Source organism: Danio aesculapii, chromosome 8 (genome assembly GCF_903798145.1).
Source record: "Danio aesculapii chromosome 8, fDanAes4.1, whole genome shotgun sequence".
NCBI classification, from domain to species: Eukaryota; Metazoa; Chordata; class Actinopteri; order Cypriniformes; family Danionidae; genus Danio; species Danio aesculapii.
The window spans coordinates 52,455,243-52,527,331 of NC_079442.1; the positions used below are offsets into that span (position 1 = coordinate 52,455,243).

The following is a 72,089-nucleotide window of genomic DNA, read 5'->3' on the forward strand; positions in this document are numbered from 1 at the left end:
AATTTGCTGCCACTCACTTCACCTGGAATCAACAGAATGAAGACGTCAATAATAATAATAAATCTACTGTCAACCTTCTGTATCAAATAGTATCTGAAAATAAAGATGTTGAAACTTGCTTCATGTTGTGTGTCTTTATTGTCCCCTAATGAACTCTACCTTCTCGATGCGTCCCTGTGCGGCTGAATGTAGCTGAAACGCTCATCTGTGTTTCATATCCTCCAGCTGAATCTGTGAAGGATCTTGAGGAAAGCAGCAGATACAGCAAGCTTAAACATCACTGTGGTTCAGAGAGGAGGATTATTCATACTGTTCACATTTCAATCTTTTAGTCTGGGTGTCGTTTTCAAGAGGAGCCAATGAGACGGAGCTGTTGGGAAAGCCCCAGTGATATACTTTAGCATACTGGAACAGTCAGTGTTTGAGATCTTTACTGCCAGCGGTGGATCTTCAGTTGACTTTTTACTCAAGCGTATATTATGCCATTGCCTTCTGAATAATATATCTGCTCAGTCTGACATTTCTGTCATGATTAATTCAGCTCTGACCATCCAGTGTTCACGATTCGCTGCTTCTCATTTGGACTGAACAAAGTCATTCAGATGTTTTTTCGTGAGTGAAGGATTTTTGGCAGAATTGTTTGTTTTTTACATTGATTCCTTGCAGAGAGAACGAACCCCATGAACAAAAACACGTCATGAGATATTCAAGCAGGTAGTTGATCTAAAAATGGACATTTATATTTATTTATTTATTTATTTATTCAGCTATAATGGATTTCTTTTGAGCACAAAATAAGATATTTTTAAAGAAATTTCAGCATTCTTCAAAGCATCTTCTTTTGTGTTGAACAAAAGAAACTCATAAAGGTTTGGATCAAGTGAAGGACGAGTGAATGTTGAGAGATTGTTTGTTTTACTCTGGTACAATAATATTCAATACTCTTGTCCTTTAATTCGTTTATAACACTTTAAAATAATGACCCATGCTCCATTACATGCACTGTAATAATGCATCAGTAAATACTGAACTACTATTAACAAATGCTAGATTGTTTTTTACTTGGTTGATGTGAGTAAATCCATGAAACAACATTAACTAATGAACCCTTATTTTAAAGTGATATCGACGTTTGTAAAAGTCTGGTGTTGGTTTCTGCTCGAGAACAAAGTACAAACCAAACCTGGATCTAGCTGTGATGATCGAGTCGATCAGCTTTATTTCTAGCACTGTATGACATCTATACTTTATCATTAAGAGTAACAGTGTTTAACATTAACCTGACACAATATTTGGCTCATAATATGTATGAATAAGAGCAGTTTGTTTGTGTTTCAGAGACGTGGAACTTTCCAGAAGCTTCTGTGAGGAATAACCAGACATCATTGAATATCTTACGGTAACTAAACACTATAACTAAAGCTAATCGGTAATAATTACAGTAGTTATCTTGTGGGATTTGTCTTTGTTTTCTAGATTACTTTAGATGTGATAATTCTAATATATCTATGAAGTAATTGCTTTAACCATTGGTAAAGTGTATTTATTATATGTTTATATATACAGTATGTGATAAAGAGTCTGGTTAAGTTCATTCTGACTTTAAATAGTTTTTAATTCACTGCTAAAATGTTTTCTTACTCTTTTTATGACTAAGATTCACTCCATTTAAATCACAGGGCAAGTTGATATGCAGTTTGTCTTTATTTGGGTTTGTAGTCACTGGACTTGGTTCTCAATTTCTCTTAATTTTCTCCAAGTTTCATTTGATTATACATACTGTAGCAAGTAAAAGTTATTATTTTCTTAGTTATTTTATTTTGGACCCTTACACCGATGACAACACGGGTAAACTTTGATCAGACAACTAAGCTACACCGAAATAAAGCAGCTATGAACGAGCAAAAGATCTTTTCTTATATACAGTTTAAAAAATAAAAATACTTCTTTAATTATTTTAATGATTTGATTAAGAAAGAAAAGTTGTCATTTTGTTTTAACTTATATTTTCTGCCCAATGTAAATCAGACTGAATAAAATAATAATGTAGCTGTCATTATGATCCTTCCAGAAGCTTCTGTAATGAAGACCCAGACACCACTGAATAACTCAGAGACGATAACTAAACCCATGACTAAAGCTGATCAGTAATATTATCTTTGTTAGTCTGTGTGATCTGTGTGCTTGAGTTCCTAGATTACATTGAGGAGTTTCCAGAGATGAAATAATCTGTTCTCTCTCAGGTACAGCTAAAGATATTTCCAGCATGAGTTTGACTTGAAGATCATCAATTTCTCAGCCATTATAAAGTACCAGAAACCCTGAAATCTACTCAAATCAGTACACAAACCAACATCATCCTGTTCAATGCCCTTTACTGTCCCATTCCCTGTCTAATCATTATCCAACTAAACCTGACAAAATAAAGAAAGATGGTCAGAAAACACACTTCAGTTCTCACAAGCACAATCTGACTGATTCAGTACAAATATCCCGTAATCAAACACATGCACTAGTGAGTCTGAGTTTTAGGACTGGAATTCCCCCACTGTCGTCATGATGACACTTCATCCTGTTATTTTACTGTCCAATCTGTCAGCGAAAATGATTCTGGTGTTGACAAAGTGAAAAGATCACGAACACTATTTTGGTGTTGACAAATGGAAACGATCACGAACACTATTTTGGTGTTGACAAATGGAAAGAATCACAAACACTATTCTGGTGTTGACAAATGGAAAGGATCATGAACACTATTTTGGTGTTGACAAATGGAAAGGATCATGAACACTATTCTGGTGTTGACAAATGGTAAGGATCATGAACACTATTCTGGTGTTGACAACACGATTCTGGTGTTGACAAATGGAAAGAATCACGAACACTATTCTGATGTTGACAAATGGAAAGAATCACAAACACTATTCTGGTGTTGACAAATGGAAAGGATCATGAACACTATTCTGGTGTTGACAAATGGAAAGGATCATGAACACTATTTTGGTGTTGACAAATGGAAAGGATCATGAACACTATTTTGGTGTTGACAAATGGAAAGGATCATGAACACTATTCTGGTGTTGACAAATGGAAAGGATCACGAACACTATTCTGGTGTTGACAAATGGAAAGAATCACAAACACTATTCTGGTGTTGACAAATGGAAAGGATCATGAACACTATTCTGGTGTTGACAAATGGAAAGGATCATGAACACTATTTTGGTGTTGACAAATGGAAAGGATCATGAACACTATTTTGGTGTTGACAAATGGAAAGGATCATGAACACTATTCTGGTGTTGACAAATGGTAAGGATCATGAACACTATTCTGGTGTTGACAAATGAAAAGAATCACGAACACTATTCTGGTAATGACAAATGGTAAGGATCACGAACACAATTCTGGTGTTGACAAATGGTAAGGATCACGAACACTATTCTGGTGTTGACAAATGGTAAGGATCACGAACACTATTCTGGTGTTGACAAATGGTAAGGATCACGAACACTATTCTGGTAATGACAAATGGTAAGGATCACGAACACAATTCTGGTGTTGACAAATGGTAAGGATCACGAACACTATTCTGGTGTTGACAAAGTGAAAGGATCACGAACACTATTCTGGTGTTGACAAATGGAAAGGATCACGAACACTATTTTGGTGTTGACAAATGGAAACGATCACGAACACTATTTTGGTGTTGACAAATGGAAAGAATCACGAACACTATTCTGGTGTTGACAAATGGTAAGGATCATGAACACTATTCTGGTGTTGACAAATGGTAAGGATCACGAACACTATTCTGGTGTTGACAAATGAAAAGGATCATGAACACGATTCTGGTGTTGACAAATGGAAAGGATCACGAACACTATTCTGGTGTTGACAAATGGAAAGGATCATGAACACTATTCTGGTGTTGACAAATGGAAAGGATCATGAACACTATTCTGGTGTTGACAAATGGAAAGGATCATGAACACTATTCTGGTGTTGACAAATGGTAAGGATCACGAACACTATTCTGGTGTTGACAAATGGAAAGGATCATGAACACTATTCTGGTGTTGACAAATGGAAACGATCACGAACACTATTCTGGTGTTGACAAATTAAAAGGATCACGAACACTATTCTGGTGTTGACAAATTAAAAGGATCATGAACACTATTCTGGTGTTGACAAATTAAAAGGATCATGAACACTATTCTGGTGTTGACAAATTAAAAGGATCATGAACACTATTCTGGTGTTGACAAATTAAAAGGATCATGAACACTATTCTGGTGTTGACAAATTAAAAGGATCATGAACACTATTCTGGTGTTGACAAATTGAAAGGATCATGAACACTATTTTGGTGTTGACAAATGGAAAGGATCATGAACACTATTTTGGTGTTGACAAATGGAAAGGATCATGAACACTATTCTGGTGTTGACAAATGGAAACGATCACGAACACTATTCTGGTGTTGACAAATGGAAAGGATCACGAACACTATTCTGGTGTTGACAAATGGAAAGGATCATGAACACTATTTTGGTGTTGACAAATGGAAAGGATCACGAACACTATTCTGGTGTTGACAAATAGAAACGATCACGAACACTATTCTGGTGTTGACAAATAGAAACGATCACGAACACTATTCTGGTGTTGACAAATGGAAACGATCACGAACACTATTCTGGTGTTGACAAATAGAAAGGATCATGAACACTATTCTGGTGTTGACAAATGAAAAGAATCATGAACACTATTCTGGTGTTGACAAATGGAAAGAATCACGAACACTATTCTGGTGTTGACAAATGGAAAGGATCATGAACACTATTTTGGTGTTGACAAATGGAAAGGATCATGAACACTATTTTGGTGTTGACAAATGGAAAGGATCATGAACACTATTTTGGTGTTGACAAATGGAAAGGATCATGAACACTATTCTGGTGTTGACAAATGGTAAGGATCATGAACACTATTCTGGTGTTGACAAATGGAAAGGATCATGAACACTATTCTGGTGTTGACAAATGGTAAGGATCATGAACACTATTCTGGTGTTGACAAATGGTAAGGATCATGAACACTATTCTGGTGTTGACAAATGGAAAGGATCATGAACACTATTCTGGTGTTGACAAATGGTAAGGATCATGAACACTATTCTGGTGTTGACAAATGGTAAGGATCATGAACACTATTCTGGTGTTGACAAATGGAAAGGATCATGAACACTATTCTGGTGTTGACAAATGGAAAGGATCACGAACACTATTCTGGTGTTGACAAATAGAAACGATCACGAACACTATTCTGGTGTTGACAAATGGAAACGATCACGAACACTATTCTGGTGTTGACAAATAGAAACGATCACGAACACTATTCTGGTGTTGACAAATAGAAACGATCACGAACACTATTCTGGTGTTGACAAATGGAAACGATCACGAACACTATTCTGGTGTTGACAAATAGAAACGATCACGAACACTATTCTGGTGTTGACAAATAGAAACGATCACGAACACTATTCTGGTGTTGACAAATGGAAACGATCACGAACACTATTCTGGTGTTGACAAATAGAAAGGATCATGAACACTATTCTGGTGTTGACAAATGAAAAGAATCATGAACACTATTCTGGTGTTGACAAATGGAAAGAATCACAAACACTATTCTGGTGTTGACAAATGGAAAGGATCATGAACACTATTTTGGTGTTGACAAATGGAAAGGATCACAAACACTATTTTGGTGTTGACAAATGGAAAGGATCATGAACACTATTCTGGTGTTGACAAATGGTAAGGATCATGAACACTATTCTGGTGTTGACAAATGGAAAGGATCATGAACACTATTCTGGTGTTGACAAATGGTAAGGATCATGAACACTATTCTGGTGTTGACAAATGGTAAGGATCATGAACACTATTCTGGTGTTGACAAATTAAAAGGATCATGAACACTATTCTGGTGTTGACAAATTAAAAGGATCATGAACACTATTCTGGTGTTGACAAATGAAAAGAATCACGAACACTATTCTGGTGTTGACAAATGGTAAGGATCACGAACACTATTCTGGTGTTGACAAATGGAAAGGATCACGAACACTATTCTGGTGTTGACAAATGGTAAGGATCACGAACACTATTCTGGTGTTGACAAATGGTAAGGATCACGAACACTATTCTGGTGTTGACAAATGGAAAGAATCACGAACACTATTTTGGTGTTGACAAATGGTAAGGATCACGAACACTATTCTGGTGTTGACAAATTAAAAGGATCATGAACACAATTCTGGTATTGACAAATGTTAAGGATCACGAACACTATTCTGGTGTTGACAAATGGAAAGGATCACGAACACTATTCTGGTGTTGACAAATGGAAACGATCACGAACACTATTCTGGTGTTGACAAATGGTAAGGATCACGAACACTATTCTGGTGTTGACAAATAGAAAGGATCATGAACACTATTCTGGTGTTGACAAATTAAAAGGATCATGAACACTATTCTGGTGTTGACAAATGGAAAGGATCACGAACACGATTCTGGTGTTGACAAATGGTAAGGATCACGAACACTATTCTGGTGTTGACAAATTAAAAGGATCATGAACACTATTTTGGTGTTGACAAATGGTAAGGATCACGAACACTATTCTGGTGTTGACAAATGGAAAGGATCACGAACACTATTCTGGTGTTGACAAATGGTAAGGATCACGAACACTATTCTGGTGTTGACAAATGTTAAGGATCACCAACACTATTTTGGTGTTGACAAATGGAAATGATCACGAACACTATTCTGGTGTTGACAAATGTTAAGGATCACCAACACTATTTTGGTGTTGACAAATGTTAAGGATCACCAACACTATTCTGGTGTTGACAAATTAAAAGGATCATGAACACTATTTTGGTGTTGACAAATGGAAAGGATCACGAACACTATTCTGGTGTTGACAAATGTTAAGGATCACCAACACTATTCTGGTGTTGACAAATTAAAAGGATCATGAACACTATTTTGGTGTTGACAAATGGAAAGGATCACGAACACTATTCTGGTGTTGACAAATGTTAAGGATCACCAACACTATTCTGGTGTTGACAAATTAAAAGGATCATGAACACTATTTTGGTGTTGACAAATGGAAAGGATCACGAACACTATTCTGGTGTTGACAAATGGTAAGGATCATGAACACTATTCTGGTGTTGACAAATGTTAAGGATCACGAACACTATTCTGGTGTTGACAAATGGAAAGGATCACAAACACTATTTTGGTGTTGACAAATTTTAAGGATCACCAACACTATTCTGGTGTTGACAAATGGAAAGGATCACAAACACTATTTTGGTGTTGACAAATGGAAAGGATCATGAACACTATTTTGGTGTTGACATGGTAAGGATCACGAACACTATTCTGGTGTTGACAAATAGAAAGGATCACGAACACTATTCTGGTGTTGACAAATGGAAAGGATCATGAACACTATTCTGGTGTTGACAAATTAAAAGGATCACGAACACTATTCTGGTGTTGACAAATGGTAAGGATCACGAACACTATTCTGGTGTTGACAAATGGTAAGGATCACGAACACTATTCTGGTGTTGACAAATTAAAAGGATCATGAACACTATTCTGGTGTTGACAAATGGAAAGGATCATGAACACTATTCTGGTGTTGACAAATGGTAAGGATCACGAACACTATTCTGGTGTTGACAAATGGTAAGGATCATGAACACTATTCTGGTGTTGACAAATTAAAAGGATCACGAACACTATTCTGGTGTTGACAAATTAAAAGGATCATGAACACTATTCTGGTGTTGACAAATTAAAAGGATCACGAACACTATTCTGGTGTTGACAAATTAAAAGGATCATGAACACTATTCTGGTGTTGACAAATTAAAAGGATCATGAACACTATTCTGGTGTTGACAAATGAAAAGAATCACGAACACTATTCTGGTAATGACAAATGGAAAGGATCATGAACACTATTCTGGTGTTGACAAATGGTAAGGATCACGAACACTATTCTGGTGTTGACAAATGGAAAGGATCATGAACACGATTTTGGTGTTGACAAATGGAAAGAATCACGAACACTATTCTGGTGTTGACAAATGGAAAGGATCATGAACACTATTCTGGTGTTGACAAATGGAAAGGATCATGAACACAATTTTGGTGTTGACAAATGGAAAGGATCATGAACACTATTTTGGTGTTGACAAATGGTAAGGATCACGAACACTATTCTGGTGTTGACAAATGGAAAGGATCATGAACACTATTCTGGTGTTGACAAATGGAAAGGATCATGAACACAATTTTGGTGTTGACAAATGGAAAGGATCATGAACACTATTTTGGTGTTGACAAATGGTAAGGATCACGAACACTATTCTGGTGTTGACAAATGGAAAGGATCATGAACACTATTCTGGTGTTGACAAATGGAAAGGATCATGAACACAATTTTGGTGTTGACAAATGGAAAGGATCATGAACACTATTTTGGTGTTGATAAATGGTAAGGATCACGAACACTATTCTGGTGTTGACAAATTAAAAGGATCATGAACACTATTCTGGTGTTGACAAATGGTAAGGATCACGAACACTATTCTGGTGTTGACAAATGGAAAGGATCACGAACACTATTCTGGTGTTGACAAATGGAAAGGATCACGAACACTATTCTGGTGTTGACAAATTAAAAGGATCACGAACACTATTCTGGTGTTGACAAATGGAAAGAATCACGAACACTATTCTGGTGTTGACAAATGGAAAGGATCATGAACACGATTCTGGTGTTGACAAATAGAAAGGATCATGAACACTATTCTGGTGTTGACAAATGGTAAGGATCACGAACACTATTCTGGTGTTGACAAATGGAAAGGATCACGAACACGATTCTGGTGTTGACAAATGGAAAGGATCACGAACACTATTCTGGTGTTGACAAATGGTAAGGATCACCAACACTATTCTGGTGTTGACAAATGTTAAGGATCACCAACACTATTTTGGTGTTGACAAATGGAAAGGATCACGAACACTATTCTGGTGTTGACAAATGTTAAGGATCACCAACACTATTTTGGTGTTGACAAATAGAAAGGATCATGAACACGATTCTGGTGTTGACAAATAGAAAGGATCATGAACACGATTCTGGTGTTGACAAATAGAAAGGATCATGAACACTATTCTGGTGTTGACAAATGGTAAGGATCACCAACACTATTCTGGTGTTGACAAATGGTAAGGATCACCAACACTATTCTGGTGTTGACAAATGGAAACGATCACGAACACTATTCTGGTGTTGACAAATGGAAAGGATCACGAACACTATTCTGGTGTTGACAAATGGAAAGGATCACGAACACTATTCTGGTGTTGACAAATGGTAAGGATCACCAACACTATTCTGGTGTTGACAAATGGAAACGATCACGAACACTATTCTGGTGTTGACAAATGGAAAGGATCACGAACACGATTCCCGGTTGTTGACAAATGAAAAGGATCACGAACACTATTCTGGTGTTGACATGGAAAGGATCACGAACACGATTCTGGTGTTGACAAATGGAAAGGATCACGAACACTATTCTGGTGTTGACAAATGGAAAGAATCACGAACACTATTCTGGTGTTGACAAATGGAAAGAATCACGAACACTATTCTGGTGTTGACAAATGGAAAGAATCACGAACACGATTCTGGTGTTGACAAATGGAAAGGATCACGAACACGATTCTGGTGTTGACAAATGGAAAGAATCACGAACACGATTCTGGTGTTGACAAAGTTCATTAGACAGCTACAACTTTATTTTGTAGTTTCGTACAGGTCTCAGCCATGGTGGAACAGAATGATAAAGAATTCTTTTGTTTGTGATCTGACAGCATGGAATGGAAACGGTCCATCTTCTCCTCAAGTGTTGAAATGGAGGATTTAATTCTGCTGGTAGGGTCTGTCGATGTTAATCCAAAGGTTTAACCTTTGCCACCATGATCAGGTAATTCGCAGCATCCTTGGAGGGGTAAGTTTTCCCTTCTTTTTTGCTCTGTTTGGGTGATTTAGAGGTCATGTTCAATTGAAAAGACAGTTACTTTAGAAGTGTTCTGATTTTTTTATTTTAAATAAATTTGTTAAGTAAATGGGCTTTATGTGAGTTTAAATCTAAGACGTGCGGCAGCGAGAAACAAAAACATCTACTCCATTAGCCTTCTCAACCGAAAGTGCCCTAGTAGAGCTTTATGTCTAGCAACGCCCCTGATTTAAGTCACACTTAGCTGACTATTATCAGTTTGTGTATATTAATGGACAGCCTTCACAAGTCATCCCAGTAAAGTGTGGGGTGCCTCAAAGATCAGTTTTAGGCCCTTTGCTGTTTACAATATAAATGCTACCCATAGGAGACATTATTAAAAGACATGGGATCAGCTTTCACTGCTATGCAGATGATACTCAGTTATATATTTCAACTAAACCTGACGAGACGTCTAAACTGTCCAAGCTAACTGAGTGTATTAAAGTTATTAAAGACTGGATGACCAACAATTATCTTCTCTTAAACTCAGACAAAAAAAAATTATTACTTATTGGGCCTAAATCCTGTACACAGCAGATCTCACAACTCGACCTACAAATAGAGGGATACAAAGTTAGCGTTAGCTCGACTATAAAAGATCTGGGTGTCATATTAGACAGCAATTTAACTTTTAAAAATCATATATCCCATGTCACAAAAACTGCTTTCTTTCATCTGAGAAATATCGCTAAATATGCTATCCATCTCAGATGCAGAAAAGCTAGTCCATGCTTTTATGACTTCTAGGCTGGATTACTGTAATGCACTGTTTGCTGGCTGCCCAGCATCCTCTATTAACAAACTTCAGCTAGTACAAAATGCAGCTGCCAGAGTTCTAACCAGGTCTAGAAAATTTGATCACATCACCCCAATTTTATCCTCCTTACACTGGCTGCCTGTTAAGTTTGTATTGATTTTAGAATATTACTTTTGACCTATAAATCTTGAAATAATCGAGCTCCTGTTTATCTAACCAACCTTCTGTCTCGCTACAATCCAAACCGCTCTTTAAGATATCAAAACTCAGGGCTTCTGGTAGTACCTAGAATAGCAAAGTCAAGTAATGGCTCCTAAACTCTGGAATAGCCTTCCTGATAATGTCCGAGGCTCAGACACACTCTCTGTTCAAAACTAGAATAAAGACCTATCTTTTTAGTTATATTATAATGGTCGTGCTCAACTGAGCCTGGTTTCGCTCGTTGTTTTTTTCCTTCACTTTGTCAATCGGTGGAGTTTTTTCCTCGCCGCTGTCGCCACTGGTTTGCTTGGATCGCCACTTGTGGAGCTGCGCTTCAGTGGATTACTCTTCAGTGTTTGAACTTTCAGCAGTGAAATTTAAACCACACTGAACTGAACTTCAGAACTCTGGACTTAACTAGAACTATGTTAAGCTGCTTTGACACAATCTACATTGTAAAAAGTGCTATATCAATAAACATAAATTGAATTGTTGTCTAAAGTGTATTCAGTGCTCATACACAGCTTTTATTAGATGTTCAAATACACACTAGGACTTCTGCCACAAGAAAAAAAAGTGTACATGCTCAGACCTTGATGCACCAGTCAGTACTTTTCCACATTTTTATAAATTTGAATATTGCTGTTGACCTGAGCATATACGCACACACACCCCCACCCCAAGATCAAATTGGACCGTACACACACACTTTAGAAATGAGACAAGCCTACCCCCCACATTTCTCTAACTGTAACCTTATAAATCTGAATGGCCGATTAGCTTAGAGCCACAACAACAATCCAAGAAGAGGTCTCCCCACAGTCCAAACACACATGTGCTATAGGGGAATTGATAAAGTAAATTGCCCATAGTGTATGAGTGTCACGGTCACATAATGAGGACAAGGAGAGTTATTTCTTTTCATCAATTTATTCAAACAAGTATTGCATTAATAAACAGGAGAAGCAGGTAAGTAAGAGTCTTTGCAGTGGAGCTGATGAATAGCTTTTTACGTTGTAAACAGATAGCTTCAAACAGACATAGAGTGTGAAGTCACTTCCCTTCGTGATGTTTTATAAACAAATTTCAGGAGGAGCATGATCAGTCTTTGACGAGGCTAATTCATCATCACACACACAATCATTCTATTATCCAATCAGCTCAAGAGCAAACCTTTATAAACAGTCAAACATGTCATACCTCCGTTTTCTCTTGACTTCAGCGTCCCTCCACCACCCCAGCTCCTCACTATTAAACCAGATAGCTATTTAAATCTGACGGGGGAGCGTTCTGGAGCCGGGCTAGGCACTGCGCTCGGACCCTATCTCTCTTTATCCTGATAAGGGGAATAACACGAGTTAGTCTTCCCGAGCTCAGAACCCTCTTCCCGGACAGCACGCCAAATACGCATGTTCTATTCAGTCAAATATCTGTAAGTGTGAACTCGTGAAATGGTAGCTTTGTTCTTCCAGAGGTTTGAGAGAAGCATCCACAGGTTAAACGTTCATGGGAGAGGACAAACATCCACGGAAGAAGGCGAGTCAGGGAGAAGGTAAGGTCAAATATCAATTCCAGCCACTGACTGACTGGAATCGCTGGGTTATATGGGGAGTGCTGATAATGGGTGCAGGTGTGTCTAATAATTAGAATTCAGGTGAAAGTGCTCGGGCGTGATGAGAGGTGGTAGGAGATGGGGAGCGATGATTGGTGCTGAGGGAATGTGATGGTGAGAGAGAATTGTAAATTTAGCAGTAGGAATGAGCCGAGGATGTGGCAATGATTGTGTGTGAATCAGTGTGTGTTTCCCAGTACTGGGTTGCAGCTGGAAGGATATCCGCTACATAAAACATATGCTGGATAAGTTGGTGGTTCATTTTGCTGTGGCGACCATGGATGAATAAAGAGACTAATCCCAAGGAAAATGAATGAGTGATATCTTCTGTTGTGTTCAACAAATGAAAGAAATTCAAACCGGTTTGGGACAAGTGAAGGTTCAGTAAATAATGACAGAATGTCTCTGAATGCTCTTGTACATTTAAACGTGTAAAGACTGGTAGGTGTTTCTGTTCCAGAACAAAGTACAAACCAATCCCAGATACACCTGTCAGAATTATGTCAACTTCCTTTTTAACACTTTATACAATGTAGATTGTGCCAAAGCAGCAAAACGACGTAACAATGATTAACAGTATTCTATTAACTCTACACAACATCTAAAGTCTGAGAATGACACAAGTTTGTCTGTTTGTGTTTCAGTGACCTGGAACTGTCCAGAAGCTTCTGTGATGGAAAACCAGACGTCACTGAATATCTTAAAGTGACAGTAACTACACCCTGTAAGTGGAACCAATCAGTATTATTTACTGGGATATAGTTATCCAGTCTGATAGGTGTATTTTTTGTTTTCCAGCTTACATAGAGGAGCTTCTTACACATGAACAACAGGTCTGTTCTGAATATAAAACATCTCCATTATAAACCAGTCCCTCTCTATCCAGTGTTTAACACAAGCACTTTTACACAAAACCCACCTTTACCCACTGGTGTTAAAGCTCTATGAGCACCTGATGTTTTCCCCGTAGCTCAGTGATTTATTCAATCTCTAAATGTGTCATTGCAAAAAATAATAATAATAATTTTCATTTCAAAATAGTAATAATTTAATAAGTTTTTTTCTTGTTTCTAGTCCAAATTTCCAACAATTCTTAAGTCAAGAAGCATTTTCTAGACATTAGACATATGCATTAGATGAGTTTTTTTCCTGAAACGTTGTTTAAAAAGTAAAGTAGGAACTGTATGTGGGAATAATGAAGTGAGTTTTGAAAAAAGCAAGTTGTACAATATGGAAAAATAAATGACCAAGCTGCATTTAAACATCATTTTGTTGTTTTTCTTCTTCTTCTTTTTCTTAATAGTATTATTAATAATAATAATAAACTGTATATTTATAGTGTATCAGGCAAACATCAAAAGTAAAACAAAATAATGTTACTAAATTAATTTCTGAGAGGTTTTATCAGGAAATATTAAACTTATGAATATTCATATAGCCTATGCTCCGCCCTTTTGCCGACTTATAAATATCAGAACACTGGAAATTCCAGCATCAGAATATCTACACCAGACATTGAAGAAGAAGCTCAGAGCTGTATGTTAAATCATCTACAACTGTTCAGCATGATTCCTCCTCAAAGCAAATCCGCTGAGGAACATATGCCACTTTTCAACCATTCACATTCACCAGCCATCAAAGTAACCTTGTCAACTTTGATGGAGGTCATTTCTTCAAAGATGAAGTGGCATTTTCTCCATCTTATATGGAGTGTTTTCTTATGCCTTTTAGCTTTGTCTGAGATCTGGTCGACAGGTTCCGGTGTGATACAACTAAGCTCAGTTGTGTTAAAAATGGTTTCGTTGATGAGCAATCTGATTGCGGCTTTCAGAGGAGGCTGCCCACAACAATGCAGCTGCACAGAAACTAAATGTGTCATCTTTGCATGCTCATTATATCTGTGTGAGATTGTTTTCGCCATTGCTGCCTTGGCTGAAGAGTACACAGTTTTCAGTTTTAAAAAACTCACTGAAGCTGTGCATATGTCTTCAGCCATACTTGGCTTGATTTCAGTTATCAGAAGAGTCTGTACCGTGAAGGCCAACAGTATGAGGACAGACATACAAGAACCGATTCAGCTCTGCCAAACTGTGGCATGCACAGTATCGGAAGCTGCGGGAATCAGTGGCTAGAACAGAAATAGCCATCCCACAGAAAAATCTGTCTCAATAACAGCCAAGGAATACATTACATGTATGGATTGACTCGTGAACCCAATTTACAGCTGTGACCTATGGATCCCAAGTCCAACTTAAAATTAGGCCATGGCTGCCCTGGAAAAAATTTATGTAGTTATATAATAAAGAATGATTTACTTACATTCTTTGTTGTGTTTTTATTTACTCGAATTATTGTGACATCAAAAATATAATAAAAATAACCATGGCGTGGCTTACTGCATTGAGAAAGGGATTTAACCAGTTTAACTCTAGTGCTATTTAGGGATTTCCGCCTGAATTTTGCTTACCCAAATTTAAAAGCTTCTCAAATCCACACGCAGAGGTGTAAATGCAAAAATTTCCTATCATTTTAAAGAAAACCCTTTGAATTTTCATAAAACACTACTGAAAGTGTTTAAAATACCTGTAAATGTTGTCTGTGTTATAATAAACACCTAAAAAAAGAGGCGCTTTTTGTATTTTTATTTATAACCTCAAATTTGAAAGTGGACCTTTTAGGTTCTGTGTGGTCTAGCTTGCTGTAATTAATGTTGGTGGTTCCTGCACATGTCTGTAATCATAGGAAAATGTCTCTACCATAATCTATGCAGAAGTTATTGTATTCAAACTGATGAGAGGTGCTATAGAAGCCACAGGGATCGATCATTGTTTTCATATTTCACTATTCTTTTGTTTGATCAAACATAATTCAGTGTGTTTGGACCACGTCAGGCATATTAAAGGATTACTTATGCACATCACCTCAAAAACAGAGGAGAAATGGCCCTGAAGCGCACAGCGTAAGGTAAGAGATGACAGCTGTCTGTGCTATCTGGGGCTGCTTATTGATCATAAATGTATTGTTTTCACTTCTGCGTCATGGAAACACGGCGATTCATTCGACAACTGTTTGATATGAGAATATAATTCAGTAAAAAGAACGCTAGAACCGTATGAGCACCGGCAAGAGCTTTCATTTGAGCTATAACTTGTACATGTGTCATATATGAACCATATGAAAAATGAACCAATGTTCAATACCCAGCTCGGTTATCCAAAATACTGTGTATTTAAGTGTAAATAACTTTTGTACAGTGGAATAAAAACCAAAGTGATGCATATGTGCATAAAATATAGCTTCTACACTTTCAAACAAAACCACTTAAGGGGGTCTGGTGCAATGCTAGCCCTTTAAATCTTAAAGCGAAAGACGATGACGTACCGGGTCCGCAGAGTTTAACTGCTTAAAAATATGAAATTGAGCATACAGTGTTTTCAATTCTCTGTACAGGCAAGCAATATATTCAATTTGACCAGTTTGGTATTGTAATTTCTAACTGCGCTATAATGTTTTCTCTCTGATGAATGTTACGTAGTAGTGATGTTGTCTAGTGTGCATTTGTAACTAAGAGTCATGGTGACAGAGGGTCGGATCCACATGCAGCTTATTAAAGATTATTTAGGCAGGCAAAGGTTAGAACAGGTGCAACCTGGAGCATATGGGTGATACAAAATTATGGTCAGAATAACAAGATGATTGGTCGGGACAGGGGGCAAAAACAACAGGAACAATCAACAAAACTAGGGTCAAAAACACGGAAAGGCGAGACGAGGAAAATGCATTATAATGCAAACAAAAGAAAACAAGACTCAGTGTAGGGAAAACGTTAAACAGTCCTGCTGCCGAATAAAAAACACATATAGGGCTTCTGTTCAGTGTGGTTTAGTTTGTGCTCTGCAGGATTTCTTTATATCAATGTCAAATAGATGTTCAATATTCTCACATTGTGAGACACAATGAACTGGACTGAACTTAAACTCTGAAAACTGAACTACACTGTTTTAATTTACTATAATCTTCTATGTTAGGCTGCTTTGACAAAATCTACATTGTAAAAGCGCTATACAAATAAAGATGAATTGAACTGAATTAAACATTGTCTGTTTTTTTGTTTTTATATGAACTTTTTCACTGAGTGCCGAAGATGACTGAGGAGGCTGAGGTGGCGCTCTGCTATCCAGCTGCCTACATCTGTATTATCTCTCTCTTTATTCATCTATATGCCATATGATCATTACTTATGATTATTGTTTCTGCCAGCATGCGTATGTGACATCAAAATCAGCCATTTCTCAGCCACTATGAAATAGCAGAAACACTGAACTGAAATCAGTACACAAACCACTTCCATGTGTTGCATCATCCTATTCAATGCCCTTTAGTGCCCCATTCACTGTCTAGTCATTATCCAACTAAATACTCCCAGAAATATTGTTAGACCAGTTTTCACAAGCACAATCTGACTCATTCTGTACAAATGTCCCATAATGATACTTACACATGAACAATTCAATTCAATTCACCTTTATTTGTATAGCGCTTTTACAATGTAGATTGCGTCAAAGCAGCTTCACATAGAAGATCATAGTAAATTGTAGTTCAGTTTTCAGTGTTTAGGTTCAGTTCAGTTTAGCTCAGTTCAGTGTGGTTTAATATTCACTATACTGAGAGTCCAAACACTGAAGAGCAAATCCATCGAAATGCAGCTCTACAGATCCCGAACCATGTAAGTCAGTGGTGACAGTGACGAGGAAAAAACTTCACCAATTGACGAAAGTGAAGAATTTAAAAACCTCGAGAGAAACCAGACTCAGTTGGGCACGATCATTTCTCCACTGGCCAAACGTCTTGTGCAGAGCTGTTGTCTAGGCGCTGGAGAAGCTGGACGTCAGCGAGACTCATCTGTCCCCGGAGCATCACAGGAATCAGTCTCATGCTCTCCACTCCTCTATGACCACCACAGCAGCTGCTCAGGATACGGCCTGGTCCAGGATTATGGAAACCTTGGGATAATCTCGTCGCTGGTCTTGGATCGGATCAGCAGTGCTGCATAGTCTGAAGGCCTCAGGAAAAGTATCCCCAGGTGGAAATAGAGAATAAAGAGAATAATTAGTGTAGCTAACTCTCTTCACAACAACACAGACACAGGTTGTTTCTCCAGAACGGGCGTTTATTTAAGCCTGACGCCATAATGCCGTGAGAACTGTATTAGTAAATGAACACAATACAAACATATAAGAAATTATTCAAATGATTAACTAATTATGATTATAACTAACTAAGACGATTATCTAATACATTAAATAAGCAAAACATATACCTTGTTGGTCGCTTGTCATGAAAAGAGGGTCCTTGGATTAATAAAGTCTTCTTCACTGTCCTTTTGACTTATGACAGCTGTAACTTTAAGCTTCTTAAACAGCATTGACATGCATCAGTTCATCGTCAGTCTATCCGGCGATTCATAAACAAGTCACTCACATTACACGTCATTTCCTTAAAGTGACAAGTTTCCATATTAAATGTCTGAAAGTACAACATATGAAATAACACATTTAAACCTTCCAGCACATTTACATTTATACTTACACTTCAGCTAAATTAATACAAAATATTATGAGCTTAAATGACTAAAGAATGAAATATGAAACAAATATGTAAAATAAATGTGCGATTATGCAAAAAGTGCTTGATAACAGCACTTACAGTGTATATAAAGGAGATGCATGTATGCTTTACTAAAAAGATAGGTCTTTAATCTAGTTTTGAACTGAGAGTGTCTGAGCCTCGGACATTATCAGGAAGGCTATTCCAGAGTTTAGGAGCCATAAATGAGAAGGCTCGACCTCCTTTACTCGACTTAGCTATTCTAGGTACTACCAGAAGCCCTGAGTTTTGAGATCTTAAAGAGCGAGTTGGAGTGTAGCGAGACAGAAGGTTGGTTAGATAAACAGGAGCTCGATTATTTAAAGCTTTATAGGTAAGAAGCAATATTTTAAATTCAATACGAAACTCAACAGGCAGCCAGTGTGAGGAGTGGGATTCTGTGTTGATCACCAGAATGGGGAAGTCCCAGAGTAAAGTGAGAAAATAAGATACACTGGTGTTTTGGAATATAGAAAAACCGTCTTAACGCTGTTTTGATCAGTTTTTATGTTATTTGTTTCTATTTTATTTATACGTCTCTTTTATTCCTGTTTATGTAAAGCACTTTGAATTGCCACTGTGTATAAAATGTGCTATAGAAATAAACTTGCCTTGCCTATAAAAACCTTTTTTTTTTGCTTGTTTTTTTACACCTTGTCACACAGAAGCTTTTATGTGTTGTTCTGCATTATATTATTTAAAAAAAAGACAATAAGGAAGCTTCTCGGAAGTAATGGAAAGTTTCACCACCCCCGGTGTGTTGCATGTTGAGTCATCAACCAGCTGCTGTACCTCGTTGATCTGAATCATGATATGTATGACCTACTTAAGCACTGTTTGTTCTTTTCTTTTCTTTTTAGGCAACTTTATTATGATTTTTACTTATATTGTAACATATGATATGAAGCAATATATTTTTAAACTATATCTTGGGTACATGTTGTGTTATTACAATAAATGATAATTGATGATAAACTGTAGTTGGCTATAGTCATATTAGAAATTGTAGTAAAATTAAAAATAAAAAAGTTTTATTAAAGCATTACCAAAGTTTACAGTAACAGATGCTTTAGTATTACCAGCATTCCTCTGTGAGGTCATGGAGGCTATTATCAAATAGCACAGTGGAAAATAAGGGGAAATTATTAATCTATACTGTGGTTTGGTTTGGAAATTTCCATGATGAAGAGTATTGCATATGGTCATCTCAGATGCAAGAAACATTCGTAGAGTTGTACCACTGAAGTGCAAGTCACTGGAAAACTAAGCAATCTGTTTCCACTCCTCCCTCATGACATACAAATACAACATAATAAACAACACGCATTATTGTTGTTATCATTATACTACATATCTGTATAATAATAATAATTATTACTAATATATTTGTATTTTTATTAGTATTATGTTATACATATATTATTACAATATAAATAATGATTTGATAGCTGTAGTGCACTTTTGCCTTCTGTATGTTTTGAGGCAAGTAGCGACATTATTTTGAGAAGTATGGAAACACTTTTATGTAGTTATTTTGTATTTGAAATGCTGAATATGTGCTTCCTTTCATTATGCTTCTTGGTTCACTTCACCCTGTCTTTTTTACAGTGACCCAGATGTAGATTATGGGCTAAATAATGTGATTATTGCAGTAAAACATAAATAAATCAACATTAATGCTTAATATCCAATTCAAACGGAAAGAAAGGAGTTGTTATATTCCATTTTAATTAGTGTAACATTGTGTAGTGACATTGTAAATAGCATGCTTTAATGATTTCTTTTATTATTAAAATGGTATTTCACAATACAGTTTGAAATTTGATCAGGCAATTAAATTAACCAACCCACACCACCAAACCAAAGTTCTATAGTACAAAATACAAGAACAAATGATTGTTTTGCATTGTAGTCTCTATTTTAAGAAATATACAAAAAGCTTGGCTGTTTTTTTTTATATTAATTTGTTTATTAATGTACTTTTGTTTAAGACAATTGAAACAACAAAAAAAGATGCAAATCTCCTGTTGGACTGGAAATCCCCCATTGTTTTCCCTCCTGTATCTTCTGGTGTCAACCTTGAGCATAGTGGGGTTGTACAGGCAAAAAATCTTGACTGGAGACCCTGAGTGACCAACTCGAGGATAGTGGAGTTGTATATGAAAAAAATCTGGACCAGAGACCCTGAGTGACAGATGTAGGAATGGGTTTTAACCACAGCGGTTCAAATTGTAATTCTGCCAAATGACTACAAAAAAATTATCAGTATTGATGGTTAAAAACTGTACATTTGTAGTCAAACCATTCTTCCGCATTCTCATACCAAAACGGAAGTAAGGGCAATTTAGGTAAGGTTTTGTATTGCAATATGGAGCAATTAAGTTTTAATGTTAAATCAAAAGTAATTCACAAATATTTGAAAATGAGATGATTTAATGACAATAATTCTCTATGGTTACAACTGAATGAAGTACAAATAACTGTATAAAATGATAAAATATGAAATGATAAAAATATGTGATAATAATTGTACCCAGCTCAAATTTAAAATTAAAGTTACCAGAGGTAGAAGGAGAGACAAAGGGAGGGAGAGACAAAGAGAGCAAGTAGGCCCAAGGAGGCAGATAAGATAGACTCCAGAGGAGGAGAGGAGCAGAGCAGGAGAGCGCAGGCCAAGAAAAGAGCCAGAGCAAAGTTTACCAGCTATTTTGTCTCTTCCTTGACCATGTGACCAAAGCCCAAATGCTGAGACATTCAAACTGACCAATCAACATGTGACCACATTGTAAAACACCCAAAATCTACACACCAGGCCCTGATCTAATCAGTATCTGCCTATGGAATTTGTGTGAGCCTTCTTTGGTGAAAAAAGACATGTTTTGCCATAGAAACAAATGCATATGGTAATTTAGACTCTTACACAGACCCAAGCATTATGGTGTTTTACAGGCAAAAAATCTGGACCAGAGACCCTGAGTGACAGACACGAGCATAGTGGGGTTGTACAGGCAAAAAATCTGGACTGGAGACCCTGAGTGACAGACCTGAGCATAGTTGCGTTGTACAGGCCAAAAAAATTGGACCAGAAACCCTGAGTGACAAACCCGAGCATAGTGGCGTTGTACAGGCAACAAATCTGGACTGGAGACCCTGAGTGACAAAACCGAGTGTGGTGGGGAGAGCGTGGCCGAACACAAAATTCAATATATTCTGGACCTGCGAGCAAAACTCCACACACTGGGGTGGCTCTCTACAGAGAATTTGCTCAAGGCCCAGGAGGAACAACGCAGGCGATATGATAAGGGAACTAAACTACGAAAATTCACAAAGGGAGATAAAGTCCTTGTACTGCTGCTGCCTTCCAGTTCCAAATTACTCGGCAAGTGGCAAGGGCTGTTTGTGGTCACACGTCGAGTTAGCGATCTTGATTATGAGGTGGTGCGAACGGACAGGTGGGGGGCACGTCAAATTTATCATGTTAATTTGTTAAAATGGTGGAGGGAGTTGGCGGAGTTGATGCTGGCAGCACTTGTCACCAGCGAGGATAATCTGGGACCAGAGAGTGTAAGCCGGAATCGGGCAAACACTCTGGTCACTGGAGGTGAACATCTTTCACCCGCGCAGCTCACCGACATCCTACACCTCCAAACCGAGTTCACAGATGTGTTCTCCCCCCTACACGGTCACACCAACTTATTTCATCGAGACTGAACCTGACCGTATCGCTTGCCTGAACACAAAAAAAGGTGGTCCAGGAAGAATTGAAAAAAATGCTGGAAATGGGTGTAGTAGAAGAATCCCACAGTGACTGAGCTAGCCCAATTGTTTTGGTACCCAAGACAGACGAGTCGGTCCGGTTCTGTGTGGATTACCACAAATTAAAGATGTGTTGAAATTCGATGCGTATCCAATGCCGCGAGTTCACAAGTTGCTCGACCGGTTAGGCACTGCTCGTTATTATTCAACATTGGATCTGACTAAGGGATATTGGCAGATCCCCATAACTCCTTTATCCTGTGAAAACGGCCTTCACTACGCCGTTTGGATTACACCAATTCGTGACGCTTCCGTTCGGGTTGTTCGGGGCACCGGCCACATTCCAGCGCCTGGTAGATAAAATACTGGCCCGTCACTCGGCATGTGCCGCTGCTTATCTGGATTAGGGCTGTGCAATTAATCGCAATTGCAAAAAAATCGTGATTTAAGCACATGCAATTTCTAAACCGCATAAGGCTGCAATTTTTATCTATAATTTTTAAAAATTTTTATTCAGAATATGTTGTTGTGCGCATGATTTTAAAATGTTAACCAATCAGAGCTGACGCAGTGCACTGGGCAATTACAGCTAAGCTGAGCAGGAGAAAGTTGAAGTTGAGTGGGAGAACCGAATAGGCGTGCAGGAGGAAAGAACATAAAATATGGATGCAGGTCTAAATAAAAAGGATTAGGTGCCAAAAAGAAATTTAACTTCAGTCATTTGGGAGTATTTTGGGTTCAGGAGAGAAGATATGTCACAGAGCAAAGTAATTTGCAAGACTTGTGAAATGATTATTTCAACAAAACAGAGCAATTCTACAAATCTGTTCCAACACTTAAAACAGCGTCATAAAAAAAACTGCATGATCAATGCAAGTCCAACTAAACAAACAAAATCACACATCAAAGCCAGCCCAAACAAACTGAACAAGTATCCATTGTTCAAGCATTTGAAAGCGCCATGCCTTATGAAAAAGAGTCAAAACGGCACAAAGAAATTACAGACGCAATCACCTCTCATATATTCAAAGATATGATGTCTGCGCACATTGTCAGTAAAGACGGCTTCCGAAATCTAATACAAACACTTGACAAAAGATACCAGCTGCCATCTTGCACTCATTTCACACGATTTGCTATTCCCGAAATGTATGAGAAATGCTCGTTGAACATGAGCTCAAGCAGGTTTATTGAATACTTCGCCACGACCATATGTGGTCCAGCAAAACAATGGAGCCGTACATGAGTTTAACGGTCCACTATATTAATGGCAACTCTGAAATGAAAAGTCAGCATTCTTCCTAAAAAAATCACACTGTAGAAAATATATATAAACGTTTAAAAGAAGCTTAAGCATCATAGGGACTTTGTGAAGAGCAACAAGTGTCTATCTCCACATTTATTTTATGTTGTCTGTTTTAAAGACAATTTTACTACAGTTTTGTTTATTAAACCTAATACTATGTAATTTCATTGTGAAATGTTTTATTATGCACTTCTTGTGCATTGTAAACATTTAGAATGTATGTATGTATGTAGCTTGTTTGAAAAAGAAAGAAACTCGCAAATAAAATAAAATCACAAATAAAATCACAATTGCAATATTTGTTCATAAAATCGCAATATGATTATTTTGTCTATATTGCACAGCCCTAATCTGGATGATATAATCATATACAGTAATGATTGGTAGCAGCACATGCAACATGTGTGGGCGTTGTTAGTGGCTCTGAGGTGGGCTGGGCGGGTTGGGAGGAAGTGCGCGATTGGCCATGTGGAGGTGAGGTATCTGGGCTTCCACTTGGGTCATGGACCAAAAAGGACGTAAGACAGTTTTTGGGTCTGGCGGGATATTACAGACGGTTTATACCAAATTATTTGGACCTTGTCAGCTCCCCTGACTGATCTTACTAAAAAGGGGGAACCAGATACCGTCCAATGGTCGGAGCAGTGCCAACAAGCCTTCACCGAGGTTAAGGCTGCACTTTGCGGGGGGCTGCTATTACACGCTCCTAACTTTGCTCTCCCCTTTCTTTTACAAACAGATGCGTCTGAATGGGGTCTGGGGGCGGGTCTTTCCCTGGACATTGAGGGTGAGGAGTGCCAGGTGCTGTACACTAGCCGGAAACTGTCCAACCGGGAGGCTGAGTACAGCACCATAGAGAGGGAATGTTTGGCGATACGGTGGGCTTTCCTCACCCTCCGCTATTATCTCCTGAGCCGAGAATTTGTCCTCTGTTCCGACCATGCTCCCCTTCAGTGGCTCCACCGCATGAAGGATACCAACGCGCGGATCACCCGTTGGCATCTCACATTACAGCCATTTAAATTTAAGGTGGTCCACAGGCCAGGCGCGCAAATGGTCATGGCAGACCTCCTCTCCCAGGCGGGAGGGGGAGCAAGAGCTGCAGGCCGGATGACTGCCCGGCCTGAGACTGGCGGTGGGGGTATGTGGTGGGGAGAGCGTGGCCGAACAAGAAAGGGGGGAGAGCGAGTGGAGACACTGGCAGCTGGTCAGTAGCCCAATCAGAAATAATTAATAATACCTGTTTTCTCTAGTGATTGAGCCAGAGAGACACCTTCTTTAGGGAGCGAGAGAGACCAGTCGAGAGAGAGAGCTGAGAGACTACACCACCTTTGAGCCTTGTGCTTGACTTCTTCTTCCCACAACAAAGAACCTTTCTACACCAAGCTACGTGGGGTTGTACAGAAAATCTGGACCAAAACCCTAAATGACAGCTCCGAGCATGGTGGGATTGTACTAAACAAAAATCTGAACTGGAGACCCTGAGTGACAAACCTGAGCATGGTGGGGTTGTACAGGCAAAAAAATTGGACCAGAGACCCTGAGTGACAGACCCGAGCATAGTGGGGTTGTACAGGCAAAAAAATCTGGACCAGAGACCCTGAATGACAGACTCGAGCATAGTGGGGTAGTACAGGGAAAAAATCTGGACTGGAGACCCTGAATGACAGACCCTAGCATAGTGGGGTAGTACAGGAAAAAAACTGACATGGAGAGCCTCAGTGACAAACCTGAGCATAGTGGGCTGGACGGGCAAAAAATCTGGACTGGAAAATCTGGACTTTTTACTGTAAAAGCCAGACAGAAGGTTTAGGCAAAAATAAAATAAATAAATCACGTGTTTAGTGTGTGTTTTTATTGACTAAAAAAAAAAAAAAAAAAAAATGTATATATATATATATATATATATATATATATATATATATATATATATATATATATACATATATATATATATATATATATATATGTACATTCAGAAACATAGCACATACATAAAAGAACAATTTGTGAGAAGTGAAATAGGGTTTTTTCAGAGTTGTATATGCTATTGACATTGAGCTGTTAGATCCTCTTTAGATCGGAAATCCCACATTGTTAATGACTTTAATATGGTGTTTATGTTATCGTGTCTATTTTTCTAGAATATGTTTATATTGATTATTTTATAAATATATTTTTTTTCTCTCTCTTCTTTATTATATGTATATTTGATACGGTATTTATGTTACGGAAGTTTTCAGTGTAAAAGCGGAAGTCTTTTATTTTGAATTGATTACCATTACGGATAAAAACGGATACACAGAAAGATCGCACATGATAACAGCGTCCCAGCTGTGCGGTCTGCTACGGTCTAAAGGTTTAGCTTCTGGTTTGATTGGAGAACAAGGTACTGACACTTCATGTGTAATATGTTTGTTTGTATTGAGTTTGTGTATTGAATTTAAGTGATGTCTGTTTATTTGTATACGGCTTTCATGTTAGCTTTTTGGTTTCATTTTCTTTTTGTGTACAAAGCTCTTACGGTGTTCGGTGTTTGGTGTAAGATGTACGGTGTTCGGTGTTGCTGTTCAATGACGGCGTCGGTGAAGTGAATGCTGCACTGAAAATAAATCATGGGAAAACACCAGTGAAAGAGTCAATCCTTTATTGAACCAGGGTGCTACACCCATCTATAGGCAGCTGATCTCACTGTGCTACACATAGTAAAGCGTATGAACAGGAGTTGGTGGTAAATGTTAGCGTTTTCTTCTCATTTTGTGTTATTGACCAAGGTTTTACTGGGAAATGTTGTTGTTTTTCATTTTCAACATTTAAGAAAGAATGTGCACTTGACTAAACATAAGGGTGAGTAAATTACAAAATTGTAATGACTAAAACTAAACTGTAATGTTTGCTTGCGTGTGTTTGTTTTGTTTTCTTGTCGAGTTTCTAGAGACTCTGATTTTATTGTATTTTAATTCCTGCAAAGTTTGAAGAAAACTGATGGACAAAAAAATCCAAATTGAAGTGGCTCACGTTTTCTTTTCTACTTTCGCATGTTAGTTTCAGAGACATCAGCGGCAGTCGTGGGTTTGTTCACTCATTTCTCAATGTCGCATTGAATTAGGTGGGTTTGGAGTTGTTCTTTTATCCGTTCTTTTCATTTATTTTTTATTTTGCTACTACAGTGTTTTCCTGGAGTTGGGGGTCGTATGCGAGTGCATGGGGGCTGGGTTTTTCCCCACAAAACCCAGAGAGGCTTGGCCCCAAGGAGCGTTGTGGGACCATCCTCTGGTAGGCCCACCACCTGCATTGTGGAATGTGTGGTGGTTGAAGATTAGAACCACGACAACTCGATCGACATGGAATGTCACCTCAATGGGAGGGAAGGAGCCCGAGCTTGTGCAGGAGGTGGAATGGTACCGACTAGAGATAGTTGGGCTCACCTCTACGCACAGCTGAGGCTCTGGAACTCAACTTCTTGAGAAGGGATGGACTTTATTCTACTCAGGAGTTGCTCATGGTAAGAGGTGGCGGGTGTGTATGGGCTTGCTTAAAGCTCTCCAACTTAGCCGCCATGTGTTGGAGTTTTCCTCTGTGAATGAGAGGGTCGCATCCCTGTACCTTCGGGTCAGGGATAGGTCTCTCCCTGTGGTTTGTGCCTACGGGCCAAACATCAGTGCAGAGTACTTGGCCTTCTAGGAGTCCTTTGGAGGGGTGTGGAAAGTGCTCAGACTGAGGACTCAGTTGTTCTACTAGGGGACTTTAATGCCCACGTGGGTAATGACAGTGATACCCAGAGAGGCGTGATTGGGAGGAACAGCCTCCCTGATCTGAATCCAAGTGGGGACTGGGGATGTTGTTGGACGGTGGAAGGAATACTTTAAGGATCTCCTTAACCCCACTGACATGTCTTTCATTGGGAAAGCAGAGACTGGGGATGCAGGGGTGGACTCACCCATCACCCAAGCTGAGGTCACTGAGGTAGTTTGCAAGCTCCGCAGTGGCAAAGCAGCAGCGGTGGATGAGATTCACCCTGTATATCTTAGGTCTCTGTATGTTATGGGGCTGTCTTGGCTGACACAACTCTACATTATCACATGGAGGTCAGGGACAGTACCTCTGGACTGGGCAACTGGGGTGGTGGTTGCCATTTTTAAGAAGGGGGACCAGAGGGTGTGCTCCAACTATAGGGGTATCACACTCCTCAGCCTTCCTGGGAAAGTCTATGCCAGAGTACTGGAGAGGAGGATCCGACCGATGGTTGAACCTAGGATTCAGGAGGAACAAAGCGGTTTTTGTCTAGGCCATGATACACTGGACCAGCTCTATACCCTCACCAGGGTGCTCGAGGGTTCATGGGAGTATGCCCAACCAGTCCACATGTGTTTTGTGGACTTTGAGAAGGCATTCAACCATGTCCCTTATGGCGTCATGTTGAAGATGCTCTAGGAGTATGGGGGCAGAGGTGCTTTGTTAAGGGCTGTCTCGTACCTGTATAAACAGAGTAGAAGTTTGGTTCGCATTGCCGGTAATAAGTCAAACTTGTTTCCAGTGCATATTGGACTCTGGCAGGGCTGCCCTTTGTCACCAATTCTGTTAATAATTTTTATGTACAGAATTTCAAGGTGCAGCCTTGGGCTGGATGGGGTGTGGTTTGGGGAACACAGGATCTCATCTCTGTTATTCGCAGACGATATTGTACTGCTGGCTTCATCGAACAAGGACCTTGCTGCACTGGGGCGGTTTGCTGCCAAGTGTGACGTGGCTGGGATGAGAATCAGCACCTCCAAGTCTGAGGCCATGGTGCTCCACCGGAAAAGGTGGTTTGCCATCTCCAGGTTGGAGGAAAGTCCTTACCCCAGATGGAGGAGTTCAAGTACCTTGTGGTTTTGTTTACGAGTGAGGGAAGGATGGAACATGAGATTGACAGGCGGATAGGTGCAGCGGCAGCAGTAATGTGGTTGATGTACCGGTCTGTTGTGGTAAAGAAGGAGCTGAGCCGAAAGGCAAAGCTCTCGATTTACCAGTCACTCTACGTTCCTACTCTCACCTATGGTCATGAGCTTAGGACAAGATCACAGATACAAGCGGCCAAAATGAGTTTCCTTCGTATGGTGGCAGGGCGCCCCCTTATTGGTAGGGTGAGGAGCTTTGTCATCCGTGAGGAGCTCGGAGTAGAGCCGCTGCTCCTCCACACCGAGAGAAGTCAGTTGAGGTGGCTTGGGCATCTGTTTCTGATGCCTCCTGGACGCCTACCTGGAGAGGTGTTCCAGGCATTTCCCACCGGGAGGAGACCTCGGGGAAGACCCAGGACATGCTGGAGGGACTATGTCACTCGGCTGGCCTGGGAATGCCTGGAAGAGCTGGAGGAAGTGTCTGGGGAGAGGGAAGTCTGGGGTTCCCTCCTAAGACTGCTGCCCCTGCGACCCGGACCCGTAAAAGCGGTTAAAAATGAATGAATTAATGGGTGTTTTTCTTTTCATTTTACAACTAGGATTCACAGTATTTCAACAATAAAAAAAAACTGGTTAAAAGGGTGTACAGTATGTTTTTCTTTAGTCATTTTATTCAGTGGCATATTTTAACATTTTTTATGTCTTCTGTTGTGTTCAACAAATGAAAGAAATTCAAACCGGTTTGGGACAAGTGAAGGTTGAGTAAATAATGACAGAATGTATCTGAATGCTCTTGTGCATTTAAACGTGTAAAGACTGGCAGGTGTTTCTGTTCCAGAACAAAGTACAAACCAATCCCAGATACACCTGTCAGAATTATGTCAACTTCCTTTAACACTTTATACAATGTAGATTGTGCCAAAGCAGCAAAACGACGTAACAATGATTAACAGTATTCTATTAACTCTACACAACATCTAAAGTCTGAGAATGACACAAGTTTGTCTGATTGTGTTTCAGTGACGTGGAACTTTCCAAAAGCTTCTGTAATGGAAAACCATTGTGACAGTAACTACACCCTGTAAGTGGAACTAATCAGTATTATTTACTGTGATATAGTTATCCAGTCTGATAGGTGTATTTTTTGTTTTCCAGCTTACATAGAGGAGCTTCTTACACATGAACAACAGGTCTGTTCTGAATATAAAACATCTCCATTATAAACCAGTCCCTCTCTATCCAGTGTTTAACACAAGCACTTTTACACAAAACCTACTTTTACCCACTGGTGTTCAAGCTCTATGACCACCTCCTGGTCTAAAAGTGTGTTGTAAACTAAAGACAGTTAAAAACTGATCCAGGCAAAAATTCTGTGTGGGTAAGATGAGTAAGCCTGCCAGACGGTTCGAATGTTATCAGTCGATTGAATGGGCATTATCAGTGGCTATCAGCTGATAGATATGGGCCAGTAAGGGCCTTCTGCACCTACTGGTAGGCTCAGAAGATTGTTATCATCCATCCACATGGTTAATCAGTTATAAATCAGATATGTCTGTGACCGAAAGTTAAAAATAATTATTTATATTGTTTATTCAATTTGGGCAGCATGGTGGTGCAGTGGGTAGCACAATCACCTCACAGCAAGAAGGTCGCTGGTTCAAGCCTCGGCTGGTTCAATTGGTGGTTCTGTGTGGAGTTTGCATGTTCTCCCCGTGTTGGCATGAGTTTCCTCCGGGTGCTCCAGTTTCCCCCACAAGTCCAAACACATGCGCTATAGGGGAATTGGGTAGGCTAAATTGTCCTTAGTGTATGTGTGTGAATGAGTGTGTATGGATGTTTCTCAGTGATGGGTTGCAGCTGAAGGGGCATCCGCTGTGTAAAACATATGCTGGATAAGTTGGCGGCTCATTCCGCTGTGTCGACCCCAGGTTATTAAAGGGACTAAGCCGAAGAGAAAATGAATGAATTTATTCAATTTCCCATTAATTGTATTTTATTAACGTTTACCCCATACCCCGACCCTAAACCTGTCACAGTAGTGTAAAAACAGATCTGGATCTGGTGTCTTTTCTATTAGTATAGCTGATTAACCATTGGATGGTTGATAACAGTCTTCTGAGCCTAACAGTATGAGTTTGACTATGAAATTTATGAATATTCATATAGTCTATGCTCCGCCCATGTGTCAACTTATAAATAACAGAACACCGGACATTCCAGCATCAGAATATCTACAAAAGACATCGAAGAAGAAGCTCAGAGCTGTATGTTAAATTATCTACAGCTGTTCAGCATGATTCCTCCTCAAAGCGAATCCACAGAGGTAAATATGCCACTTTTCAATGATGCACCTTTACCAGACATCAAATTATACTTGTTGACTTTGACAAGGGATGTTTGTTCATATATGAGGTGGCATTTCCTCTGTGTTTTAAGGAGCGTTTGCTTATGCATTTGGTCTTTGTACAAGATGTGGTTGACCAGATTCAGCCTGATACAACTTGGCTCAGTTGTGATCGATATGGTTTCATTGATTGCAGTGTACAGACAACATTGCTGCTCAGAAAATCAGTGTATCCTCTTTACATTCATATTATGGCTGTGTAAGGCTGGTTTCACCATTGTTACCTTAGCTGAAGAGGGCACAGTTTTTAGTTTAGAAAGTCTCACTACAGCTGTGCTGCTGACATCAGCCATAATTGACATGATTTCAGATATCAGAAGAGTCTGTACAATAAAAGCTAACAATATCATGACCGACATACAAGGACCAGTTCACCACTGCCAAACTGTGGCATGTACAATAGAGGAAGATGCGGAAGCCAGTGGCTAAAACAGAAATCGATACCCTGAGAGGAGTCTGGCTGTGCAGTGCAATCTTGGCTGCATCCAATACTTTTTCTTGGTGTGACCTAACCCCACCCCTAATCCTATCACTCACATTGACGTCAGTAGCTCCATTGAATGCATTGTGTCTGACTTTGCTTCATAAAGGCTGTATCCACATAATAATAGGCACACCGTAGGAAAATCCAACTCAACACCACTGCATAATAAATTCAGCAGACCCATGAACCTGGTTTACACCCAATTTGTGAGCCCGAAGAAGTGCCATGACTTAAGGATGTGAAATTTGGATACCAGTCCAACTTATTTGCTATTAGGCCATGGCTTGCTTGCTTATTCCAAATTGTTTTAATAAAAAACTTTTACTTATATTCTTTGTTGGGTTTTTATTTACTCAAATTATTGTGACACCAAAAAAAAAATGATAAAAGTAACCCTATATTAACTCTCAATTCCTTGTACAGGCAAGCAATATATTCTATTTCACCAGTTTAGTATTGTAATTTCTAACTGTGCTATAAAAGGCTATAATGTTTTCTCTCTGGTGAATGTTGTATAGTAGTGATGCTGTGTGCATATGTAATAAAAAGTCGTGGTGACAAAGAGGGTCAGATCCAAATGCAGCTTATTAAAGTTTAATCAGGCTGGTGACGTTTAAAACAAACTGGAGCATATGAGTAATAAAAAATTGTGGTCAGAATAACAGGCTGAATGGTGGGGACAGGAGGCAAAAACATCAGGCACAATAAACAAAACTAGGGTCAAAAACACGGAAAGGTAAGATGAGGAAAATGCGTCGTAATGCTAACAAAACAAAACAAGACTCAGTGTAGGGAATTTAAAGATTTGCAGGGAGGAACAGGCTTTCAGTGCTGTCAATAAACAAAATAAAAAACACATTTAGGGCTTCTCTGCAGTATATATCAATGTCAAATAGATGTTCAATATTCTCACATCGTCTGTTCTTTTGTTTTTATATCAAATTCTTTAACGAGTGCCGAAGATGACTGAGGATGCTGAGGTGGCGCTCTGCTATCCAGCTGCTTACGGTCTGTATTATCTCTCTCTTTATTCATCTGTATGCCGTATGATCATTACTTAATTTTCTGAACATTTTATAAAAGCAGTTTTGTTGTTTGTGCCTTACAGTTGTCTGTGACTGGCTGACGTCAACAGAGACCTAGACTACGCATCTAAAACTAAACTAATACTAAGAATTAATCAAAACATACCGGCGAGTGCTTTAACCTACAGCATAAAGAAGAAATGCCTGTTCGCTTCTGTTCATATAAAGGTAAGCTTGTGTCATCTTCTGTTTTCGTTTAATATTTGCTGCCCTTACATGAATAATTAGCATATTATAACTGTGCAACAGCTAATCTCACACTATTATGTTGCACAACAGCTTAACTGGAATCAGAAGACCAGGGAAATTTGGAGACAGTCAATGCTTCAGTTCAGCCTAATCAGTAAGAGCTTTAAAATTAATTAAATTATGTGCTATTGTTTGCTTGAAATTATGCAAGACAACTATGCAAAACGGGAACATGATTACTTGTTAAATTACGTAAATGCTGTTTTTGTTGGATATTATGAAAGAAGAATTTGAGCAGCCCCACATGGAAAGAACCTACAGTTGAAGTCAGAATTATTAGCCCCCCTGTTTATTTTTTCCTCAATTTCTGTTTAACGGAGAGCAGATTTCTTCAACACATTTCTAATCATAATAGTTTTAATAACTCATCTCTAATAACTGATTTATTTTCTCTTTGCCATGATGACAGTAAATAATATTAGACTAGATATTCTTCAAGACACTTCTATACAGCTTAAAGTGACATTTAAAGGCTTAACTAGGTTAATTAGGGTAACTAGGCAGGTTAGGGTATATAGGCAAGTTATTATATAATGATGGTTTGTTCTTCAGACAGTTGAATAAAAAATAGCATAAAGAGGCTAATAATTTTGACCTTTAAATGTTTTATTTTTTTTAATTAAAACTGATTTTATTCTAGCCGAAATAAAACAAATAAGACTTTCTCCAGTAGAAAAAATATTATCAGACATACTGTGAAAAATTCCTGAATCTGTTAAACATCATTTGGGAAATATTTTTAAAAAGAAATTTAAAGGGGGGCTAATAATTCTGACTATAACTGTATATGAGGATATATGCGCATATATGAAACCTATATGCAGTATATTTGCACATATATGATAATATATACACTGCATATATGCGTATATAAGCCACATATAGGCAAAATTGAGGTGCATACATTTGCATATACAGGTCATATAGGTCTCCTGTATTGCTTCTTTATATCCACTTATAAGCCCTATATGTACATACAAGATATGTCTCCTTCTGTATATAGCTCATATCTCACTTTGGCAACTGTCATATATGATGCCTAGCTCATATTTTCTATTATCAAGGCAATAACTAAGATCTAAAAAAAATGCATAAAATATATGTATGTGCGAACATTTCAAATTGGTATCACATGTAATTGGCATGTTGTGGAATTTAAATATTGCAAATAAGTGAGAGCCCACGCGGAAAGAACCTATATAAACATCTATGTTTTAATATAGGCTTTGATAAAGGTTTTTAATATATGTGACGTATATGAAATTGGCCGTTTTCCTATATTATATGTACACACAGCTGAATTCAGAATTATTAGCCCTCTTTGAATTTATTTCTTTTTTAAATATTTCCCAAATGATGTTTAACAGATTCAGGAAATTTTCACAGTATGTCTGATAATATTTTTTCTTCTGGAGAAAGTCTTATTTGTTTTATTTCGGCTAGAATAAAAGCAGTTTTAATTTTTTTTAAACCCTTTTAAGGTCAATATTATTAGCCCCTTTAAGCTATTGTTTTCTAGTCTACAGAACAAACCATCGTTATACAATAACTTGCCTAATTACCCTAACCTGCCTAGTTAAATGTCACTTTCAGCTGTATAGAAGTGTCTTGAAGAATATCTAGTCTAATATTATTTACTGTCATCATGGCAAAGATAAAATAAATCAGTTATTAGAGATGAGTTATTAAACTATTATGATTAGAAATGTGTTGAAAACATCTGCTCTCCGTTAAACAGAAATTGGGGAAAAAAATAAACAGGGGGGCTAATAATTATTACTTTAACAGTATATGTGTTAGGGGCTCCCGTGTGGGAGGCCATATAGGCTTCCTCTTTCTGTGTTTTAATAGCTTGATTTGCAGTAATATAGTTTTTGTTTGCATTTCATATGTTACTTTTGGTTTCTGCAGGGCTCTCGGGTCCGTGCCGAACAGGAAAAAGCAAGGGATTATCGTAAAAGACGGAGAAAAAGAGAGGGATCAAATAGAAAAGGACTTGCAAAGGAAAAGCAGTGTTTCTGATCAAGATCAAATCTCAGAAATGTTCTTAGTGAAATTATACTACCTCCAATACACATGAGCTGCTATTAATTATATAAAAAACACTGCATTTAAGCATTAATGAAGACACGATGTTCATACTGTTTGGCTAGAGGAGAACTGGTCCCCTGACTGAGTCTGGTTTCTCCCAAGGTTTTTTCTCCACTGTTTTTATCTGGTGGAGTTTGGGTTCCTTGCCACTGTCGCCTTCTGGCTTGCTCAGTTGGGGTTTAATATTCAGTATGATCAGGGTTTGAAATGAACTTGTCTCTCACTGGCCAATTTGGCTATTAATAGAACTTCTAATAGCCAAAACAAATGATCTAAAAAAAGATCTGACATGACCAGGCTACCAAAGTCATTGATTAAAATATGAATGATTATTTCTGAATCGCCCTCAGTTTTGCAACAATCATTGCAGATACAAAATTGTCTATCATTTCTCTTTAAATTTTTACAGCATTTCCTTGTAAATTGCAAATATAGCTCACTTCATAATTATCAATGGTAAACATGCTGAAAATAAGTGGAGAGGCTGTTTACAAGATCACCACTGAACACAAGCATATGGTGCACAATGAAATCTAAGTTATTAGAGGTGTATTTACACATACTGTAGGTCTTAGACATGCCAGCCTTTTCTCACGAGCAATCGCAACTACTGTATTTTACATATTGTTTGAAAAGTGGCTAATTTGTACAAATTCATATGGATTATTTTTAAAATCCTACATTTTCATATGATAAAGGGGCCCCAAACCCCAACCCTCATTGTGGAGTGAGCAAATTGTACTAAAATGTACAAATTAGATTGTACAAATGAATATGAATAAGCCAATAAATTAAAAAGTTACCTATTGCTGTGAGATTGTGTTGGACATGGAGCATTTACAAGGACAGGCTAAAAAAAACAGCTTTCTTAATTGAATCCTGGGGCTTCTGTTTTGTCGATTTGTCCTTGTCAGATTGTCTTCCCATTCAGAATTATGTAGCACGTCTTGACCAAATCCGATTGTGCTACCATTGTAAATTGTGATCTGCAGCAGTGTGATATAAGACTGTAATATCACCCTAATTCCTAACCTCGACTTTAGAAGCATTCACATAGTGGGCAGCATATTCTGATGGAAAGGATAAATCGGCAGGACACTGGTGTTGTGATAATTCATGCTATCCATTGTATTGTGCTTCAAACATTATATGTATGGTTCTAATGTGGAAGGGCGCTGACAATTATTACAAACTGATCATAAATGAACATAATTATCATAACCCACTACACTGGCCCGTGTGTTGATATGTGTTACCAACCTACAGTCATCATCTGCATTTAGCGGATTGGTTGATGATTTCAAGCAATGCAAAACATTGAAATGTAAACATATTGGATATTTATATTGTAAATATAGTGAATGTATTTGATATTTAATTCATAAAAATATTCATCTTTATTGTAAATATTGCAAATTTTACATTGTAAATATTGTACAAATATTTATTTTATTGTAAATATATTAGTAAATACATTTTCTTTTTCTTCTGTTTTGTTTCTTGCCTCCTCATAACTTGTATGCATTCAGTATGCACATGTATATAACATATTAAAGGGCACCTATGGTAAAAAATCTACTTTTCAAGCTGTTTGGACAGACATATGTGCATGTATGATGTATAGAGTGTCATATTTGGGTGATATAAGCACACCCAGTGCTTTTTTTTTCAATTTGCCAACATAAAAAACGGTGGACCAATTGGAGCGGTTTTCAAATCGACCGCTACCTGACGTAGGAGAGTGGCCCCCCCGCCCACCAATATTGATTGACAGGCGCGTCATCATATCCTCAGTTTGTTGATTCACGTCCGCCATTTTCAGCGTGAGTCGAAGCGATATCACTAAAGGAACACGCTAGCTCTATTTTTAGATGCAAGGCTCATTGGGCTCAACACAAGATCAATATTCTCCACATTATCGCTCTAATCAGAATTATTGGTTGTATCTTTAGGTAGGTTTGCAAACATGTGTACTTCTCATTGAGTCTACCTTATACTTCAGCCGTTTGCATTTCTCGCGATCCCAGAAGCTCCCTGTGATCTTAACTAGCATGCGTTTTAGAATTCTAAACATAGGTTTCTATCAGGGTACACTCAAGTCGATGGCTGGGCGCCGTGGACCGCTGCAGAAACCTATGTTTAGAATTCAAAAATGCGTGGCGCGACGATTCGGGACACTTCATGTTTCTGCCGCGCTACAGAGAGTGTCTGGTGTGCCGTGTCACGGCTTCGAGCGGTGCATCCGGTGCCTCAGTCAAAGTTAATTCAGTGTGCGTGGTTATTAGTTTCTGTGTACAAGCTCGGCACTTGAAACTAGCACACAGTTGGCTGTAAAACTGTACAAAGACACAAATGATTTTGTACTCTCTGCTTGGTCTGTGTCAGAGTCCTACATGTACGACTGATTGCTGAACCTCTCACTCCTGCTCCTTCTCTCATTCTTCCTGTCAGACTCTGTTGCAAACGCAGAGCGGGTGAGCTCATGGCCCCGCCCCCTTGTTACGTTGGCGGGAAGCCGAAACTAATTTACATGTGAAGCAACACACCCTAAATCAGCGAGCTGTGGACACGCCCCCAACATGACACTTTTAACACATTATAATAAAATAATCTGAATTGTGTTTTAAACTGAACCTGAACTGGCACACTCAGAACAACCAGAATATTAATATTAAATCAGAAAAAAGAGGTCAACTATGTGCCCATTAAATTGGATCATTACAGTAAAGTCAGTCCACTTTGCCAATGGACCCTTTTCACATATTCAGGTTTCTCCACAGCAGAAGTTGTCATAGTTGGGAAAATCAGAGCCCAACGGAAGAGTACAACAAATTATTTTTTACAATCCTATTTGCTGAAATAATAAAAGAAAAACTCCACGATGGTGTTATCAAGACTTTCAGAAAGAGGAAAAGAATATTGTGAGACTGATAACGACAGCCAGAAGAGAGAATATTGCAAAATTTACTGTCCTGGCTATACACTCTGTATTCCAGTAATCCTTTTTTTTTGTAATTTGATGCAAAGATGATATAATACATACATAAATACATATATATGTAAATTACTTTTTTATATAAATAACTTTAAAGGATTTAGGATGCTGATGACCATTAAATGTGGCATAACACATCTTCCACTTCTAAGTTTCGTATTGAATTTAAAATATTGCTTCTTACCTATAAAGCTTTAAATAATCTAGCTCCTGTTTATCTAACCAATCTTCTGTCTCGCTACAATCCAAACCGCTCTTTAAGATCTCAAAACTCAGGGCTTCTGGCAGTACCTAGAATAGCAAAGTCGAGTAAAGGAGGTCGAGCCTTCTCATTTATAGCTCCTAAACTCTGGAATAGCCTTCCTAATAACGTCCGAGGCTCAGACACACTCTCCCAATTCAAAACTAGATTAAAGACCTATCTGTTCAGTAAAGCATACACTCAGTGCCCCACTTAGCGGGCTTCCACACAGGTTTCTCCAAGACCAACGACGAGATAATCCCAAAGTTTCCATATCCTGGATCAGGCCGTATCCTGAGCAGCTACTGTGGTGGTCATGGAGGAGTGGAGAGCATGAGACTGATTCCTGTGACGCTCCAGAGACAGACGAGTCTTTGCTGAGGCCAGCTTCCAGCCTCCGCCACTGAGACTGCAGCTCTGCACAAGACGTTTGGCCAGCGGAGAAATTAAAATGGTCGTGCCCAACTGAGTCTGGTTTCTCTCAAGGTTTTTTTTCTTCACTTCCGCCATTAGTGAAGTTTTTTTTCCCTCTCCGCTGTTGCCACTGGCTTGTATGGTTCGGGATCTGTAGAGCTGTGCATCGTTGGATTTGCTCTTCAGTATTTGGACTCTCAGTAGTGATTATTAAACCACACTGAACTGAGCTCAACTGAACTTAAACACTACAAACTGAACTACACTGTTCCTATTTACTATGACCCTTTATGTGAAGCTGTTTTGACACAATCTACATTGTATAAGCGCTATACAAATAAAGGTGAATTGAATTGAAAATCCATGTGTGCTTTCTTTAAAAAGTAAAAAAAAACGTAGAAGTTTACAAAAATAGAAGTTTATTTTAAAATTCCATTGTGGACATTTTGATACGGAACAAAAAGTCAATCCTGCAAACTTCAGCCGAAAAACTGTAATGGTTATTGGCTGTGTGACAGGAAGGAGATCAGAAGCCATTGTTTGATGATAATGCTGAGATGACCCCAAGTTTGACTTTTTTCCCCAATGGTATTTAATAGACTCTCTCATCTTCTGCCAGTAAGACAATCTCTGCCCCAATGTAAATTATATGTGTGTATGTCTGTAGTGTTGGCCATCCATATGATTAAATGTGTAGGAATGGGGTATACAGTATGCACAGACTTTTATTTGTTAGTGCTTCCAGTGAACTGTCCTTCCATTACAAAATCACAAGGTTTAAGATCTGAATTCTTAAAAAAATCTGTGGTTTTCACTGTCTGATTTATATACGAAATAAAGTGGATCTCAGACTAGTCATGAAGCACTGCATAAAATTTCATTGTTTTTGAGCATGTCTTTAAAATATGGAAATGTATTTTACCACAGTACTTTCAATGGAGTTTCTGTGTTACGGCAATTGCGTTTACGCTTGAACAACTAAATAAATGCTTAAGTCTATTTAACTGGTTGTATTTTAGTTACATACCACATCGATGCTGTAAAAGGAACCTTAGGAAATTGAAAATAGTCACATTAACCTTTCACCGCAAGTTTATCATTGGCTGCAAACACTAGATGTGCATATAGTCCATTGTGAATTGATAAATCAGTCAAGATGTTTAACAGTGTGGAGCTGTACCCAAATACTCATAGCTTTAAAGGGACAGTTTGTCAAAAAATGACAATTCTGTCATCATTTACTCGTCTTTCAATAATCTTTCTTCTTTTGAGCACAGAGGAAGATATTTTGAAGAAGGATGGAAGCCTGTAACTCAGGGGTCACCAATCTCGGTCCTGGAGGGCCGGTGTCCCTGCAGGGTTTAGCTCCAGCTTGCCTCAACACACCTGCCTGGATGTTTCAAGTATACCTAGTAAGACCTTGATTAGCTTGTTCAGGTGTGTTTGATTAGGGTTGGAGCTAAAATCTGCAGGACACCGGCCCTCCAGGAACAAGTTTGGTGACCCCTGCTGTAACTATTGACTTCCTTTCCCTATTTGTTTTTTCTACTATGTAAGCCAATGGTTATAGATGTTCATCTGTCCTCATAATATGCTCTTTTTTTGTTCAAAATAAACTCAGAAAGGTTTAAAACCACTTGAAGGTGAGTAAATAGTGAATAAATTGTCCATTTTGGGTGAACCATCCCTTTAAATGTCATCCAATAGATTTGTCAAAAGGACAAGTCTTTCAAGCGGTTCTAAAGCAACACCAGATCTGCCTCTTTGTGGAAGTGATGCGGTTTCAATGACATGGCACTTTATCTTTGTGGGAAACTATAGTAGCTTCTAAGAAAGACGGTTGATGATAAATCACGTGACACGATGACTCAAAGAGCAGCCTGATTTGCCTTCCTCTTGAGAATTAAACATATATTGTCACTGTCGTGTTTTCTGGTTAGTAGTTTGAAAGCCATTAGGAATCATGGGTTTATAATCCTTTGTGATTTACACCCTAAAATTCTGGTTATTCCTCAAGTACATCTGTTGGGCAGATTTAGCATTTTGTGCTCTGTGAGATATTTTATTTGATACAGTGACCTCTTGTGGCTGGATTAGAGCCAAATTCAAAATTGGTCATTTTTTTCCATGCAGTTTTAAGTATTGGTATTACTACAGATAAAGTCAGAATTATTCGCCCTCCTGTGAATTTCTTTTTCAGATATTTTCCAAATGATGTTGAACAGATTCAGGAAATTTTCACAGTATTTCCTATAATATTTTTTCTTCTGGATAAAGTCTTATTTGTTTTAATTCGGCTAGAATAAAAGCTGTTTTTAGTTGTTTTAACCCCATTTTAAGGTCAATATTATTAGCCCCCTTAAGCAATATTAGTTTTGGACTGTCTCCAGATCAAACCACAGTTATACAATGACTTGCCTAATTACCCTAACTTTACCCTAATTACCCTAGTTAAGCCTTTAAATGTCACTTTAAGCTGAATACTAGTGTCTTGAAGAATATCTAGTCTAATATTATTTACTGTCATCATGACAAAGATAAAATAAATCAGTTATTAGAGATGAGTTATTAAAACTATTATGATTAGAAATGTGCTGAAAAAATCTCTCAATGTTCAGGCTGAATACTTTGACTACTTTAACTATTTGTTAAATGATCTACTAACAAAGCTTTAGATGCGAATGACGAGAGATGCAGGATAGTGATTCTCTGTCAGTGAGTAAAGAAGAAGAGGAGGAAGAGGAGAGATGAAGAGGACTGAAGCTGATTCTGCTGCAGATCTGGAGGACAAAACAGCTAAAACTGAAGATCCGTCAGCCGGAGGATCAGCCAACATCCCTGTGAGTCACATTTCATTATTTTCTAAAGATGTGCTCTTCAAAAATGCATAATATATATAATACATTTGAAGGAAAAAAGTAGTAACCCAAATCTAAGTCGTCAATATTTAGTGTATTAAGTATTGTCTGTAATAAATATACTTTATTTTGCAAACTTTATTTTAATGTAGTTATTTTACTAATGTAATTCATTGTTGTTCTGTAAGGTATGTGAAAAAGCTAAAGCTTCAGCTTATAACTTTTTTTTGAGGGCAGGTTTTATGAACAATGTATAACAATATATATTGACAATATATTAAAGAAAAAATATTTTAAAAGAAGAACTCCTAATAATTGTGCTGGTAATGTTGAAAATGATGTTTGTATGCATTTTTCTTAATTTTTCTCAAACTTTCCCAAGGATATTTTTTATATGGCTCAATTTGGAGGATTTGCGTACATTTTGATTATTTCCTTTGTCAAAATATGTACATAAAGAGCATATTGTTGGTTAAAAAACTAAGTTCAGTTCAGTTGAGCTCAGTTCAGTGTGGTTAATAATCACTACTGAGAGTCCAAACACTGAAGAGCAAATCCAACGATGCGCAGCAACAGCGGAGAGGGAAAAAAAACTTCACTAAATGGTGAAAGAGAAGAAAAAAAACTTGAGAGAAACCAGGCTCAGTTGGGCACGATCATTTTAATTTCTCCGCTGGCCAAACGTCTTGTGCAGAGCTGCAGTTTCAGTGGCGGAGGCTGGAAGCTGGCCTCAGCGAAGACTCGTCTGTCTCTGGAGCGTCACAGGAATCAGTCTCATGTTCTCCACTCCTCCATGACCATCACAGTAGCTGCTCAGGATACGGCCTGGTCCAGGATATGGAAACCTTGGGATCATATCGTTGTTGGTCTTGGATCGAATCAGTAACTCTGCATAGTCTGAGACCCTCGGGAAGAGTATCCCCAGGTGGAAATGGAGAATAAAGAAAATAATTAGCGTAGCTGCTGTTCATAGTGTATATAAACAAGATGCAGAACCTGTGTGGAAGCCCGCTAAGTGGGGCACTAAGTGTATGCTTTACTAAACAGATAGGTCTTTAATCTAGTTTTGAATTGGGAGAGTGTGTCTGAGCCTCGAGCGTTATCAGGAAGGCTATTCCAGAGTTTAGGAGCCATAAATGAGAAGGCTCGACCTCCTTTACTCGACTTTGCTATTCTAGGTACTACCAGAAGCCCTGAGTTTTGAGATCTTAAAGAGCGAATTGGATTGTAGCGAGACAGAAAGTTGCTTAGATAAACAGGAGCTCGATTATTTAAAGCTTTATATGTAAGAAGCAATATTTTAAATTCAATACGAAACTTAACAGGCGGCCAGTGTAAGGAGGATAAAATTGGGGTGAGGTGATCAAATTTTCTAGACCTGGTAAGAACTCTGGCAGCTGCATTTTGTACTAATTGAAGTTTGTTAATAGAGGATGTTGGGCAGCCAGCAAACAGTGCGTTACAGTAATCCAGCCTAGAAGTCAAAAAAGCATGGACTAGCTTTTCTGCATCTGAGATGGATAGCAAACTTGGTAACTTAGCGATATTTCTCAGATGAGAGAAAGCAGTTTTTGTGACATGGGATATATGATTTTTAAAAATACCATATTAAATAACGTTTTATGAGGCAAGGGCACAAATTTGATAGAAAATGTGTCTGTTTTCGCACTTCCGGAAAGTCCACTTTTTTCTAACCACCCCGCCGCTTAATACAGCTATTTACGGGAGTTGTAGTCCATGGCGAAGTGCATTGTGGATAATGTAGTTTGACGCACATGTGGTATGTTGTGAGCTCTCGCTGTGTGCTGCGCTGTGAATGAGAGGGAGAAAGTTTCACTGGGTTTTGTTTTACGTTTACTCCAGTAATTCCACCCGGGAGCTGTTTTGCACTGTGAACTTGAAAACACTGAAAGAAGTAAAAGAAGGGCATGCATCGATCATCGTTTGTCCGTCTCATCATTTGCTTGAGCATGAAAAAACGAGCTGTTAAGCTGCGGTCACACTGGGCTTTTCCTTCCATAGACTTCCATTCATACGCACGCGAATGCGTCAGACTGGAAACGCGGAGTCATGCGTCAAGTTTCGCATGTCGCTGCGGTGCAAAGTTCAAGCTTGGTGAACTCTGACCTGCGAAATCGCATCACTTGACTGCGTGAGACCAATTGAGGATCAAAACATGATCTCTCTGAACAGAAATTTAAAACATGGAGCAATCGCTCGCTTTATTAATGTCTAATCATCTTGTTTAATCCCGCCCTTTTTCGCAGCGCCGTACGACAGAATTTCGCACACACAAAGCCCAGTGTGACCATAGCTTAAGACTGAAAGCTGACGCGAAAATGGCAAAACACACTCCTGGATTAAGCTGCGGTCACACTTGACTTTTCTTCCCATAGACTTCCATTCATACGCACGCGAATGCGTCAGACCGGAAACGCTGGATCTAATTTGGTTCTTCAAACAAGTTCGCGAATCAGATTAAAATGTCTGGGTAAACTGATCTGAGATTGCTGTGTGTGTTGTGAAGCACAGATCTATACATACAAAATCGTGAGAAATGAAATCTTACCTATGAAATGTTCTGCCTTTGTGCTTTGTTTACTTTGTTTGCTCATTACTACACCCTTAAGCTACGGTCACACCAGGCTTTGTGCTTGTGAAATTCTGTCGTGCGGCGCTGCGAAAAGGGGCGGGATTAAACAAGATGATTAGACATTAAAAAAAGCCAGCGATTGGTCCATGTTTTAAATTTCTGTCCAGAGAGGTCATGTTTTGATCCTCGATTGGTCTCACGCAGTCAAATGATGCGATTTCGCAGGTCAGAGTTCACCAAGCTTGAACTTTGCACCGCAGCAACCTGCGAAACTTAACGCATGACCCTGCGTTTCCGGTCTGACGCATTCGCGTGCGTATGAATGAAAGTCTATGGGAGGAAAAGTCAAGTGTGACCGCAGCTTACTCGGTGCTAAAGTCCAGCATTTTCAAATTGGTTTTTGCTCATGTCCTGTGAGCACTGTACAAATATGGCTGCGCTATTGATGCATGCTCAGGGCACGTATGCGATATCTAATGTACATATCTATGGATATTAGGACACTCGACTAAAGAAAACGCACAACAATACAACATCGCTGTTCAATAGACCAAGAAGATTTACAAAGAAAGAATCGCTGAGCAACTTGCTTTAAATTCTGACTGTTTGCTTAGTCCGAATCTGGTTATGTCATGTAATTTCATAAAAAAAAATAAAAACAACGAACTAAATATGTTATTATGAGATTCAAGAATTTTGGAAAAATGATTAAATAGAAATAGATAGGATATTAAATATAGTAATACCCCTCGATCCAGTTATGTGCTAACTGGGGAGCACTGTCCAAAGAAATGTTTAATGAAGAAACAAGATTTGTCCTAAAGATATTATCACTGGTTGCAAAAAAAATATGATAACAGTACATTGGATGGAAGAAAACTCTCCAAAGGTGGTTTAGTGGATTCAGAGACTTCAACAGGTCTTGACTGCATGTCTAGAAATGAAGACTGATATTTTTCTGATGAGGTGGAAAAGTATTATGACATATTTAGATACAGTTGAAGTCAGAATTATTAGCCCTCCTGTTTATTTTTTTCCCCAATTTCTGTTTAACGAAGAGCAGATTTCTTCAACACATTTCTAATCATAATAGTTTTAATAACTCATCTCTAATAACTGATTTATTTTCTCTTTGTCATGATGACAGTAAATAATATTAGACTAGATATTCTTCAAGACACTTCTATACAGCGTAAAGTGGCATTTAAAGGCTTAACTGGGTTAACTAGGCAGGTTAGACTAATTAGGCAAGTTATTGTATAATGATGGTTTGTTCTGTAGATTATCTAAAAAAAAATAGCTTAAAGGGCCTAATAATTTTGTTCTTAAAATGGGGTTTAAAAAATTCTAAACTGCTTTTATTCTAGCTAAAATAAAACAAATAAGAATAAAAAATATTATCAGACATACTGTGAAAATTTCCTTGCTCTGTTAAACATCATTTGGGAAATATTAAAAATAAATAAATAAATCTAATAATTCTGACTTCAACTGTATATATATATTTAGATTAGAACATCTTTATTCTCACCGAAGGGCAATTAGGTTTACAGTAATAGCCGACAGTTGACAGCAACAAATCACACTCAACAACATAAAATAACAGTAAACAATACAAATAATCCTGGAGAGAGAGGGAAAAAAATTTAGAGGTTACTTAACCTATCACCACTGTAATTTGAGGTAATGCAACACAATGTAACTTGATGTACAAATGTATCCCCTTAAAAGTAATTATGATGGCAATACCTTTTATTTATTTATTTATTTATTTATTTATTTATTTATTTATTTATATATTTATTTATTTATTTATATATATATTTATTTATTTATTTACATATTTATTTATTTATTTTTATTATTTTTTTAATAGATTTTTTTAAAATAATCTCATTATAATTTCATTTTTTTTTTTATGTATTCCCTCATCTGTAAGGGGTTAAATTGTTAGGGAAGGGGTTGTTCTGTAAAAAATATATAGAAGTTTAAAAAAAATAAATATGTTGTTACTGTCTTCATTGTCTGGGCCAATGATTTCAGTTTTGTAGTCATTTAATAGTCACCTCACCCATCCTGTATATTTTGTCAATGCAACAATGGTTTCTAAATGCGTATTCATGTCTGAAATCTATAGGAAGTCATTGCCATTTATTTATTGTCTTGTTTTCAACAGCTCAGGAATTCTGAAAGTTAAAGTTTTTCTCATTAAAACATTTACAGGAAATGTCTTGCGTGTGAATCTGTGCATGTCATTCATCGAATGTTCTTTTGTGTTTGACTGAAACGTTATGCAGTCACTAAACCAACCTGATCCACCTGTTCTCTAGCACTTTATACAAATTAGAAGTTATCAGAAGACGTGTTTCAGTCTTTTATTAACAAGCATTTGGCACATTAATGTGTGTGAAAGAGATTCATTTGTGTTTCAGTGAGGTGGAAGCTTCTGTGATGAACAACCAAACGCCACTGAATGTCTTAAAGCGACAGTAACTAAATGCTAAGTAAGTCTAATCAGTAACATTTACTTCGTTGTCCTGTAGACTCACTTTTCTATACGTTCATTTACACTGTTTGACTTTTATACCAGGTGTGGAGTGTTGCAAGTGATGTACGTTTGGATAAAGACCCAGGGAATTGGACTGCAGGCGTTCATCCTTTCCTCTTCAGCTTCAGAGGTTTTTTGTTTTGTTTTCTTTATATTTATGTGTCATTTCAATAAATTTGATTAAATATATTTAAATTGATTTGATTTTCTGGTTGACAAATTCTTAAAATCAAAGACTTTAAGAACGTGAGTGGATTATGATCCGAAAAGACTTCAACGGAATGGAACCGCTGCCAATATACACATAGAAATGCCCAAACCAAAGCCAGTGTTTCTTTTTCGATTACAGAATATTAATACATTAAAATACATTTCTTCTTCAATTTCTTTTGACTTTTTATCTCACTTTGTATAACCTCATAATAACTACTTTCTGCCTTAAACCTTTAAGTATAAAGAGCTACATATAAGGTGCTATATATATATTTTTTATTATTGTTACTGTATTTGTCTACAGTATGTACTTGTGTTCGAGATTACATCGATTTACATTCAATTACACTGAGATTCTAGATACACAGGTTGAAGAAAAAAAACAGTTCTCAGCCAAAATAATCTACCAGAATCACTGAAATCTACTAAGATTAGTACACAAACTACTCCCATGTGCAACATCATCCACCCAATTTCCTGTCTAATCATTATTCAACTGAATCTGAAACAATACTTCCAAGAAAGATGGTTACTGAACACACTTCAGTTCTCACAAGCACATTCTGACTCATTCAGTACAAATGACTCCTAAGGATGAACAAACTACAGGTCTGTTCTGAATCCCAGTATAAAACCTTCTGTTTACAAACCAGTGACTCTCTATCCAGTGTTCAACACAAGCACTTCAGTCAAAACTGTTTTCTTGTATTTTTAAATTTGGAACTGTAAAGTTGTGCTTTTGATCAGGTGATTACATTAAACAAAACAAACTAAACCAAAGTTGTTCTTGTAAATGCAATTCACAGAAGCTAAGGACTGTTTTGCATGGAAACCTTGTGAAATGTTGAAATCCTTGGTGTTTTTATTTTTTTGTTTATTTTTCAAGATGGTTTGTTGCATTAAGAAAACAGCCACTCCAAAACAGAAAGTACAAAACAAGGTTTCCTGTCACTGGTGTTTTTGCAAATGAAATGAAAGTAATTTAGTTTCAGTAACATTTACTTCGTTGTCCTGTAGACTCACTCTTCTATACGTTCATTTACACTGTTTGACTTTTGGACCAGGTGCGGAGTGTTGCAAGTGATGTACGTTTGGATAAAGACCCAGGTTTCCATGCAAAACAGTCCTTAGCTTCTGTAAATTGCATTTACAAGAACAGCTTTGGTTTAGTTTGTTTTGTTTAATGTAATCACCTGATCAAAAGTACTTTACAGTTCCAATTTTATAAATACAAGAAAACAGTTTTGACTGAAGTGCTTGTGTTGAACACTGGATAGAGAGTCACTGCTTTGTAAACAGAAGGTTTTATACTGGGATTCAGAACAGACCTGTAGTTTGTTCATCCTCATGAGTCATTTGTACTGAATGAGTCAGAATGTGCTTGTGAGAACTGAAGTGTGTTCAGTAACCATCTTTCTTGGAGGTATTGTTTCAGATTCAGTTGAATAATGATTAGACAGGAAATTGGGTGGATGATGTTGCACATGGGAGTAGTTTGTGTACTAATCTTAGTAGATTTCAGTGATTCTGGTAGATTATTTTGGCTGAGAACTGTTTTTTTTCTTCAACCTGTGTATCTAGAAACTCAGTTTAATTGAATGTAAATCGATGTAATCTCGAACACAAGCACATACTGTACACAAATACAGTAAGTATAATAAAAAAAATATATAGCACCTATATGTAGCTCTTTATACTTAAAAGATTTAAGGCAGAAAGTAGTTATTATGAGGTTAGTTAGTTTTAGTACTGGAATTCCCCCTTAGTTTTTTTTCTTAGTTTTTTTTTTTTTTATGTTTGACGTCAAGATGACACTCCCATTCTTCTGTCCAATCAAAACCCTTCAAGCAGGAAGAAAACCCTATAAAAGCACGACTGTTTTGTTCAGGTTTTCCACAGCGAGGGAAGCAGCTCGACCGAAACCATCTCTGGACTCATCGAGAGGATCATTGCTCTGAGAAACCGATCAACGTGCGTCGGCCATAAGGACCTCACTCCGTGATTCTTCGTGGAGAGAAAACGATCAACGCGCATCGGCCATGAGGACCTCAAGCCGCGATTCTTTGTGGAGAGAAACCGATCAACGCGCATCGGCCATAAGCACCTCACGCCGCAATTCTTCGTGGAGAAAAACCGATCAACGCGCGTCGGCCATGAGGACCTCACACCGCGATTCTTCGTGGAGAGAAAATGATCAACGCGCATCGGCCATGAGGACCTCATGGCGCGATTCTTCGTGGAGAGAAAACGATCAGCGCGCGTCGGCCATGAGCACCTCACGCCGCGATTATTCGTGGAGAGAAAACGATCAGCGCGCGTCGGCCATGAGCACCTCACGCCGCGATTATTCGTGGAGAGAGGCTGGTCAAAGCACGTATTCTGTTGGGGTGTCAGGAAATACATTCAGCATGCTATGTAATGTTCAATCCTCGTTTAAGATTTTTTCAGCCATTGCCAAAATTTGTTCAGGTATAACAGAATTGGTTAAAATAATCTCACCAGACTTCAGCTGGATCGAACAGGCTAAATCTGTGTGGCAATTTTTCTCAACATTCACTGGAAACCGCCTAAACTCAAATCACTCAACAGGAGAAGCCAACGATTTGATACCAGTATAGTAGAATGTGTTTTAAAAAAAGCCAGGCAGGCTTCAAAGCAAACACCCTGCAGTTCCATGGGGAAAGAGGCGCGCCTGAGGACCATTGGTTCCATCAGTGAAGAAGCTTGGTCACTGGAGTGTAACTTGATCATAACCAAATAAAAAAGTTAATTATGTCTTTAGAGTGTGCCTTTATTTTCTATTGGACCTGAATCTGTCGTTGTGCAGTTCCTGATTCAAAAGAGCTGGTCGAGGGCGTTGGCTGTTGACCTGTCAATCCGCAGTTCCTCATCGAGAGAAGCTGATCAAAGGGCGTTGGCATTTGGCCTGTCAATCCGTAGTTCCTCGTCAAGATAAGCTGGTAAAAGGGCGTTGGCACTCAACCCGTCACTCTACGGTTCCTCATCGAGAGAAGCTGATCAAAGGACGTTGGCTCTCAACCCGTCAATCCGCAGTTCCTCGTCAAGTAAAGCTGGTCAAAGGGCGTTGGCTCTTAACCCGTCAATCCGTGGTTCCTTTTCGAAAGAAGCTGATCAAAGGGCGTTGGTTCTCACTCGTCAATCCGCAGTTTCTCGTCAAGAGAAGCTTGTTAAAGGACGTTTGCTCTCAACCCGTCACTCCACGGTTCTTTATTGAGAGAAGCTGATCAAAGGACGTTGGCTCTCGACCTGTCAATCCGCAGTCCCTCGTCTAGAGAAGCTGATCAAAGGGCGTTGGCTCTCAACCCATCAATTCGTGATTCCTCGTCGAGTGAAGCTGGTCATAGGACATGTTGAAACAGCTCACCCTGCAGTTCTATGGGTAAAGAAGCGGGTCTGATGACCTTTGGATCCATCAGTAAAGAATGCTGGTTGCTAGCGTGTAATTTGATCATGACCAAATTAAACAAGTTAATATTGTATTTAGAGTGTGCCTTTACTTACCTATTTTATTAACCACTGGACCTGAATCGGTCACTCTGCAGTTCCTCATCGAGAGGAGCTGGTCAAGGATGCTGCAGGTCTGGTCTGAGTAGGTCACACTGAGGAGGTTGAACCCCTCACTCCATGGCTCCTCATCGAGAGGAACTGGTCAAAGGTCTTCAAACCAGTCACCCATGGGGAAAGAAGCTGGTTGTAGGCTTGCCATATTGCCTGCTATAGTATTCATATGAGTGAGCTGTTCTTTAACATTGTTTTCCATCATCTGAAAGTGTTTGGGCCGTGGCGATTCAGCTGTTGAATCTCCTCCAGATTGGAAATCCTCGTCTATTGGCAGCTGATGTCATTCTGTGCTATTAATAATAATGTGTGTGGACAGGAATTAGTGTTTAATGTAAACATCTTCTTCAGACTTTGTGATATTGGACATTGTTTTACTGGAAAATATAATGAATCAAGTTGATTGATAGAAGTGAAAGTGCACATAGATTGTTGTTGTGAATCTCATTACTTTTTGCTTAATCAGTTTCAGAACTCCTAAAACCAGACTTCATCCAGTCGCTGCTCCCACACCAGCTGGTTGTGTTCTCCCTGCTGACTCTGAACCTGTATAGGTGGGTAAGAACATTACAAAAGTGTCAATGTAGCCATCATTTGGTCCTTCCAGAAACTTCTGTGGTGTACAACTAGACATCACTGAATATCATAAAGACACGATAACTAAACCCTGTAATCTTAAACTAACCAGTAACCTGTATTTTGTTATCCTGTGTGATCTATGTGCTTGTGTTCTAGATTACATTGAGGAGTTTCTAGAGATGCTGGTTAAAGAAATAATCAGTTCCAGCTTGACTTCAAGATCATCAATATCTCAGCCATTATAATGTACCAGAAACACTGAAATCTACTAAAATTAGTACACAAACCACTCCCATGTGTAGCATCATCTTCTTGTGCAATGCCCTTTACCACCCAATTCCCTGTCTAATCGTTACCCAACTAAATCTGAAACAATACTCTGAGAAAGATGGTTAAAAAACACACTTCAGTTCTCACAAGCACATTCTGACTCCTTCAGTACAAACGCCCCATAATGATGAACAAGTACTAAAGGTCCGTTCACAAACCAGTCATACTCTCACCAGTGTTAAACACAAGCACTTCATACAAAACTCAGTTAATCACGTGAGTATGCTAAAGCTATGAGCATGCCCTGTTTTCCATATAGCTCAGGGGTCGGGAACCTTTTCAGATTATTATTTTTTTTTGACAAATGCATTTTTTTAAAGAGCCACGTGACATATATATATATATATATATATATATATATATATATATATATATATATATATATATATATATATATATGTCACATGGCTCTTTAAAAAAATGCATTTGTCCAAAAAAAAAAATGTATGGTTCAAAAATACCATTTACGCCAAATATTTTTTGGTATTTTGTTAATGTAGGGCTGTCACTGCTGTCTATTTGTGTAAGGTGGGGCAAGTGCCATTTTGAATCACAGTAATTAAAGTGAGCCAGTGAAGTGTCACGCCACGTGTTCATATTCTCACCCAATGGAAAAAATTGAGCAAAAATGCCACGTGTCTTTATAGGCATCTCCTGGATCAAAAGGGCAAACTAGGACACAGTTTCAGGCCGGAAAATTAACACTCGCCCAGGAATGCCTTTTGCAATTGAATCTCACGGGCTGAGAGTTTGGCAAATGGTGCGACACATTAAATCAACCATTAATATATACCATTTATCACTGTATACTACTTTCAGACTATATCTCCTACTGTATTCTGTTTTTGTCAAGAAGTTGTTTGGAAGGGCTTGTTTTTGGGCTTTGCAGAAATAGATCCTTAGGCATGAGTTAATGCAAATATAGTATATCTAATATCTTAATTAATGCTTCTGTAAATTAAAAGCAATCGTCTCAATGGCACAATTTCTCCCAATCATTCTTCATGGTCTTACAAACAGAACTGCCTATGACTACTGCAAAACAATCATCTTTACATATGTAAAGATTTATTTACATATTTATATTCATATTTAATAATATTTATTTATCCAAAGTGACATAGTTGTAATTAGATTGTTCACAATCATATTTATTTACTTATTTATAACTTTTAACATTACATTTTATACAATATGTTAAGACCCATTTTCTTCTTTTCCTTCTGCCTGTCTCACACCTTGACTGAATCTGATGTGTCATCGTTGCACCAGAGCTGGTGCTACCTGAAACAGGCCTAGCTTTAGGCTATTATTCAAAAGAGGAAAACAGTTTTGAATGTTTAGCTATATGACAGCAAAACAAAGTTAGCATTTGCATTACATGAGTATTTGATGATAAGTTTTTAACCGTGCACAATCACAGCCGTTTTTGGAGCATACAGAACTTGAATTAATCTGTTCTGGTAATTCTGTAACACAGCTATAGTAATATAAACCAATTACCCTATACTGCATTTTTAATACAACTTTAGCGTATATTATGCTACAAAAGTCCATACTGCAGTAAAAAATAAAATATTCTACAGTGTTTAATGCCACAGTTTGCTGGTATATTCATTAACAAACAGTTGTAAATACTATAGTAACTCATTTTACAATCGAATGGTTCAAAAACACTAGTATTTACAATAGATTACTATACATGTAGTATTTTTTCAAGTGGGAACCATTGTGAAAATTTGTCCTGTGGTTTTATTACAGTTGTAACCAGGCGTAATTTGTATTAATCTGTTGATTTTATTTGTTCTTTTGACAGATCTTCAGCTGAACAATCCGCCCACAGCTTTCATCGTTTTCATTTCTGCAAGTTTATTTTCTGGATAGTTTTGTTTTGCATTGAGTCCACTGAAGTAAGATGAAGTGAGATGACGACCTCTTGTGGCCGGATGAATTTATTCCATTTAAACTGCTCAACTTTTGTTGATCCTACAGTGTTTGTCACAGGTAATTCCCTCATTATCACAATTACAAGAAGCAGAAAAAGGGTCCAGAGTTTATTTCAAGTGTGCTATTTGCATTTGCAATCTGTTACTGTCAACTCTCAAGATAAGATCCAAGAGAGCTGTCACTATCAGTCAAGCAAGCCATCCCCTGCTGAAAAATCCAGCTTAAACCAGCCTAGGCTGGTTGGCTGGTTTTAGCTGGTTGACCAGGCTGGTTTTAGAGGGGTTTTGGCTATTATATTTTGGCTGGATTAAGCTGGACATAGTTGGTTTTGGCTGGTCAAGCTGGTTTTAGCTGGTCATTTTAGCTGGAAACCAGCCTGGAAATGGCCAAAACCCCTCTAAAACCAGGCTGGTCGACCAGCTAAAACCAGCCAACCAGCCTAGGCTGGTTTACGCTGGATTTTTCAGGGTCTTTAGTCTGAAAAAACAAGCCTAAACATTTTTTCTCCTGCATTGTTTCTCAATTCTGTTGGGCAGGGAGTGCTACCACATATTTTTGATCATGAACCTCATGCATACTTCCAAACTGCAGATTGATTGACGCTGTAATAACATTTAGTTGATGTGTGCGGCTCTATGCAGCCATCTTGTGTTCTCTCTGTGTGTTTACGCTTTTGTTTGAAGGAAGCCGGTTCCTGGAGGAAATTTGAGGATGGATTCGATTGGTTCTCATCTCAACCTACCCTGAATAAAAGGACGTGCTGGAGCACTGATCAAGGCCTTTTGTGCCACAATGACTGGTGTTATGCGTTAGCTGCAGCTTTGTGGCCCTCTGTTTTGCCCACCATTGAGCACTACGCCAGAGAGAGACTGATTGGTTTGTACAGAAACGTTTAACAATGTGATTAATGTTATGACTTTGTCTTAGTTTTTTGGTTATTTCTTGTCTCAATTTATAAGTTTCTTGCTCATTCGTTTCTACCAATAATGTCAAGAGTTGTGGTTAATACAATACACACTTGTAATATAATACACACTTGTGAGTAATTGTGAAAGGAGATGTAGGGGGATTGACGCCATGTTTGTTATTGTTTTGGGAAAAGGGAGTTCAGTAAGTAATTGCTGTTTTTTTATTATCTTTAGGTAAGACAGTTGTTATTTTTGGCCTGGTCTTCCCCTGAAGATATCATTATCTCCTATAATAAACAAAGCTTCTTACATTCAAATTCTCTCTGGTATTGGCTCTCTTTTCTTTTCTGTTGTGATCGACCCCTAGACGGTCATAACAACGTAAATAAATAAATAATTAAAATATTGATGCGCATGTCTAAATATTAATTTATTTATTCATTTATTAAACAAATATGGTTGTAAATAAACAAATGATTATGTTGGCATTTCACAAATGTGGTTTAGTGTATGTGCGATCTGAATGTAAATTAAATAATTGCAGTAATACATCATGAGGTCAGTGCAGATTTGTTTTTGGACACTGGCTTTATGTGTTGTTTATGAAGTTAATGATTTAATAAGTCCATTCTGTCGAGACGGTGGTTCAGAGACTAGCACTGTGGCCTCACAGAAATAAGGTCGCTGGTTCGAGTCCCGGCTGGGCCAGTTGGCATTTCTGTGTAGAGTTTGCATGTTCTCCCCATGTTGGTGTGGGTTTCCTCTGGGTGCTCCGGTTTCCCTCACAGTCCCAACACATGCACAATAGGGGAATTGATTAACTAGTTGGCCGTAATGTATAAGTGTGTGTGAGAATGAGTGTGTATGGGTGTTTTCCACTACTGGGTTGTGACTGGAAGGGCATCCGCTGCATAAAACATATGCTGGAAAAGTTGGTGGTTCACGCTGCTGGGGCATCCTCTGATAAATCAGAGACTATAAGCCGAAGGAAAATGAATGTATTGTGCCTGCACTGAACTCCAAGCTACCAAAGTATCTTCATCAGTGTTGAGAGACAATGGCCATCAGTCCCAAAAGATCTGCTTAATACGCATTTAATAAAGAACGTCTAACTAAACACCTCATGTTAGACAAGAGAGATGCAGGAGAGCGATTCACTGGCAGTAAGAGGAGGAGGAGGAGAGATGAAGAAGAGGACCGAAGCTGATAGATGCAGATGCTGCAGCTCTGGAGGAGAAAACACCTCACAATCCATCAGCTGGAGGATCATACTTCAACACGGTGAGCCACATTTATGGATCTGCTCTCAAATGTGTATTGATGTATTATTCAAAATATGTATTTTTTGGGGTAATATATAAGCCTTATAATATATTACAAATAGAATTGTGTATCAGGTTAACTAAAACAATAAAACATTGTGTCACTTGACATGAAAAAAAACTTAAAAATAGAAAAATGTGCACATATTTAATGTTTTTTCATGCCTGTTAGTTTTAATTGTCAAATAAATTAAATCTAATTTCAAAACAATGCATAGCCATTTAAAAGATAATCAGATAATCTTAAGAAACTTCAAACAATTCATAATAATAAATAATTATATTTCATATTAGTTCATTTTCATTTAGTTTAATTTGTTAAACATCGCTCAAAAAATAATTTTAAATAAAAAAAATGTATTTAAAATGAGCCGAATCAAAACAAATTCACAGTTTTTTCTTGAGACAACTCAATAGTTTTGTGTCCAATTCACGGTGATGCAGTGGCGCAGTAGGTAGCGCTGTCGCCTCACAGCAAGAAGGTCGCTGGTTCGAGCCTCGGCTGGTTCAGTTGGCGTTTCTGTGTGGAGTTTGCATGTTCTCCCTGCATTCGCGTGGGTTTCCTCCGGGTGCGGCGGTTTCCTCAACACAATCTCGCGGCAATTCGTAACTTTTTGATTTAGTGGCTAATTCGTATGATCTAATTCGTACATTTTCGTTCGATTTGCTCATTCCCCAATGACGGTTGGGTTTAGGGGTGGGGTTAGGTGCCACACCTCTTTTTTAAAATCGTACAATTTCAAACGACTGAACTCGTTTGAATTAGCCACTAAACTGACAAAACGTAAAAAATACTTACGTTTTCTCGTGAGATCAGGCTGGTTTCCCCCACAGTCCAAACACATGCGCTATAGGTGAATTGGGGAGGCTAAACTGTCCGTAGTGTGTGAGTGTGTATGGATGTTTTCCGGAGATGGGTTGCGGCTGGAAACGTGCTGAAAAAGTTGGTGGTTCATTCCGCTGTGGCGACCCCGAATTAATAAAAGGACTAAGCTGAAAACAAAATGAATGACTGAATGTTCAATTTACCTAAATTTGTAAAAACAGTTAAGTGAACCTAATCAATTTGTGTAGGGATAACATGAAAGAATTGTGTGGAACCCTGCATTTTTTCCAGTGATGTACTTAAACCTGAAATAAAACAGTTTCTAAACATTACATAGCAGATTTAAAGGATAATCAAATAAATAATTTTCTTTTCGGCTTAGTCCCTTTAGTAATCTGGGGTCGCTACAGCGGAATGAACCGCCAACTTATCCAGCATATGTTTTACGCAGCAGATGCCCTTCCAGCCGCAGCCCAGTACTGGGAAACTCCCATACACTCTCATTCACACACACATACACTACAGACAGTTTAGTTAATAAATTCCCCTATAGCGCATGTGTTTGGACTGTGGGGGAAACAGGAGCACCCGGAGAAACCCACGCCGACATGGGGAGAACATACAAACTCACACAGAAATCCCAACTGACCCAGCCGGGATTCGAACCAGCGACCTTCTTGCTGAGAGGTCACAGTGCTAACCACTGAGCCACCGTGCTGCCCCATAATCAAATAATATAACAGAAAAATTTAACAGAAAACTGAACATGTGAAAGAAAAAAAATTGCACCGATGATTATGCTATGCATTTTTCTTATTTTCTTCTAATTTTCAAACTTTCTCCAGGATTATTGTTGATGCGTCTAAAATAGCAGCATCCTAAAAACTCCACAATGTCCAACAGCACCTCGACAGATCCCAACATAAACTCCACCATCATTCCAACTCTTTCCTCAAAGCCGGAGAACTCTCTGGAAGTTCAGCTGGTCACCATATCATTATCTTTACTCATCTGTGGAGTGGGAATTGTTGGGAACATCATGGTGGTTCTAGTGGTGATCCAAAGCAAACATATGATGACCGCCACCAACTGCTACCTAGTGAGTCTAGCAGTAGCTGACCTGACCGTTCTGATGGCTGCTGGGTTGCCAAATATTTCAGAAGTCACCTCTTCATGGATTTATGGATACACTGGATGTGTTTGCATCACATATCTGCAATACCTGGGCATTAATGTATCATCCTGCTCCATCACAGCCTTTACTATTGAACGATATATTGCAATCTGCCACTCGATCAAAGCCAAGCTCATCTGCACTGTATCCAGAGCCAAAAAGATCATCGCCTGTGTGTGGATCTTCACCGCTATATACTGCATCATGTGGTTTTTCCTGGTGGACACTGAGGAGACGGTTTATGCTGATGGTGTCGTGGTCCGGTGTGGATATCGGGTGTCCAGGAATCTCTATATGCCCATATATTTTATGGACTTCACACTGTTTTATGTGGTTCCTCTGCTCGTGGCTTTGGTTCTGTATGGTTTGATCGCCAGGATCTTGTTTCGAGATCCGCCAACATCCAATATCTCCAATCAGAGATTTGCGGTTTATCAGGGCAGACGGCAAAACTCACTAAAAGTGAACTGCAAACCCAACCGAGCGGCGTCCTCTAGAAAACAGGTCTGTATGTGTAATGAATTGGGGTGGCGACAAGGGTTGGACCCAAATTGCAGCTTTATTTTGCAAATGGTCAAAAAAGCAAGATTCAATCAGGATCAGATGGTAGCATGTAGATAGTCTAAAGTGTAATTGGTGAGACAGGCGAAAGGTCATTAACAGCACGTTAACAGCGCAACGAAGCAAAGGTCAGAAACATGGTTAGACAATCCAGCAATATGCTTTGTAATACTCTCTACAGGAAAACAAGACTCAAGATGTGTGTGTGTGAGGTGTGTACATAGTCCATATAATTAGTCCTGAACAGCTTCAGCTGTGTGAGAACGTAATCAAGAGGTGATCTGGAACTGGTGTGTGAGTGACGTACATGATGGGAAATGTAGTTCAGTTCAGCGGCAGATGTGTTGTTCGGGCGAATGATAGGGGGTTCTACAGCAATCAGCAAAAGCAAGATCGTTGGTGATCATGCCAGTGTGATTTAAGAAAATATTAAAGCAACTCTTTTGGTAATAGGTTCATTTTACAGAGTTAAATAGTTGAGTTTTATCAATTTTGAATTCATTCAACTGATCTTTTGGTCTGGCAGCAGCATTTGATCATTGAATCGAATTAGACCATTAACATTTCATTAAAAAATGCAATGTGTTTCAAAGATTTTCCTATTTTAAGCTCAAATCTTCTGTAATTATATCATATATTAGGGCCGACGAAAAATAAAAAGTTAATATTTTCTAGAGCAATACATCTAGAAACTATACTCTCTCCTTCTGGAGTAACAATCAAGATATTTTGGTGCCGAACCATTGGCTGAGAGAATAGTTATGCTGATGGTGTTATGGTTCGGTGTGGATATCGGGTGTCCAGGAATCTCCGTATGCTCATATATTTTATAGACTTCACACTGTGTTATGTGGTTCCTCTGCTTGTGGCTTTGGTTCTGTATGGTTCAATCGCCAGGATCTTGTTTCGAGATCCACCACCATCCAATATCTCCAATCAGAGATTTATGGTTCATCAGGGCCGACGGCAAAACTCGCTAAAAGTGAGCTGCAAACCGAACCGAGTGGCGTCCTCTAGAAACAGGTCTGTCATTAGAGAAAATATTAAAGCAACACCACTTTTCTGACATTTTACAACTCTCAGTTAAATAGTTGAGTTTTACCATTTTATATCTATTCACCCGATCTTTGGGCCTGACAGGAGACCTTTTAGCTTAGCTTAGCATAGATCATTGAATCAGCTTAGACCATTAGCATTCATTCAAAAATAACTAATGAGTTTTTATAATTTTCCTACTTAAAGCTTGACTCTTCTGTAGTTACATCAAATACAACCGATGGAAAATTTTAATTTGTTATTTTCAGAGTTGATATGTCAAGGAACTATACACTACCTGACAAAAATCTTTTCGTGGATCCCAGTTGTAAGAACAACAAATAATAACTTGACTTCTAATTTGGAGAAGTGTCAGAAGGTGGATTTTTCTGCTGAATCATCTGTTGAACTGCATCCCAATCATCACAAATACTGCAGAAGACCTACTGGAACCCGCATGGACCAAGATTCTCACAGAAATCTGTCAAGTTTGGTGAAGGAACAATCATGGTTTGGGGTTACATTCAGTATTGGGGCGTGCGAGAGATCTGCAGAGAGGATGATCAACATCAGCAGCCTGAGGTATCAAGACATTTGTGCTGCCCATTACATTACAAACCACAGGAGAGGGACAATTCTCCAGCAGGATAGCGCTCCTTCTCATACTTCAGCCTCCATATCAAAGCTCCTGAAAGCAAAGAACGTCAAGGTGCTCCAGGATTGGCTAGCCCAGTCACCAGACATGAACATTATTGAGCATGTCTGGGGTAAGATGGAGGAGGAGGTGTTGAAGATGAACACAAAGAATCTTGATGAACTCTGGGAGTCCTGCAAGAAGGCTTTCTTTGCCATTCCAGATGACTTTATTAATCAGTGATTTGAGTCATTGCAGAGATGTATGGATGCAGTCCTCCAAGCTCATGATGGAGTCAGACACAATATTCATTCTGTTTCCACTGCAGCATGAGCACATATTCTATACTGGACATTATTTTTGTTCAGTCACAAGACTTTCGTCTAAGCAAAGTCAGACCTTACTGTCCTAATGAAATCATTTATACTCAAGGCATGATCATATTTTATTGTGCTCAAATAAGTGTAATCTAGAGGCCTTCACCTTTCATATAAGCCATTTCTGATGATCAACTAGAAGTCAAGTTATTATTTGCTGCTCCTAAAACTTGGATAGGCCACAAGACTTTTGTCAGGTAGTGTACTGACTTAATGATCAAGGAATTTTATGTGGGTGTGTGTATGCGTATTTGTATAAATGTGTGTGTATACTTTATGTGTGTGTGTGTGTGTGTGTGTGTGTGTGTATCCATGTATGTATACCAGGTGACACAGATGCTGGCAGTGGTGGTTGTTGTCTTCGCTCTGCTCTGGTTGCCATATCGGACTCTAGTGGTGGTGAATTCTCTGCTGGATCCGCCGTATCTGGACACCTGGTTCCTGTTGTTCTCCCGCATGTGCATCTACACCAACAGCGCCATCAACCCCATCATCTACAACGCCATGTCGCAGAAGTTTCGTGCTGCGTTCAAGAGGCTCTGCGACTGCAAACACAGGTCAGACCAGGGCCGAGCGGGAACACACACTGTGACTGTCTATTACAGTGTAATAAAAGACCTCTCCAGTGAAAACGGCATGAAGAAACAAGACAATATGTACACAGACACCTTCAGTCCTGCTTGAACTAATGTCTTTAGCTGCATGTTTAGAAGAAAGAAAGCAATAACACATGAAAAAGGACTATAGTAATTTATAGTAAATATAGTACGTTTGAACCATATTATAGTGCTTGAATGAATCTGTTGTGGTAATTCTATAGTTGCTATGGTAACACAACAACTATAGTTATTACTCTACTGTGTTAATTCTACAGTTGCTATGGTAACAACAACTATAGTAATTAATCTGTTTTGGTGATTCTAAAGTTGCTATGGTAACACAACAACTATAGTTATTAATCTATTGTGGTAATTATATAGTTGCTATGGTAACACAAAAACTATACTAAGTAATCTGTTGTGGTAATTCTACAGTTGCTGTGGTAACACAAAAACTAGTTTTTAATCTGTTGTTGTAATTCTGTAGTTGCTATGGTAACACAACAACTATAATCATTAATCTGTTGTGGTAATTCTACAGTTGTTATGGTAACCCAACAACTATAGTAATTAATCTTTTGTTGTAATTATATAGTTGCTATGGTAACAACAACTACAGTTATTAATCTGTTGTTGTAATTCTGTAGTTGCTATGAAAACACAGCAACTATAGTTATTATTCTGTTGTGCTATCTGTCATTGTTATGGTAACACAACAATTATAGTTTTTAATCTGTTGTGGTAATTCTATAGTTGCTATGGTAACAAAACAACTATGGTTTTTAAATCTTTTGTGGTAATTCTGTAGTTGCTATGGTAACACAACAACTATAGTTAATAATATGTTGTGCTATCTCTGTCGTTGTTATGGTAACACAACAACTATAGTCATTAATCTGTTGTTGTAATTCTATAGTTGCTATGTTAACACAACAATTATAGTTATTAATCTGTTGTGGTAATTCTATAGTTGCTATGGTTACACAACAACAAAGTTTTAATCTGTTTAATCTGCTATCTCTGTAGTTGTTATGGTAACACAACAACTATAGTAAGTAATCCTTTGTGGTGATTCTACAGTTGCTATGGTAACACAACTATAGTTATTACTCTATCGTTTTAATTCTATAGTTGCTATGGTAACCCAACAACTATAGTTATGAAACTGTTGTGCTATCTCTGTAGTTGCTATGGTAACTATAGTCATTCATCTTTTGTGGTAATTCTACAGTTGCTATGGTAACACAACAACTACAGTTAATAATCTGTTGTGACAATTCTGCAGTTGCTATGGTAACACAACAACTATCTTAGGTAATATAAACAAATGACCCAATACTGTGGTTTTCTACAATTATAGGGTTTATTATATTACAATATAACACAGTTTACTGTAGTAAAATCTAAAGTATAGTCCAGTATTTATTACAGCTTATCAGTTCACTATAGTTAATACTACAGTATGCTGGAGCATTCAAGTATTGTACACATTATAATATACACAGTTTAATACACTTTATGACAATATCATACATGTTGTATGATTCAAAAACACTATATTTACTATCAATTATTCTAGATTTTTTTCATGTAGTATATATCAAATCTTTTTTAAGAAATCCTGCATGTTTTCCTCATGAATTTGTTTACAAAAAATGAAGAAAAGATTAAATAAAAAAGAAAAGAAAAGGATACGAAATAAACATCTGAATTGAATCTTGGATGTAGAGTTGGGCCAATAGACGATGCCATGGACGATGCCATCGTCGACACTACGAAGCTGAGCCGGCATCATGATCCTCCGCCCCGCCCCCATCGCAAATCTGCTCGCGAAAAATACACACTTAGGCCCCATTTACACTAATATGTCTTTGTTTTAAAATGCCATTATTGAACGAAAACTATCCATGTACACACCTGTGTTTCCCCTAGGCATTTCTGAACAGCCCTCCATCCACACTATCATTAAAAACGCACATCACGTGACCCCACAGAGACACACACACACATTGTCATGTGCTCGAGGCAGCGGGTCCAGGCAGTCAGGCGGGTCAGTACACTGCTTCAATCTTTCGCTTTCACGCTTGTACTTAGTATTGTTAGTGTAAACCTCAGATACTGTTGGTTGGTTCCTGTTGGTTGTGCACCTTTTTAACAACCAAGTTTGTGGACGCCATATAAAAGACACAGATCACTCTGACTATTCATGCCAGAGTCCAGCAGAAAAATTGATTGACAGGTGGTCATTTGTGTGCAGGGGCGTAGCGGATATTTTAAAAGTGGGGGGACAGCTGTATGAGATCATACGTTCATATAATTATTAATCACCTGTTTCTAAATGGTCTGTCTATAAAAGTGAGGGGGATGGGCCCCAATTACCCCCCCCACCCCCGGTTGCTATGCCCCTGTTTGTGTGTTTATAAATAATTAATTCACCGGCGCCTATGACAACAATGTCTATCACAATGTTTCACATTAGACATCGTACGATGCCAAATTGGTCGACATCGCCCAACCCTACTTGGATAGCAACCAGGAGAGTACATCTTCATTCTGGAATTAAGCTAATCCTTTAAATGTCAAAAATGTTTTTAATCAGTAATCAATTTTGAGTTGAAAATTCAACTCTACAGTTTAACAAAGTGACTTTTACTGACATTTTAGTCGTTTGAGATAATATAATGTATAAGAAATAATAAGATATGGAGAAATAAGTCTGTAAAATAACAGAAAATGTGCTGCAGTTTATTACAAGGTTTCTGCGGGACACCAGCTCAGACAATCGAGCACTGCAAACTATTAAATTGAACTATTAAACATGTTCAGAAAGTCACATTTTACAACTTTTCAAGGTTAAAGTTGTTGGAAGAAAGATCAAAATCCCAAAATGCAGTTCAAAAGAAGAAATAAACAGGGAAACCATGAATCCCAAAACATGGAAAACTGCTAATTTACAGGTATCTTTTTTTACAGTGTAATCCCAAGCCAAGTCAAACCATTTAGAGATTTATAAACAAATAAAAGAATCTTAAACTGTTCTAAAATACACTGGCAACCAATGAAGCCAACATGAGGGAAATGTGGTCATATTTGCGAGTACCAGTTAACAGGCGTGCTGCAACATTTTGCACCATTTTCAAACAGGCAATAGCTGACCTGCTACTCCCCACATACAGTGCATTGCAGTAATCTAACAGACTGTTACAAAAGCATGGATCACTGTCTTAGACTGTTGCTTTGGTATTGCTTTATTTTTGCTAGTTGTCCTAATTGAAAAAGATCCTAAATTTGTGACTGTAGGCTAAATATACACTAACAGCTCCCTTACTTTATTAGCAGAAAAGTAATTAGAGGAACTAGTTAGTTTGCATCTACTGTAATTATTCAGCTATTTGTGTAAATTAATGCAAAAAATGTACATTTAAAAAGTCTAAAAACAAAAATCTAAACTATTAATCAAAATCATAATATCCCAGTCATTAAATCATCACAATCTCTGTATTCGGGATTGTAGACAAAGCTAAATTTGCTTTTCGGTCTAATTTTTGGGGTGTTTTTAAACAAAATGTCATTTATGTAATGTACTGAAGAAACTAGAATGCTCTGAAAATAAATCCACATTTTGTTTTTTCCTCTACTTCTGTCGTTCTGCTTTATTGTAGGTTTTTTATTCCTGACAGTCCCCCTGCAGGTAAAATAACCCTTTCATCAGTTCCTATGGGATTAAAAGCGTGTGTCTCCATCCACACATTCATAAAAGCACAGCATCTGATCAAAAAACTCACATTTATTTCTCTGGATCTCTCTTTGACAAACCTTCTGCTGTATTTTTAGTTATTTCTGTATGCTTTATTTTTAGCTGTAATCTGATTTTATATTTGATGCTCTTGGTGTCAGGGGACGTTTATTCACAATCATAGTCTTAATCAGATTTCACTTCTTTAACGTGTGTTTTTGGATGATCAAGTAATGATTGCTGCTTTCCAAACAGCATTATGAAGCTTCGAAACCTTTATCAATCTATGAATCTTTTGCTTTGCAATCAGTTTTAAGATATTCTCCATATAAATGTTCGGTTTTATCCAGGGTGAATATGGTCTATTGCAGTACAAATAGGCTTTTATGATTAATATTAGTATATCTCGCCGCATCCAATGTGCTGCAAAAAATGCTTTTCTTTTGTTTATAGTCCACATATCTAACAATTCTTAAATTAAGAAGCATTTTCTTGACAACTATAAAATATTGTTTTATTTTCAGAAAAATTAGTCATGAAATGAGTTTTTCCATAACCTCTTAAGGCCCAAGGTGTTTTTTTACATGCATTTTTTTATTTCTCTTTGCTATTTGAGCTTATTATAACCTAATTAGAATAAAAATCTAAGCATCATCTTTTGATACAATTTTAGAGAAAAATGATGTCCATATATGTGGACTCGTGGTCCGATTTTACACAAAACACTTTTTCCTGAATGTTTTTTAATGCATATTTAACATAGAAATTTCTTTTTGAACTTGCTTTATCTATCAGAGAGTAAAAACAATTTTTTTCCCCCATTTTTGGACAGTTAAAAATAGTGTTTGGGACATTTCATATGCTGCAAAACAGTTGCAGGATGATTCTGTATGTCTGTAACAAAATATAAAACATTCAAAGTATTTTAAATAGCCTGATTTTAAACAGCCTGATCTCACGAGAAAATGTAAGTACTTTACGTTTTGTCAGTTTAGTGGCTAATTCGTACAAATTCGTACGAGTTCAGTCGTACGAAATTGTACGATTTTAAAAAGGAGGCGTGGCACCTAACCCCACCCCTAAACCCAACCATCATTGGAGGATGAGCAAATCGTACGAAAATATACTTATTAGATCGTACAAATTCATACGAATTAGCCACTAAATCAAAAAGTTATGAATTGCCGTGAGATTGTGTTGCCACTTAAGAGCTCAAATGTGCTAAATAATCTCCCAAGGTGGTAAGAAAAATTATTATTATTATTATTTATTTCATTTATTTATTTATTTATACAGGGACAATGTACAACATGACATGTTGTGCCAGAATTAGTTATAAAGCTAATTTACATCTATTTTATTTCAAAGTGAATACAACAATATTTAGCTTACCCAATTTGCTTATGATTTAGTTTGTTTAATGGAAAAACTCACTTAATTTTGACTTATAAATAAAAAATAAAACACAATTTTTAGATTTTAAGAATTTTTATATATTTGGACTATAAAACCAGACTAAAATAAACAAGACAAGCATGTGTTTCTTTCATTTCCAGGATCATTTTTTGACCTGATATTTCTCTTGTTTTTTATTGCACAAAATGACAGAGATACTAAATGCTCCTCAGCATTGAGCAATATTTTATGATATAATGCTTTTAAATGCAGTTATTTCAACACAAATTATTTCACTGGAATAAAAGGCAAAAAACACAAATATTTAGCTGAAAAAAGGCACCAAAATGGGTTGTTTTATAACCCAGCATTATCTCAAATGTGGACAAACACAAAGTAATATAGAATTTTCAATTAGAATAGGTTTGACTATATTTGACTTAATGTTTGGTTAAAATAATTCAACATGTTTTTTAGACTGCATAGGTATTTCTTATATTAACCTATTATTATTAACCTTTATTTAAGTATAAAAGATTTCAATTCATGTCAAGTCCATTTCAATTTGATTTAACTTAAAATTCTAATGCAGCTAATAAGATTGGACATTTTTGCATTATTATACATCAGTTTAACTTTCCTTTATCTAAAAATTCACCAAAAATGTATTATCTGTGCATGACAGATGTATTCTGACCACTGATTTTGAGTAAAAAAACAACTATAGTGCGTTTATCGCTTTACACAGCACTTTGGTCAACGGATAGTTTAAAAGGTGTGTCAGTAGGGTCTATTATAGTAATACTGTAATGACCTGGCCCACAGCACTATAGCCAGGTGCATCATAAGAAATTGTTTAGAGTTAGTTTATGTGTTATATCAGTTAAATACATGGGTTGTTTTGTTATAAACATTGTGTGTTTTTGAATTGGCTTCTGTGATTTAAGCCCAATAATTCATTTATTTATAAAATATTGGCCACCATATGGTGGTATGGTCCGGTTAAGGGTTGTTGATGTTCGGAGCTCAAAATAAAAAGGTTAACTGACAGTATTGCCTCCTACCTGTTTATTCTTCCAGACCGCTGACAACAGAGACACACAGGGTCGTGCGGTGTATGGGACAAGAGGGTTCTTCTGCTAACGTGTGGATAACTCTAAATTTATGTGCTGTAAATGCTAGCACCCTAGCCGTTTTACACAGAGATTTACATGTTGTCTATTGGAAGGAATGCGTCAGAGCTGCCATTTTAGCACAGGGTATCACTCCTTTGAAATGAATGTGGGACCAAGATGTAGTGGGAGACTGGCCATCTGGAGCCATATATATGGACATATATACATGATTGTGCTTTTTCCCGGTGGTCAGTATGCAAATATTTGATTTTCGTGTTTAATTTGACATTACTTTTCTATATCGATGGATTAAGTGACGCACAAGCATGTGTTTGTGTACATGGTAATGTATTATCCTCCCTCTCTCTTATATTTGTTCTAATCCATGTCCAGAAACACACACCCCTCTCCCGCTTTCACTTCTAATGCTAACAGAGGGAGCGATTCGTTTGTGAATGAATCTCCGTTTTGAAAGACTCATGTGAACCATCGATATCCCTGCGTCTTAATGTGCATATCCAGCTTTCTGATTTAAATGGTATATAACATTTGTGATATTCAATAATTTAGGTTGGACAGTCTGCACATTGAGGCACAGCCACTGTTATGTTTTTAGACACGCTTATAAGTTACTTCAAAAACTAGCTGTTACTTCACTTAGCCGACAATAATAGACGTCTCTGGCACTGCAATTTACATTGTTTGCTGATTTTATTCAACAAAACTAGCATAAGCTGAGTATTTGAGTATTTAGTGCGAGTTGGTGCTACTTTGCCTTATGGTCAGTGCAGTAAGTGACTGTATTATCATCAATAACGTTACTTGTTTAGCATAAATGTTTGTAACAGACAAAATCGTAAAAAACAAACCAAATTTACAAATGTTACGCCTTTATTTTATTTTTGCTCATTACCTCACCAATACGGAGCGCAAAAGTCCAGCATCTTTACATTGGCTTTAGTCTTGACTAGTGAAACACATTTGTCCTGGAAGTGCTGTACAAATGTGGCGGTGGTATTGACGAATGCTCTCAGCCCGTATGCGATATCTAGTGTATATATCTATGGCGGTTTTAGATTAAACAGTTTAGCTAGGTTTTATTAGCTCCATTTGCCAATGTACAACAATTATACAAATAAATATGAACTTGAACTAAAGTAAATATTTGCATATTGGATATTTTAAACATTATGAAAAACAGTTATTCGATCTACCTGCAAATGTATGATAATCTCTAGATATTATCTGAAGCTACACAAACCAGTGAGATCTCATTTTATCTCAAGGTGTCAAAACATTACAGACAATCTTTGATCAATAAATAATACTAACGTTTTATTGTACTCACCCTGGTGTTGGATTGGCGCTCTTCTATCATGGCGCAGTGTTGAAGCGGTGAACTGGCCTCCTCTGGAGGCCGGATGAAGCTACTGCAATCATGACGTTTATTTATTTACCTGTAGTGTGGAGCTGTTGAGCGCATTGAAGTCCAGTTTTCTCGTCATGTTTTCTTCTAACATTAAAAAATTGGACATTCAGATAGTCACTTCCACACAACTAACCTCCATAATACTAGTTTTGTGGTCTCCCTCAGCTATAAAAGGGAAGTGACATCAGTTTGGTGGGAAAAGCACAGTAAGTGTTGTAAACAAGCTGATAATCGCTAATGCTAAGTTTACTTAAATGTATTAAGTTTTATATTACTTAATTTCTATAGCACATTTAATAGTAGCTTAAATGTTGTTTTTCATTCCGTTCCCAATTTATAATCTGATGTAGAACTGCTATAATAACATAAAACAAACGTGACTTTAAAATAGGCTATCAATACAGTGTATTCTTTGACAAATATTACCAAATCATCAATATTAGCCTATCAAATTAAAGTCAAATAATATTTTAAGCAATCAAAATGATAGTTATATCCCTCGTTGTCATTTTTGTCAGCAGTTCTTGACTGAAAAAAATATTCAAAGATGATTCTTGAATTTACTCTTTTTTTAAGTTGAGTGATTGTAAACAATTTATTTGGGTTGATTTTAAACAAACAAATTAATTTGAACATTATTGAATATGTTTTCGTTAAATTCAGCACATATACATTTTTAGCAACAATTTTTCCTGCATCATTTTTGAAGGCAAAAATTACATTTCACTTTGGATTTCAACAGTTAAGACGCAGGTATGTTTCTCTCCCACTTTTATTTGTGATGATTTATAAAGGATGGCTCATGTAATATCAATACTGTAATCATGGACCAGTTGCATGAAGTGCTTAGACAATTATAACCAAAAATACATGTACTATTGTTCAAAATTATAGATTTTTTATTATCATAAAAATCATATTCCACGAATACAAGTTGTACATTTCCTTTATTGCGGTCATATCAAAGCATAATGTTTGATTAGTAATATTAATTTGGAGCATTTTATAGGGAGTTTTTGTAATATTTAGATCTTTCAGTAGTTGTATCTCGGACATATTGATTGATTGATTGATTTTATGTGATGTTTTATAAACAAATTTCGGGAGGAGCACGCGCAGAAGTTTCAGTATTGAATACGTCATTGACAATTATCCTATTATCCAATCAGTTCTTGACCAAACCCCTATATATACCAAAGCTGTCTTACCTGCAGCATCTCATGACTTTAGCATCCCTCCACCACCCCGTCACCTCACTTCTTAAGCATTACAATCCCGGGGGGAGCGTTCTGGGGCCGGGCTAGATACTTTGCTCGAATCCCAATTCCTCTCTTTTTCCTGATAAGAAGAATAACTCGAGTTGGGGTGTCTTCCCCGAGCTCAGAGCCCTCTCCCCGGACAGCACGCCAAATACGCTTTATTCTGAAATGATTGCAAGTGTGAACTCGTGAATTGACACTTCTAACAAAAATATACAAACAAGTCCAGTTAGACCAATTCATACATTATTCCAAAAACTGTCAAGGATAAAGTACACAAAAAAAGCCACATGCTTATTTCCATTGTGGTCCTCGATATTCTTTAAAAATAAACGAGCAAATCATAACCATCTAATCATAACTAGGATAATCATTGTATCCTAACAAACCACACATTAATGAAAATCTTATTAGATTTCAAACCATGCATATATTCTAGTTTTCTAAAATGGAGGTTGTGGTTCACAGTCACATTCATTCATTTTCCTTCGACTTAGTCCCTTTATTCATCTGGGGTCATCACAGCGGAATGAACTGCCAACTATTCCAGCATATGTTTTACACAGCAGATGCCCTTCCAGCCGCAACCCAGTACTGGTTAACACCCATACGCACTCATTTACACACACACACACACTCATAAACTACACCCAGTTTAGTTTAGGAAACCCACGCCAACATGAGGAGAACACGCATACTCCACACAGAAATGCTACTGACCCAGCCGGGACTCGAACCAGTGAACTTGCTGTGAGGCTATAGTGCTAATCACTGAGCCAACATGTTGCCTCAGGGTCACATATAATTTAATAATAGTAGTGTCTGTAACAAGGATGACAAAGGTGTCATAATCATAAAATAAGTAATAAAATAGCCTCAGAATAGGAAATTGCTTACAATTACTTTGTTATTTTTAGATTCATTAAAGAGCCCATATTATGGGTTTTTGAAAATGCCCTTCCATGTAGTGTGTCACACAGCTCTAAGTGAAGTGAAATATCCAGCTAAGGCTTAAATCTGTAAGTGTACAGTGTTTAAAACTATTGATTCATCTATAAAAGAGTCGACTCATAGTGCTTCAAACGAGGCGTATTGATAACGAGTCATTAGGTGTTTCGCGATGACGCAGCCACGAAACACAAGCCTCGCCAGTAGTTACGCGCGCAAACCAGGGAGATTTGAAACCTGCGGCCCCGCCCACTAACACAGAAAAAACACTAGACACACACACACAGACGCCGCCGGTCGAATGAAGTCACGCTGTGCTCAGATGGATAATATTGACAGTCTCTACCCAAAGATGAGTTGTTAACCTGGTACAGTACACGCGGTTACTCTTTATATTCTCTTATCACATGTAAGCCACGTTAAAAACGCGACGCGTGCCGCTTTGTTTACGGATTTAATGTTAAAGGCTTTTGTGAGCTCACGTTCCACTGCCGTTTGTCTTGCTATGGCGATCGATCGTAAGCTAGGAGACAGGAGACTCGTGTCACTTTCCCTAGTTCTTCTGAGGAGCGTTGTGTGTGTGTGAGAGAGAGAGAGAGAGAGACTCGCGTCGCTTTCCCTAGTTCTTCTTAGGAGCGTTGTGTGTGTGAGAGAGAGAGAGAGAGAGAGAGAGAGAGAGAGAGACTCGCGTCGCTTTCCCTAGTTCTTCTGAGGAGCGTTGTGTGTGTGTGTGTGTGTGTGTGTGTGTGTGTGAGAGAGAGAGAGAGAGAGAGACTCGCGTCGCTTTCCCTAGTTCTTCTGAGGAGCGTTGTGTGTGTGTGTGTGTGTGTGTGTGTGTGTGTGAGAGAGAGAGAGACTCGCGTCGCTTTCCCTAGTTCTTCTGAGGAGCGTTGTGTGTGTGTGTGTGTGTGTGAGAGAGAGAGAGACTCGCGTTGCTTTCCCTAGTTCTTCTGAGGAGCGTTGTGTGTGTGTGTGTGTGTGTGTGTGTGTGTGAGAGAGAGAGAGAGAGAGAGAGAGAGAGAGAGAGAGAGAGAGAGACTCGCGTCGCTTTCCCTAGTTCTTCTGAGGAGCGTTGTGTGTGTGTGTGTGAGAGAGAGAGACTCGCGTCGATCTCCCCAGTTCTTCTGAGGAGGGTTGTGTGTGTGTGTGTGTGTGTGTGTGTGTGAAAAAAGCCTTACACTATGAAGCGTGTGTGCACTGTGACTACTTTTATATAGTTGATTACCAGCTGGGCATTTCACTCTGTCTCGCGCTGAAGCCTGTCACTGTCGACCAATCGCAGCAGGCTGTCATCGGTCCAATCAGCGCAGATTAGCTTCGCGCTGAGGAGCGGGTTGGGAACAAATGAATCGCTGAACGATTCATATGGGAGTCGCTGGGATAATTAGGTAAAAATAAATGCAGATTATAAGACCATCAAAGTGTTTTATGACCTTGCATGCATATTAGACTGTTGTTGGAGACCCTTACAACCTAAATATGACCCTATTTCATGTATAATATGGGCTCTTTAACATTGAAATGTACTGATCTTAAGGAATATAGAACTGTCTATTGGTTTCAATCAGAGGATGGTGTTTAATGAAATGCAATTTTAATACATTAAATATCTTATTGTTTTATCTTATTTTTTTACTTTTGGTCTTATTTTAGTTTAATTACACGTTGTCAGCATCAGTTTTGAGGTGAGGCGTTACAAGTAATACGAGTTATGTAATAATATTACTTTGACAAAGTGACAAATAAAGTAATGTATTACTTTAAAAAAAATAAGTAATAATATTTGAGTAAATTTTTTTTAAAATGAAATCAGTTGCTTTTTA

General features: G+C 38.0%; 1 protein-coding gene and 2 long non-coding RNA genes across 3 annotated transcripts; all 3 read left to right on the forward strand.

Annotated features, from left to right (window-relative positions):
• Positions 1-525: 525 nt before the first annotated feature.
• On the forward strand, positions 526-29,411 carry LOC130234223 (uncharacterized). The gene is made up of 3 exons (XR_008838277.1): positions 526-714; positions 1,339-1,399; positions 29,359-29,411. It is a non-coding gene; the product is annotated as an uncharacterized LOC130234223 (long non-coding RNA).
• A 1,164-nt stretch (positions 29,412-30,575) lies between these two features.
• Positions 30,576-36,140, forward strand: LOC130233921 (uncharacterized). Its single transcript, XR_008838253.1, has 4 exons — positions 30,576-32,234; positions 32,335-32,479; positions 32,591-32,654; positions 34,472-36,140. It is a non-coding gene; the product is annotated as an uncharacterized LOC130233921 (long non-coding RNA).
• Positions 36,141-40,992: 4,852 nt separating this feature from the next.
• LOC130234205 (thyrotropin-releasing hormone receptor) lies at positions 40,993-60,469 on the forward strand. Its single transcript, XM_056464486.1, is given in 3 exon segments — positions 40,993-41,141; positions 56,908-57,682; positions 60,113-60,469. Coding segments are annotated over 3 exon segments (1,281 nt in total).
• Positions 60,470-72,089: the final 11,620 nt, after the last annotated feature.